Source organism: Triticum urartu, chromosome 6A (genome assembly GCF_056163025.1).
Source record: "Triticum urartu cultivar PI428250 chromosome 6A, HENAU_Tu73, whole genome shotgun sequence".
In the NCBI taxonomy this organism is placed as follows: domain Eukaryota; kingdom Viridiplantae; phylum Streptophyta; class Magnoliopsida; order Poales; family Poaceae; genus Triticum; species Triticum urartu.
Genome location: NC_141878.1, coordinates 400250076 through 400322164, shown reverse-complemented (window position 1 = coordinate 400322164; position 72089 = coordinate 400250076). Strand labels below are relative to the sequence as shown.

General features: G+C 45.4%; 3 protein-coding genes across 3 annotated transcripts; 2 read left to right on the top strand and 1 right to left on the bottom strand.

Moving 5' to 3' along the window:
• The first annotated feature begins 41812 nt into the window (after positions 1 to 41812).
• Positions 41813 to 45394, top strand: EMB1241 (Co-chaperone GrpE family protein). The gene is made up of 3 exons (XM_048678790.2): positions 41813 to 42167; positions 43987 to 44499; positions 44889 to 45394. The coding sequence occupies exons 1-3, from the start codon at positions 41940 to 41942 to the stop codon at positions 45129 to 45131; spliced, it is 984 nt and encodes a 327-aa protein (XP_048534747.1). The 5' UTR covers positions 41813 to 41939; the 3' UTR covers positions 45132 to 45394.
• Positions 45395 to 45608: 214 nt separating this feature from the next.
• On the top strand, positions 45609 to 48091 carry PLMT (phospholipid N-methyltransferase). Its single transcript, XM_048678791.2, has 2 exons — positions 45609 to 45978; positions 47704 to 48091. The coding sequence occupies exons 1-2, from the start codon at positions 45728 to 45730 to the stop codon at positions 47951 to 47953; spliced, it is 501 nt and encodes a 166-aa protein (XP_048534748.2). The 5' UTR covers positions 45609 to 45727; the 3' UTR covers positions 47954 to 48091.
• A 2758-nt stretch (positions 48092 to 50849) lies between these two features.
• CBP20 (CAP-binding protein 20) lies at positions 50850 to 54921 on the bottom strand. The gene is made up of 8 exons (XM_048678792.2): positions 54748 to 54921; positions 54442 to 54665; positions 52700 to 52838; positions 52580 to 52613; positions 52259 to 52357; positions 51388 to 51438; positions 51225 to 51307; positions 50850 to 51141 (listed from the first exon to the last, which is right to left on the bottom strand). Exons 1-8 carry the CDS (start codon positions 54763 to 54765, stop codon positions 51064 to 51066), a joined length of 726 nt encoding a protein of 241 aa, XP_048534749.1. The 5' UTR covers positions 54766 to 54921; the 3' UTR covers positions 50850 to 51063.
• Positions 54922 to 72089: the final 17168 nt, after the last annotated feature.

Sequence of the window (72089 nt, the reverse complement as noted above, 5' to 3'; positions counted from 1 at the left end):
GAGATTAGGATTTGTCACTCCGATTGTCGAAGAGATATCGCAGGGCCCTCTCGGTAATGCACATCACTCAAGCCTTGCAAGCATTGCAACTAATAAGTTAGTTGCGGGATGATGTATTACGGAACGAGTAAAGAGACTTGCCGGTAACGAGATTGAACTAGGTATTGAGATACCGACGATCGAATCTCGGGCAAGTAACATACCGATGACAAAGGGAACAACGTATATTGTTATGTGGTCTGGCCGATAAAGATCTTCATAGAATATGTAGGAGCCAATATGAGCATCCAGGTTCCGCTATTGGTTATTGTACCGGAGACGTGTCTCGGTCATGTCTACATAGTTCTCGAACCCGTAGGGTCCGCACGCTTAAAGTTCGGTGATGATCATAATTAGGGTTTTTGTGTTTTGATGTACCGAAGGTTATTCGGTGTCCCGGATGTGATCACGGACATGACGAGGAGTCTCAAAATGGTTGAGACATAAAGATTGATATATTGGAAGCCTATATTTGGATATCGAAAACGTTCCGGGTGAAATCGAGATTTTTCCGGAGTACCAGGGGGTTACCGGAACCCCCCGGGGGTTATTGGGCCTACATGGGCCCTAAGGGAGAAGAACAGGGCCGGCCAGGGCAGGCCGCGCGCCCCCTCCCCCCTAGTCCAAATAGGACAAGGAAGGGGGGGCAGTGCCCCCCTTTCCTCTTTCTCCTTTCCCCCTTCCTTTTCCAACAAGGCAAGAGGGGGGAGTCCTACTCCCGGTGGGAGTAGGACTCCTCCAGGCGCACCCCTTGGGCCGGCCGCACCTCCCCCTCTCCCTCCTTTATATACGGGGGCAAGGGGGCACCCCATGACACACAAGTTGATCTTCGTGATCGTTCCTTAGCCGTGTGCGGTGCCCCCTTCCACCATATTCCACCTCGGTCATATCGTAGCGGTGCTTAGGCGAAGCCCTGCGTCGGTAGAACATCATCACCGTCATCACGCCGCCATGCTGACGAAACTCTCCCTCAACACTTTGTTGGATTGGAGCTCAAGGGACGTCACCGAGTTGAACGTGTGCAGAACTCGGAGGTGCCATACGTTCGGTACTTGGATCGGTCAGATCGGGAAGACGTACGACTACTTCCTCTACATTGTGTCAACGCTTCCGTTGCCGATCTACGAGGGTACGTAGACAAACACTCTCCTCTCTCGTTGCTATGCATCACCATGATCTTGCGTGTGCATAGGAAAATTTTGAAATTTCTACGTTCCCCAACACGTCGGTGGCGGGGGTCAAGGCGCGGCGGAACGTGCGCCCGGGGCGGAGCTCAGCGCGGGGAGCGTGGCGCTCCTACATCGTACGGGAAGAGATGCGAGCTCGCCCGAGCCCAGATGGGCTCGGCGGGCCCCGATCTGGGCTTGGCGGGTTGGCGGCGGAGTGAAGGCCGGGGCGCGCGTGGCAGCCTCCCGTTGTTGGAGGGCGGCGGTTGCGGCGGCGCTAGCCGCTCAGGCGGCACCAAGTGGCGGAGGCGGGTTAGGCCGGCGCGGAAAACAAGGAGAAGGTGGGAGGAGGCTGGTGGCGCGTGGATTTTGAGGAAGGAGTTGTCTGCTACCAAAAATGGAAGGGGGGCTTCCTTTTATAGCTAGGGCTAGGGTTTGAGGGGGTTAGGAGGGGTACTCGGACCGTGCGATCACCATCGGATGGCTCTGGACGCGAGAAGGGGTAGGTGGGCTGCCGGTGGGGATAGTGGGTTGTGTAGAGAGGAGGTGGTCTGCGAGGAAAGAGGAGGAATGCAACCCGGGGGCTGTTTCCGGAGACTGAAAACGTCCGACGTTAGACTGACTATATTGCGGCCATATGTTTAACGGTTGGGCTATCAAACGAGCTCCGAATGCGACGAAAATTGATAGGTGTCCTACAGACAACATAACAACACCGCATGCCAACTTTCAACCCATTCCGGGAATATTTTCCGTCCACTTATAAAATAATATTTCGGAGGTGCCGCGGGCGCGTGCAAGTGTGTCTGGGCTCAGAACGGGCAACGAAAGGAACGGGGAGACCGAGACGGATGCAAGTTTTGAAAACATGATGATGCCATGCGGATGATGACATGGCAAGATGCAACACGCAAGCGAATGACAAGGCAACAACAGCGAATAACTGGAAGACACCTGGCGCATCGGTCTCAGGGCGTCACAACACTCCACCACTACAAGAGGATCTCGTCCCGAGATCTAGGGATGGCACTGGAGGGAAGCGGAAGAGGAAGAGAAGAGGTAAAACAAAGTTGCTTCTTGGACAAATGAATGAAACCATAGACCTTGAGAGGTGGAACAAATTGAAAGAAAGAATACAACGAAGATGAACAAAGTTGAAAACACTCCGTTAGAAAAGAGGAACAAGGAACATTACTAGAACCTTATAGGTTGAAAGACATAAGAAAAGGGTTGCAATGGGCAAGAACATGCAAGCACTCCGGTTGAAACGAGATGTACAAGGAACGATAAGGATCAATTACGACAACACTCCGGTTAAATGGATAAGCACGAAAAGAACACGGTCCTCATAATCCGAGATGACGAGTGAAGAGAGCAACATCACAATGCCTTCGGTTAAGATTTGGAGAACAATAGCTAAAAGCTGGAATGAATAATCCTGAAATGATGGCCTTCGGAGAATCAAACTGAAAAGAATCTTGAATTGCTCCGGATAGGAGAAAAGAATTCTCACAATCGAAAACAATTATGAGAGGATGGCATAAAGCTAGCACCAAGAATCTTCAAGAGAACGGATATCATTGCAGAGAAACTCTTCTTCGGTCTTCAAGTGTTGAGAATGATGACGAGAACCACCACTGAGAATTGTTTAGACACTCCGGGAGAATCAAAAGCAAAGAGGTTGAGCCAACGATGAAATAATTTGAAAGATCATGGAGGAAGACATATGACTGATGATAATTCATTCTTACGTCAAACTTGGAAAAGAATTTAAGAATAACTCCGCAAAAGAATTAGAAGAGTCAGGTAAGATCCTGGAAAAACACCTGTGGGTTAGGTCCCACTCAAAAGAAACACCGTTGAACGATTGCTTAGGAAGAGATAATGCACCGATTGAATTAAATGGTTTGAATGAGATAACAACCTCGAAATAGCTTGAACGGATTGAATGAGATAACATCTTCTGAGATATCTTCAGCACTCCAGAACAAAAGAATAACAAGAAGTGAAAGATCAAGAGGTGCACCGGCATAAGAAAGCATTTGAAACGAGGAAAAGATATGATCGACAAAGCTTGCATTGAATCCACCGGAGAAGGAAAAAAACGAAGAATGATTAACTTTAAGCCCCGTTAGAATCTTCCTAAGAATCACCGGATAAGAACATTGAAAGAAAAGAATGGAGAGACTTCACATCCATAAGATGGATACTTGATTAAGAAATCTGGGTCCTTGAAAAAAAAGGGGTGGGTGGGTGGGAAAACAAAGGCAACTTGGGGACAGATGAAACGAACAACATTGGGAAAAACCGAGAGGTGATCTTGCGGATGTTGAAATGATCGGATCCACTTGAAGAGAAGCACACCGGTTGGAAGATAGAATTGAGATGACAACCTTGATGATCACGAAGGATTAATACTCTCATAGAAATAAGAGAGCATCACTTAGGAAAGGTATGGAATCAACACTTGACATTGAAGCAACTCGAATACCACAAACCAAAACAAAACAAAGGATTGGCTTGCAGAATAAGCCGGAAACAAACATATGATAGGTCCCATATCATATCATGTGTCTGTTGGAAAGATATCCTATGAGATACTTGAATTCCCACTTGTAAACTCCCGAAACTTTCTGGTTATGCAATCAGGTGTTGGGGATACAGGGGAAGCATAATATCTCACCCAAACTAACAATACCTACATCCAGCTGTATCCATCCTTCAACACATAACCAAGAAAACTTCGGAAATCGTTTACCTCAACCTTTGAAAAGCATCCGTTATACGAGTTATGGCAATACTCCCGAACTCCCGCCCCAGTACTGGGTGGCGTCGAGGTTATCTCACCAACAACTGCATAAAATATATTTTCGATGTCGGCGAACTCAGGTATTCCAGAACTGCATAAAAGTTCCTCGTCGAGGTTATACGAGGAACTGCGGGGCGCTCCTGCATCGTACAGGCGGCGCCGCAGGCTCGCCCGAGCCCTGATGGGCTCGTCGGCCCCGGTCTGGGCTTGGCGGGCTGGTGGCGGAGTGAAGGCCGGGGTGCGCGTGGCAGCCTCCCGTTGGTGGAGGGCGGCGGTTGCGGCGGCGCTGGCCGCTCAGGCGGCACCAAGTGGCGGAGGCGGGTTAGGCCGGCGCGGAAAACAAGGAGAAGGTGGGAGGAGGCTGGCGGCGCGTGGATTTTGAGGAAGGAGTTGTCTGCTGCCAAAAATGGAAGGGGGGCTTCCTTTTATAGCTAGGGCTAGGGTTTGAGGGGGTTAGGAGGGGTACTCGGACCGTGCGATCACCATCGGACGGCTCTGGATGCGAGAAGGGGTAGGTGGGCTGCTGGTGGGGATAGTGGGTTGTGTAGAGAGGAGGTGGTCTGTGAGGAAAGAGGAGGAATGCAACCCGGCGGCTGTTTCCGGAGACTGAAAACGTCCGACGTTAGACCGACTATATTGCGGCCATATGTTTAATGGTTGGGCTATCAAACGAGCTCCGAATGCGACAAAAATTGACAGGCGGCCTACAGACAACATAACAACACCGCATGCCAACTTTCAACCCATTCCGAGAACATTTTCAGGCCACTTATAAAATAATATTTCAGAGGTGCCGCGGGCGCGTGCAAGTGTGTCTGGGCTCAGAACGGACAATGAAAGGAATGGGGAGACCGGGACGGATGCAAGTTTTGAAAATATGATGATGCAATGCGGATGATGACATGGCAAGATGCAAGTTAATGACAAGGCAACAACAACGAATAACTGGAAGACACCTGGCGCATCGGTCTCAGGGCATCACAACACTCCACCAATACAAGAGGATCTCGTCCCGAGATCTAGGGATGGCACCGGAGGGAAGCGGAAGAGGAAGAGAGAAGACGTAAAACAAAGTTGCTTCTTGGACAAACGAGTGAAACCACAGACCTTGAGAGGTGGAACAAATTGAAAGAAAGAATACAACGAAGATGAACAAAGTTGAAAACACTCCGTTAGAAAAGAGGAACAAGGAACATTACTAGAACCTTATAGGTTGAAAGACATAAGAAAAGGGTTGCAATGGGCAAGAACATTCAAGCACTCCGGTTGAAACGAGATGTACAAGGAACGATAAGGATCAATTAAGACAACACTCCGGTTAAATGGATAAGCACGAAAAGAACACGGTCCTCATAATCCGAGATGGCGAGTGAAGAGAGCAACATCACAATGCCTCCGGAATGAAGGAATAGAAGTTGGACCATTGGAAAGAAAAGAATTGAGAAGAAAATGATATCTTCTACCATAATTGAATTTGAAGGCATCCTTAGAAAGAAGGTTATAACGGAGTTGTTGGAAACAATCAACCACGAAAAGAACAAGCTTCTAGTGGGCTTATGGAGAACATCTCAAAATAATGAGGTGACAACCTGCCACTCATGGGAAAAATATTCAATTGAGAACTAGAAAAGATAGAAAGCTTCTTCCACCGAGGTGATAGAGATAACTTGGATCATTGATAAGCACCACAATAGCAACATTCCTTAGGGAAGGCTTTAGGTGAAATATAACCTAAGATAACTCCAATGAAGAGATTGATGGGTTGCAAAAATTCTCATGACCGAATTGAAATTGATGGATTTAAAATATATCATTTTGGACAACTTGTGAATCATGAAGCATGAAGGGAAATTGTCAAGAATGACATAACACCACCTCAACAGATAGATAGAAAGAGTTGCATTTCGGAATGCAAGATGAAGAATGCTTGAACTCCTCAAAACAAGACATGTGTTGAGCACCATGTTTATTTGAGAGTATAGCTTGGCGGATCATAACATCGAGAGAAATCTTGAAGAATGAAAATAATTCTTGCTAGACCACCATGTCGAGCCTTCGTGAGTACTCCGGTAACAAAAGAATGATCAAGAAAAGGAAAATTGAAAAGAACTCCGGAAGAAGCCTTGCAATGGTTAGATGGAGCTTCATGATGAGATAATGCGGAAAACTTGGCACTCCGGAAAAGAAAAGATGAAGCATCTCGGACCAAGAATGTGATATGATGAACAACTCCGGAAAGAAGAAATTAGATCACTTGGATGAAACAATAATAAGAATTACGTTATGCGCATCCTTCACCAATTTAAATTGATGACAAGCAACGGATTCTGCATACTACTTATTCTCGTTGAAAGAATTAAGGTAGATATAGCGCAAACTTGAGGAGGTCTTCAACAATCCGCCGGTAGGATTTGGAAAGAACGAATGATAACGAAGGAAGAGAAATCTTGAATGAACCACCATAAGAATTGAAAATGAATGAAGAAAAGATAGAAACACCGGGAAGAATTGGAAAACGAAAGAAGATATTTGAGAGAATTTAGATACATGAGAACGAATAGATCACGAGCTGATTAGAGAATATTTGAATAATGCGCCGGTAAGATTTGGAGAACAATAGCTAAAAGCTGGAATGAATAATCCCGAAATGATGGCCTTCGGAGAATCAAACTGAAAAGAATCTTGAATTGCTCCAGATAGGTGAAAAGAATTCTCACAGTCGAAAACAATTATGAGAGGATGGCATAAAGCTAGCACCAAGAATCTTCAAGAGAACGGATATGATTGCAGAGAAACTCTTCTTCGGTCTTCAAATGTTGAGAATGATGACGAGAACCACCACTGAGAATTGTTTAGACACTCCGGGAGAATCAAAAGCAAAGAGGTTGAGCCAACGATGAAATAATTTGAAAGATCATGGAGGAAGACATATGACTGATGATAATTCATTCTTACGTCAAACTTGGAAAAGAATTTAAGAATAACTCCGCAAAAGAATTAGAAGAGTCAGGTAAGATCCTGGAAAAACACCTGTGGGTTAGGTCCCACTCAAAAGAAACACCGTTGAACGATTGCTTAGGAAGAGATAATGCACCGATTGAATTAAATGGTTTGAATGAGATAACAACCTCGAAATAGCTTGAACGGATTGAATGAGATAACATCTTCTGAGATATCTTTAGCACTCCAGAACAAAAGAATAACAAGAAGTGAAAGATCAAGAGGTGCACCGGCATAAGAAAGCATTTGAAACGAGGAAAAGATAGGATCGAAAAAGCTTCCATTGAATCCACCGGAGAAGGAAAAAAACGAAGAATGATTAACTTGAAGCTCCGTTAGAATCTTCCTGAGAATCACCAGATAAGAACATTGAAAGAAAAGAATGGAGAGACTTCACATCCATAAGATGGATACTTGATTAAGAAATCTGGGTCCTTGAAAAAAAAGGGGTGGGTGGGTGGGAAAACAAAGGCAACTTGGGGACAGATGAAACGAACAACATTGGGCAAAACCGAGAGGTGATCTTGCGGATGTTGAAATGATCGGATCCACTTGAAGAGAAGCACATCGGTTGGAAGATAGAATTGAGATGACAACCTTCATGATCACGAAGGATTAATACTCTCATAGAAATAAGAGAGCATCACTTAGGAAAGGTATGGAATCAACACTTGACATTAAAGCAACTCGAATACCACAAACCAAAACAAAACAAAGGATTGGCTTGCAGAATAAGCCGGAAACAAACATATGATAGGTCCCATACCATATCATGTGTCTGTTGGAAAGATATCCTACGAGATACTTGAATTCCCACTTATAAACTCCCGAAACTTTCTGGTTATGCAATCAGGTGTTGGGGATACAGGGGAAGCATAATATCTCACCCAAACTAACAATACCTACATCCAGCTGTATCCATCCTTCAACACATAACCAAGAAAACTTCGGAAATCGTTTACCTCAACCTTTGAAAAGCATCCGTTATACGAGTTATGGCAATACTCCCGAACTCCCGCCCCAGTACTGGGTGGCGTCGAGGTTATCTCACCAACAACTGCATAAAAGATATTTTCGATGTCGGCGAACTCAGGTATTCCAGAACTGCATAAAAGTTCCTCGTCGAGGTTATACGAGGAACTGCGGGGCGCTCCTGCATCGTACAGGCGGCGCCGCAGGCTCACCCAAGCCCTGATGGGCTCATCGGCCCCGGTCTGGGCTTGGCGGGCTGGTGGCGGAGTGAAGGCCGGGGTGCGCGTGGCAGCCTCCCGTTGGTGGAGGGCGGCGGTTGCGGCGGCGCTGGCCGCTCAGGCGGCACCAAGTGGCGGAGGCGGGTTAGGCCGGCGCGGAAAACAAGGAGAAGGTGGGAGGAGGCTGGCGGCGCGTGGATTTTGAGGAAGGGGTTGTCTGCTGCCAAAAATGGAAGGGGGGCTTCCTTTTATAGCTAGGGCTAGGGTTTGAGGGGGTTAGGAGGGGTACTCGGACCGTGCGATCACCATCGGACGGCTCTGGACGCGAGAAGGGGTAGGTGGGCTGCCGGTGGGGATAGTGGGTTGTGTAGAGACGAGGTGGTTTGCGAGGAAAGAGGAGGAATGCAACCCGGCGGCTGTTTCCGGAGACTGAAAATGTCCGACGTTAGACCGACTATATTGCGGCCATATGTTTAATGGTTGGGCTATCAAATGAGCTCCGAATGCGACAAAAATTGACAGGCGGCCTACAGACAACATAACAACACCGCATGCCAACTTTCAACCCATTCCGAGAACATTTTCAGGCCACTTATAAAATAATATTTCAGAGGTGCCGCGGGCGCGTGCAAGTGTGTCTGGGCTCAGAACGGACAATGAAAGGAATGGGGAGACCGGGACGGATGCAAGTTTTGAAAATATGATGATGCAATGCGGATGATGACATGGCAAGATGCAAGCGAATGACAAGGCAACAACAGCGAATAACTGGAAGACACCTGGCGCATCGGTCTCAGGGCATCACAACACTGCACCACTACAAGAGGATCTCGTCCCGAGATCTAGGGATGGCACCAGAGGGAAGCGGAAGAGGAAGAGAGAAGACGTAAAACAAAGTTGCTTCTTGGACAAACGAATGAAACCACAGACCTTGAGAGGTGGAACAAATTGAAAGAAAGAATACAACGAAGATGAACAAAGTTGAAAACACTCCGTTAGAAAAGAGGAACAAGGAACATTACTAGAACCTTATAGGTTGAAAGACATAAGAAAAGGGTTGCAATGGGCAAGAACATTCAAGCACTCCGGTTGAAACGAGATGTACAAGGAACGATAAGGATCAATTAAGACAACAGTCCGGTTAAATGGATAAGCACGAAAAGAACACGGTCCTCATAATCCGAGATGGCGAGTGAAGAGAGCAACATCACAATGCCTCTGGAATGAAGGAATAGAAGTTGGACCGTTGGAAAGAAAAGAATTGAGAAGAAAATGATATCTTCTACCACAATTGAATTTGAAGGCATCCTTAGAAAGAAGGTTATAACGGAGTTGTTGGAAAAAATCAACCACGAAAAGAACAAGCTTCTAGTGGGCTTATGGAGAACATCTCAAAATAATGAGGTGACAACCTGCCACTCATGGGAAAAAGATTCGATTGAGAACTAGAAAAGATAGAAAGCTTCTTCCACTGAGGTGATAGAGATAACTTGGATCATTGATAAGCACCACAATAGCAACATTCCGTAGGGAAGGCTTTAGGTGAAATATAACCCAAGATAACTCCAATGAAGAGATTGATGGGTTGCAAAAATTCTCATGACCGAATTGAAAATGATGGATTTAAAATATATCATTTTGGACAACTTGTGAATCATGAAGCATGAAGGGAAATTGTCAAGAATGACATAACACCACCTCAACAGATAGATAGAAAGAGTTGCATTTCGGAATGCAAGATGAAGAATGCTTGAACTCCTCAAAACAAGACATGTGTTGAGCACCATGTTTATTTGAGAGTATAGCTTGGAGGATCATAACATCGAGAGAAATCTTGAAGAATGAAAATAATTCTTGATAGACCACCATGTCGAGCCTTCGTGAGAACTCCGGTAACAAAAGAATGATCAAGAAAAGGAAAATTGAAAAGAACTCCGGAAGAAGCCTTGCAATGGTTAGATGGAGCTTCATGACGAGATAATGCGGAAAACTTGGCACTCCGGAAAAGAAAAGATGAAGCATCTCGGACCGAGAATGTGATATGATGAACAACTCCGGAAAGAAGAAATTAGATCACTTGGATGAAACAATAATAAGAATTACGTTATGCGCATCCTTCACCAATTTAAATTGATGACAAGCAACGGATTTGGCATACTACTTATTCTCGTTGAAAGAATTAAGGTAGATATAGCGCAAACTTGAGGAGGTCTTCAACGATCCGCCGGTAGGATTTGGAAAGAACGAATGATAACGAAGGAAGAGAAATCTTGAATGAACAACCATAAGAATTGAAAATGAACGAAGAAAAGATAGAAACACCGGGAAGAATTGGAAAACGAAAGAAGATATTTGAGAGAATTTAGATACATGAGAACGAATAGATCACGAGCTGATTAGAGAATATTTGAATAATGTGCCGGTAAGATTTGGAGAACAATAGCTAAAAGCTGGAATGAATAATCCCGAAATGATGGCCTTCGAAGAATCAAACTGAAAAGAATCTTGAATTGCTCCAGATAGGTGAAAAGAATTCTCACAGTCAAAAACAATTATGAGAGGATGGCATAAAGCTAGCACCAAGAATCTTCAAGAGAACAGATATGATTGCAGAGAAACTCTTCTTCGGTCTTCAAATGTTGAGAATGATGACGAGAACCACCACTGAGAATTGTTTAGATTCTCCGGGAGAATCAAAAGCGAAGAGGTTGAGCCAACGATGAAATAATTTGAAAGATCTTGGAGGAAGACATATGACTGATGATAAATCATTCTTACGTCAAACTTGGAAAAGAATTTAAGAATAACTCTGGAAAAGAATTAGAAGAGTCAGGTAAGATCCTGGAAAAAAACATGTGGGTTAGGTCCCACTCAAAAGAAACACCGTTGAACGATTGCTTAGGAAGAGATAATGCACCAGTTGAATTAAATGGTTTGAATGAGATAACAACCTCGAAATAGCTTGAACGGATTGAATGAGATAACATCTTCTGAGATATCTTCAGCACTCCAGAACAAAAGAATAACAAGAAGTGAAAGATCAAGAGGTGCACCGGCATAAGAAAGCATTTGAAACGAGGAAAAGATATGATCGACAAAGCTTGAATTGAATCCACCGGAGAAGGAAAAAAACGAAGAATGATTAACTTGAAGCTCCGTTAGAATCTTCCTGAGAATCACCGGATAAGAACATTGAAAGAAAAGAATGGAGAGACTTCACATCCATAAGATGGATACTTGATTAAGAAATCTGGGTCCTTGAAAAAAAGGGGTGGGTGGGTGGGAAAACAAAGGCAACTTGGGGACAGATGAAACGAACAACATTGGGAAAAACCGAGAGGTGATCTTGCGGATGTTGAAATGATCGGATCCACTTGAAGAGAAGCACACCGGTTGGTAGATAGAATTGAGATGACAACCTTGATGATCATGAAGGATTAATACTCTCATAGAAATAATAGAGCGTCGCTTAGGAAAGGTATGGAATCAACACTTGACATTGAAGCATCTCGAATACCACAAACCAAAACAAAACAAAGGATTGGCTTGCAGAATAAGCCAGAAACAAACATATGATTGGTCCCATATCATATCATGTGTCTGTTGGAAAGATATCCTAGGAGATACTTGAATTCCCACTTATAAACTCCCGAAACTTTCTGGTTATGCAATCAGGTGTTGGGGATACAGGGGAAGCATAATATCTCACCCAAACTAACAATACCTACATCCAGCTGTATCCATCCTTCAACACATAACCAAGAAAACTTCGGAAATTGTTTACCTCAACCTTTGAAAAGCATCCGTTATACGAGTTATGGCAATACTCCCGAACTCCCGCCCCAGTACTGGGTGGCGTCGAGGTTATCTCACCAACAACTGCATAAAAGATATTTTCGATGTCGGTGAACTCAGGTATTCCAGAACTGCAACGATAAAATTATGACGACAACACCTCGGAGCTCAACTCCCTGGGACACTGCCACAACCCCTAAATGTCAGGAGGCACCAAGAACAATGTTCTCATCACAAGACTATCGGAACGATTCCAAGATACCCGTGTGATCCTAAAAAAATCGTGAAATTTGAGGAGAGGAGAGTCAAAACTTCTATGTCAGGAGGGCTCACCAGAGCGACGGAGGGACTGAGGAGTAAAAAGAATCCTACTCTCCGATATATATAATCCTAAGGCTCAAAACATTTTGTTCTAGGCTCAACAACGTCAGCGATTCGATCAAGCAGGGGGCTCCTAAGCCAGGGAAGGCTCTGATTACCAACTTGTAACACCCACGATGCGGCTATATCTCCCACATGTCGGGGCACGACTTAGAGGCATAGACACATGGTAGGTTTGTTGCAAGAGGGGTAATCTTCACACAATCCCATGTACTGAATAATAATGGGATAAAGAGTTGGCTTACAATCGCCACTTCACACAAATACAAATTATGCATACATCATACAGAATACAACCAAGGTCCGACTACGGAACCAAAGTAAAAGAAGACAACCCCAAATGCTAGATCCCTGATCGTCCCAAGTGGGCTCCACTACTAATCAACAGGAAACGAAACAACACAACGAACAAGATCTTCGTCAAGCTCCCACTTGAGCTCGGTTGCGTCACCTGCACTGGTATCATTGGCACCTGCAACTGTTTAGAAGTATCTGTGAGTCACGAGGACTCAGCAATCTCACACCCGCGAGATCAAGACTATTTAAGCTTATGGGTAGGAAAAGGGTAGTGAGGTGGAGCTGCAGCAAGCACTAAGCATATATGGTGGCTAACCTACGAAAATAAGAGCGAGAAGAGTAGCAACGCAATGGTCGTGAACTAGAAGTGATCAAGAAGTGATCTTGAATCTACTTACGTTCGAGCATAACACAAGAACCGTGTTCACTTCCCGGACTCCGCCGAGAAGAGACCATCACGGCTACACACGCGGTTGATGCATTTTAATTAAGTTAAGTGTCAAGTTCTCTACAACCGGATATTAACAAATTCCCATCTGCCCATAACCGCGGGCACGACTTCCAAAACTTCAAAACCCTGCAAGGGTGTCCCAACTTAGCCCATCACAAACTCTAATGGTCAACGAAGGATATTCCTTCTCCCAGGAAGACCCGATCAGACTCGGAATCCCGGTTAGAAGACATTTCGACAATGGTAAAACAAGACCAGCAAAGCCGCCCGATGAGCCTACATCCCGATAGGAGCTGCACATATCTCATTCTCGGGGCAACACCGGATGAGCAATCCGTACAACTAAAACCAGCCCTCAAGTTTCCCCGAGGTGGCGCTGCAAGGGACTTTGATTCGGACCAACACTTAGAGAGGCACTGGCCCGGGGGTTAAAATAAAGATGACCCTCGGGTTAGCCCGCCCAAGGGAAAGGTATAGGTTGTTAGGCAAATGTAAAACCAAGGTTGCGCCTTGCTGGAGGAGTTTTATTCAAAGCGAACTGTCAAGGGGTTCCCATAACACCCAACCGCGTAAGGGACGCAAAATCAAGGAACATAACATCGGTATGACGGAAACTAGGGCGGCAAGAGTGGAACAAAACACCAGGCATAAGGCCGAGCCTTCCACCCTTTACCAAGTATATAGATGCATTAATTAAAAATAAGAGATAGTAATGATATCCCAACAATATCCATGTTCCGACATGGAACAAACTTCAACTTCACCTGCAACTAGCAATGCTATAAGATGGGCTGAGCAAAGCGGTAACATAGCCAAACAACGGTCTGCTAGGACAGTGGGTTAGAGGCTTGACATGGCAATATGGGAGGCATGATATAACAGGTGGTAGGTAGCGCGGCATGGTAATAGAGCGAACAACTAGCAAGCAAAGATAGAAGTGATTTCGAGGGTATGGTCATTTTGCCTGAGATCCTACAAGGAAGAAGAACGAGTCCATGAAGATGACAAGCTGACGGAGTCGAACGAATCCTCACAAACGCGACGTTATCGGAACCAACCCAAAGAAGCAACACCGGAAAGAAGCAAACAACATAGTAAACAACCATCACATAAGCATGGCATGATGCACAACCAAGTATGATGCATGTCCGGTTTAATGAGGCATGGCATGGCAAAGTGCACAAACAATACTACAAATTAAGTGGAGCTCAATATGCAACGAGTTGCATATTGATGGAACACCACATTCAAGTTATTTAGTTCGATCTCATTTATGTACCCAACAATATTAAATGTTGATTAACATGGCAAGAGGTTAAGCAAATGAAAACTACCTATCTAGGCAAGTTTAAATGAGGCCGGAACAACAAACAACAATTCCAGAAAATCCCCATGTGCAAAAATTATGGATTTGGTACTGTTATGTCCTAAACCATATTTTAGAGTTTTTTAAACATGCAAGATGAATGCACCATGTTAAACTAGGCATTTTTCTACCCCATTTACATATAAAGTTTAAATAAAACCGAGCTACGGTTATTTAGTTATGAACTAAAGCATTTTAGCATGGCATATGGGCAAAATTACACAAACAGCATTTTAAACATTTTAAATATGGATGAAATATGCACATTATTAATATACATAAAAAGTTTGTTTTAATATGATGCACCGTTTGTGAGTTATTAAATGCATGATCTAGGGGGACTAAACTGCAAAACTGCCATCTCTGGGAAAAAAGAGAATCGCTGGAACAGGGAAAAACCCATAATGGGTCGAATCTTCTTAGACTGGGCCAACAAAGAGGAGGGGCTGCGTGGAGCTCACCCATGGGCATTGGCCCGTTCGGTGGAGGAGGGAGGCCGACAGGGGGCGCGCAGCTGGGCCTCGCGTGCGGGGAGGAGGCGCACGCGGCCGGCGACGCGATCATCGTTCTCCTCGTGCCTAAGTCGCATGAGCAGGAGCCAGTGGCGGCGGCGCCCAAAGTCAACGGTGGGGCAACGGCGGCTCCGGCAGGTCAGGGCGACAGGGAGGACCGGAGAGGACAGATCTGGCCCCGGGGGCCTCATTCCCGGCGATGGCGAGTTCGGGAAGCTCCGGGCGGCGACGCTCCCTGGTGAGAGGGAGAGAGAGATCCGCTGAGAAGGGGAGGGGGAAGAAGAAGGAGGAAGAAGGGGAGATGCGCGGATCTATGGCAGCGCATCCGGGTGCAGGAGGCGGTGACCTAACGAAGGTGGCGGCGAGGCTCGTCGGTGGCGGGGGTCGAGGTGCGGGGGAAGGAGCACTCGGGGCGGAGCTCAGCGCGGGGAGCGGGGCGCTCCTACATCATACAGGCGGCGCTGTGGGCTCGCCCGAGCCCAGATGGGCTTGGTGGGCCCCGATCTGGGCTTCGCGGGCAGGTGGCGGAGTGAAGGCCGGGGCGCGCGTGGCAGCCTCCCGTTGGTGGAGGGCGGCGGTTGTGGCGGCGCTGGCCGCTCAGGCGGCGCCAAGTGGCGGAGGCGGGTTAGGCCGGCGCAGAAAACAAGGAGAAGGTGGGAGGAGGCTGGCGGCGCATGGATTTCGAGGAAGGAGTTGTCTACTGCCAAAAATGGAAGGGGGGCTTCCTTTTATAGCTAGGGCTAGGGTTTGAGGGGGTTAGGGGGGTTTTCGGACCGTGCGATCACCATCGGACGGCTCCGGATGCGAGAAGGGGTAGGTGGGCTGCCGGTGGGGATAGTGGGTTGTGTAGAGAGGAGGTGGTCTACGAGGAAAGAGGAGGAATGCAACCCGATGGCTGTTTCCGGAGCCCGAAAACATCCGACGTTAGACCGACTATATTGCGGCCATATGTTTAACGGTTGGGCTATCAAACGAGCTCCGAATGAGATGAAAATTGACAGGCGGCCTACTGACAACATAATAACACCGCATGCCAACTTTCAACCCATTCCGAGAACATTTCCGGTCACTTATAAAATAATATTTCAGAGGTGCCGCAGGCGCGTGCAAGTGTGTCTAGGCTCAGAATGGACAACGAAAGGAACGGGGAGACCGTGACGGATGCAAGTTTTAAAAACATGATGATGCAATGCGGATGATGGCATGGCAAGATGCAACATGCAAGCGAATGACAAGGCAACAACAGCGAATAACTGGAAGACACCTGGAGCATCGGTCTCGAGGCGTCACATCACTTCTGAAGAATCCTCTGCCTGAGATGCGTTCATCATGTTGACCTTAGCATGCTTGGGATTATGCTTGACCACTGCATTGCTGGCAGATCTCACAGGAGGAGGAGGCAGAAGGCGCCTTTGGTTGAAGCACTTGTTTGCATAGTGCCCTTTCTGCTGACACTTGTTGCAAGTAACCTCTGGGAGCGGACGGTGATAAGGAGCACTTGACCTTGGAGTATGAGACTGAGCTTTGTTCTGATAGCTTGGGTTGGGTGGGTGGGAAGATCCAGTGCCACCTTTACTCTTCTACTGATAAGGCTAACGAAACGGAGGAGGAGGAGGCAACCAGAACTTCTGCTGCTTAGCTGTCACTTAAGTTGAAGAAGAAGGTTGAACTGCATCTCTGACTCTCTTCTTAGATGCCTCACACTTGAGCTGAGCAGCTTCTTGCTTTAGTGCCATGTTTTAGAATTCATCAAACTTAGTCGGTTCAAGAAGCATGAGAGCTAATTGCAGATCTTCTTTGAGGCCACCTCTGAATTGATAAATCATGATCTTTTCATCAGGGACGTCTTGTTTAGCGAAGCGAGAGAGTTTTTGAAACTGGATATTGTATTGATACACGGACATGCTGCCTTGCTTGATATTGCGGAACTCCTCACCCTTGCTCTCAGCAACGCTTTGTGGAATGTGATGAGCTTTGAAGTCTCGGCGGAAATCATCCCAGGTAATCACACGACCTTCTCTGGAATCTCTATATTGTTGATACCACTCAGCAGCTTGATCCTTGAGTTGAAACGAAGCAAACTTGAAAAAGTCCTCAGGCCTGACATTGCTACACTCAAAATGTTTGCAGATATCCACGAGCCAGTCTGTGGCCTCGACACAGTTGCTGAAGGACTTCGGCTGGTTTGCGAGGAACTGGTTGAGGGTAGCAAGCTGAGGCTGATTGTTACCTTGGCCTTGATTTCCTTGGTTGCCTTGCCCTTGGTTGCGCTCTTGCAAGAGTTGCAAAAGCATCTGAATGTTGGCATTGGTGGCTGCCATGACAGCTTGCCATGCCTCCGGAGGTGGAGGTGGTGGCGGAGGGTCCGGATTCTGACGCATTGGAGGAGCCATCCTGAAGAGGTTGACATCCATTAGCATCTCGAAAGACATATATTCAAGCTGAATCAATGGATCGAAATTGCAACATAAAGTCTTCACAATAAACATTCGAACAAGGATGAACGAATGAAATCCAAAATAAGTCATCACACTTCCATAAAGTTGAGAAGCCACTTAGATAAAGGTAGATGAATAAATCAACAAGGTACGGATATGAACAAATAAGTGGTAAGGATTACCCAATCACAAACAAAATATCCGCGGGAAGAAATACTAGAGCTACTTGAATTCCGACCTATGAAACTCCCGAAACTTTCCGGTTATGCAATCAGGTGTTGGGGATACACGGGAAGCATAATATCTCACCCAAAACTAACAAATCCTACATCCAGTTGTATCCATCCTTCAACACATAACCAAGAAACCTTCGGAAATCATGTACCTTAACCTTCGAAAAGCATCCGTTATACGAGTTATGGCAATACTCCCGAACTCCCGCCCCAGTACTGGGTGGTGTCGAGGTTATCTCACCAACAACTGCATAAAAGAGATTTTCGATGTCGGCGAACTCAGGTATTCCAGAACTACAACGATAAAATTGTGACGACAACACCTCGGAGCTCAACTCCCCGGGACACTGCCACAACCCCTAAATGTCAGGAGGCACCAAGAACAATGTTCTCGTCACAAAACCATCGGAACGATTCCAAGATAACCGCGTGATCCTAAAAAAATTAGTAAAATTTGAGGAGAGAAGAGTCAAAACTCTACATCAGGAGGCCTCACCAGAGCGACGAAGGGACTGAGGAGTAAAAAGAATCCTACTCTCCGATATATATAATCCTAAGACTCAAAACATTTTGTTCTAGACTCAACAACGTCAGTGATTCGATCAAGCAGGGGGATCCTAAGTCGGGGAAGGCTCTGATTACCAACTTGTAACACCCACAATGCGGCTATATCTCCCACGTGTCGAGGCACGACTTAGAGGCATGGCCGCATGGTAGGCATGTCGCAAGAGGGGTAATCTTTACACATCCCATGTACTGAATAAGAAAGGGATAAAGAGTCGGCTTACAGTCACCACTTCACACAATACATAAATAATCCATACATCATCCAAGGTACAATCAAAGGTCCAACTACGGAACCAAAATAAAGAAAGACAACCCCAAATGCTAGATCCCCGATCGTCCCAACTAGGCTCCTCTACTGATCATCCGGAAAAGAAACATAGTAACGGCCCGAATCCTCGTCGAACTCCCACTTGAGTTCGGTAGCGTCCCCTGCACTGGCATCATCGGCACCTGCATCTGTTTTGGAAGTATCTGTGGGTCACGGGGACTCAGCAATCTCACACCCGCGAGATCAAGACTATTTAAGCTTAAGAGTAGGAAAAGGGTAGTGAGGTGGAGCTGCAGCAAAGCACTAAGCATATATGGTGGCTAACTTACGCAAAAGAGAGCGAGAAGAGAAGCAACGCATGGTCGAGAAGCTAATAGTGATCAAGAAGTGATCCTGAAGCTACTTATGTTCAAACATAACACGAGACCGTGTTCTCTTCCCGGACTCCGCCAAAAGAGACCATCATGGCTACTCACACGGTTGATTCATTTTAATTAAGTTAAGTATCAAGTTCTCTACAACCGGATATTAACAAATTCCCATCTGCCCATAACCGCCAGCATGGCTTTCGAAAGTTCAAAACCCTGCAGGGGTGTTCCAACTTAGCCCATCACAAGCTCTCATGGTCAACGAAGGATATTCCTTCTCCCGAGAAGACCCGATCAGTCTCGGAATCCCGGTTACAAGACATTTCGACAATGGTAAAACAAGACCAGCAAAGCCGTCTGATGTGCCGACAAATCCCGATAGGAGTCGCACGTATCTCGTTCTCAGGGCACACCGGATGAGACATCCTACGAGTAAAACCAACCCTCAAGTTGCCCCGAGGTCGCCCTGCGGTCTACTCGGTTCGAACCAACACTCAGAGGAGCACTGGCCCGGGGGGGTTAAAATAAAAATGACCCTTGAGTCTGCAGAACCCAAGGGAAGGTATATGGTGGTAGGTAGGCAAATGGTAAAACCAAGGTTGGGCCTTGCTGGAGGAGTTTTATTCAAAGCGAACTGTCAAGGGGTTCCCATAACACCCAACCGCGTAAGGAACGGAAAATCAAGGAACATAACACCGGTATGACGGAAACTAGGGCGGCAAGAGTGGAACAAAGCACCAGGCATAAGGCCGAGCCTTCCATCCTTTACCAAGTATATAGATGCATTAAAGTAAATAAGATATAATAATGATATCCCAACAATATCCATGTTCCAACAAGGAACAAACTTCATCTTCACCTGCAACTAGCAACGCTATAAGAGGGGCTGAGCAAAAGCGGTAACATAGCCAAACAACGGTTTGCTAGGAAAGGTGGGTTAGAGCTTGACATGGCAATATGGGAGGCATGATATAGCAAGTGGTAGGTAACGTGGCATAGCAATAGAGCGAACAACTAGCAAGCAAAGATAGAAGTGATTTCGAGGGTATGGTCATCTTGCCTGCAAAGTTCTCAGAGTTGACGAAAGCTTGATCCTCGTTAGCGTACTCAACGGGTTCCTCGATCACTTACTCGTCTCCCGGCTCTACCCAAAGCAAGAACACAAGCAAAGGAACAACAATCAACCACGGTGCAATGCACAAGCAACATGATGCAAAACATGGCATGATATGCAATGCATATGCGTGCTCCGGAAGGGAAAGAATGATCAAGGCATCAACTTGGCAAACCAAGTGTTTCGCTGGAAAGATGAGATGATTTCGGTCGAAAATGATATAAAGATCACCAGAAACGGAGGCACGGTTTGCAAATGGCAAGCAAAACCAGAATGGCACAGTTCTGCGATTAACAGCACGATGCCATCTAGAATGCAATGAGAAACTAATATAGTGCACTCCAACATAGCAACAAAGCATATGAGAGTGATGTACTCAAGATGCTTGACAAAACATAAACACTAAGCTACGGCTAAATCACACAAGAGCAGGTTCAAACAAGCATGGCAAAAGTGCAAAAGATATCAGCTTCTCATACTTAGTGAAAATACTAACATGCCAGAAATAACATCAGGAAGCAATGTTTAGAGCAAGCAAACAACATGCTACAAGAACATATCTTGGCAAACAAAGACATGGCATGATTCTGCTAAATGTATAGAACAAAAGTCCCTTACTGATCATGAGCCAAAAAGGCACAGAAGATAAGATGGCACCCATGTAAACATAGCAAGTTTTATGAACAGTTTAGGACTTAGCAGAAAAACAGAGCATGGCAAAAATAGAATTATGAAGGCATCTTTGCGAGCTCAAATCACTCAGCACAAAGCCTTGCATGACAAAACAAGCACAGCATCAGCAAGATGGCATGCTCATGAAGCTAACCATGGCAAGAGAAAGTTCATAGCATGCATGGATCACTGGCAACAACCATGGCAAAATTGATTAACATGTAGACAATCTGCCAGGAACATTTTATAGCAAAAGTAGAGCAAGATTAAGACATGCTAGGGCACTCCATAATTTCAAACAAGGACATGGATGGATAGAGCATAACCATATGTTCCAAACACCCTTACTGAAGATACTCAAAACAAGTATGGATCTCACTGTAGAATCATGTTTACCTGGCATCAAATTAACAGCAGGAAAAAGACTTAGCAAAATCCGAAGTCCCTGAGAACAGCAATATCACGAAGTCTAGTTTGCATGCTTGCTGTAGTCACCACATTGATCACAAAAATACATGGCAAGTACCTCTGTAAATATGGCATGACATAGTTCAAAACACATGTAGAGATCATGCCCATATGAAGCACACATCAAATGTGACAAAAATGAAAAATCATCATAATCTGATAAGTAGCAGCGGTAAACATTTTATAGCACTCTTGCATCAATGATTAGGGCATCAATATGAACTCGAACAAGCATCCCACAATGGAATTAAATGAAGAGCATCTCACAATGAACATTTCGATATCTCATATGCATGAAACGGAGCTACGGTCATGGACTTATGATGCAATGAACAGAGCATGAAAAAGTTGCAGAAAAGGACTTGGAGAAAAATATACCCCTCCAGACCAGATCTAGGGTTCGTGGGCACGGATGTCGAGGTTCGCCGGAATTCGTCGGGGACGGCGGTCGGAGGTGAGAATGACGACGGGGAGGTCGCCGGTGCGTGAGGGGGAGCCGGCGAGGTCGGGCCGGACGGATCCGGCGCAGGCAACGGCGGACGCGGAGGAGCTCAGCGGTCGGCTGGCAGAGCGAGGCGGCACCAGCGGAGAAGCAGGGCGGAGGCGGCGGCTGGCGGGTGCGGAGGCGGCGGCGCTTGGCGCGGGGAGGCGCGGGCGGCGGACGGGCCCCGCTGGCCCGATTCGGGTCCGGTGGGCCGCGGCGGCGGGGACGGCGCGGTGGCGACAGGTGGCGGCGCTAGATTGGATGCGGGCGGCAGTGATGCTGAGGTGGCGGGCTGCAATTGGGCGGAGGGATGTGGCGGCGGTGGCTGGACATGTCCGGTCACCGGGCGGACATGTCCGGCGACGCGAGGAGGGTGGATCTAGGGTTCATCTGCGCGAAAAATCAGGGAAGGACACCTATTTATAGGTAGGAGGAGGTATGAGTGTCCAAATGGAGTGTAGTTTTCGCCCACACGATCGTGATCCGACGACGGAGGACATGAAAGTGGTTTGGAAGGGTTATTGGGCCGTTTTGGAGGGGTGTTGGGCTGCAACATACATGAGGCTTTCCCAGTTACCCGGTTAACCGTTGGAGTATCAAACAGACTCCAAATGGAACAAAATTTGACAGGCGGTCTACCAGTGGCATACCAAGGCCACTTGGAAAATCTCGGTCCATTCTGGGAACGTTTAACACCCGCTCACGGAAAGAGACAAAAGGGGTACACCGGTGCACGTCGGAGTGTCGGATTGCAAAATGGACAACGGGGAAAATGCTCGGGTGCATGAGACGAACACGTATGCAAATGCGATGCACATGATAACATGATATGAAATGCATGACATGAACAAAATGCAAAACGAAGACAAAACCCAACCACGAAGGGAATCTCATAACTTAAAGCCGGAAATGGTAAGATTTGGAGTACAAATATGGCAAGTTACATCCGGGGTGTTACATAGTCCATTACAAAAATCAGTCTCACCGAGTTTGTGTAATCGGTCTCACCGAGATTACGTTATGCCCTAACCCTAACCAAATCGGTCCCATCGAGTTGACATGTCGGTCCCACCGAAATGCCTAATGGTCACATTATGAACTAAATCGGTCTGACCGAGTTTTATGATTCGGTCCCACCAAGTTTGGTGATTTGTGTGTAACGGTTAGATTTTTTGTGGAGGCTATTTATACCCCTCCACCCACTCTTCACTCGTGGAGAGAGCCATCAGAACATGCCTACACTTCCAACATACATTTTCTGAGAGAGAACCACCTACACTTGTGTTGAGGTCAAGATATTCCATTCCAACCACATAAATCTTGATCTCTAGCCTTCCCCAAGTTGCTTTCCACTCAAATCTTCTTTCTACCAAATCCAAATCCTGTGAGAGAGAGTTGAGTGTTGGGGAGACTATCATTTGAAGCACAAGAGCAAGGAGTTCATCATCAACACACTATTTGTTACCTCTTGGAGAGTGGTGTCTCCAAAATTGGTTAGGTGTCACTTGGGATCCTCCGTCAAGATTGTGGAGTTGAACCAAGGAGTTTGTAAGGGCAAGGAGATCGCCTACTTCGTGAAGATCTACCCGAGTGAGGCAAGTCCTTCGTGGGCGACGGCCATGGTGGGATAGAAAAGGTTGCTTATTCGTGGACCCTTCGTGGGTGGAGCACTCCGTGGACTCGCGCAACCGTTACCCTTCGTGGGTTGAAGTCTCCATCAATGTGGATGTACGATAGCACCACCTATCAGAACCACGCCAAAAATCTCCGTGTCTCCAGTTGCGTTTGCACACCCCAAACTCCTCCCTTTACCTTCATATACAATTGTTTTACTTTCCACTGCTATACTCTTAGAATTACTTGCGTAGGTTGATTGCTTGACTTGTGCTAAGTTGCTAAAATCTGCCTAGAACTAAAATTGGGAAAATATTAGATTTTTATTTGGTCAAGTAGTCTAATCACCCCCCCCCTCTGGACATCCTTTCGATCTTACAAGTGGTATCAGAGCTTTGGTCTCCATTTGCTTTGATTACATAGCTTTTGGTGGTCATAGCCTTGGTTTCACAACCGAGGAGAGTATGGCGTCTAGTGAGGGAAATTACCACCGTAGAGGTCCTTACTTTGATGGTACAAATTTTGATAGTTGGAAGCATAAGATGAAAATGCATATTCTTGGATATTACCCCGCCGTTTGGGCTATTGTGTGTATTGGCTTGCAAGGTGAATTTTTCGATGGGAGAGAACCAAACCGTGAAGCTACCGTGGAAGAGTTGAATATGCTACAATACAATGCTCAAGCTTGTGATATTATCTTCAACGGATTATGCCCCGAAGAATTCAACAAAATCAGCCGTCTTGAGAATGCAAAGGAAATTTGGGATACTTTGATTGATATGCACGAAAGTACCGAATCTGTCAAGGAATCCAAATTGGATGTGCTTCAAAGTCAGCTTGACAAGTTCAAAATGAAGGATGGTGAAGGCGTCGCTGAAATGTACTCTAGGCTTGCTCTCATCACAAATGAGATTGCCGGCTTAGGAAGTGAAGAGATGACCGATAGATTCATCATCAAGAAGATCCTAAGAGACTTGGATGGAAAATATGATATTGTGTGCACATTGATCCAAATGATTCCCAATTACAAAGATCTCAAGCCAACGGAAGTTATTGGAAGAATTGTTGCTCATGAGATGTCACTCAAGGATAAGGAAGAGCTTCACAACAAGTCAAGTGGTGCTTACGAATCCTCGTGTGATGCTCCCACATCATCAAGTGAGAAGCAAATCTTCAATGAAGAATTGAGTCGAATGGTGAAGAACTTCAACAAGTTCTACAAGAGTAGAAGCAAGGAAAGAAGTTCCAAGTCAAGGTCCTACAATGACAAAAGATCTCCTAGTCGTGAGCGTAATTACTACAATTGTGAAAGACCCGGACACTACTCCAATGAATGTACGGCCCCCTACAAAAGAAGAGAAGATTCTCCCAAAAGAAGGAGTAGAAGAGAAGAATCACCATCAAGAGAGAGACGGAGTAGAGATGATCGTTATGAACGAAGACCCTCTCAGAGAAGCAAGGACTCGGAAAGGAAGGACAAATCATCAAGGAGCTACACAAAAAGAAGACATCAAGCTCATGTTGGTGAATGGGTATCCGGTTCCGACTCCGACAATCACTCCGAAAGAAGTTATCACTCTGACTCCGAATATACTCAAGATGAAGGTGTTGCCGGACTAGCACTTGTGACAAGCAACTCCTACGGCATATTTGACTCACCAAATGAAGGAATTGGGAGATGCTTCATGTCTAAAGGTCCAAAGGTAACACAACCCGAGTATGTTGATTTCAATAGTGATGAAGATGATTTGCTAGGAGATGATGATTTACTTGGTGACAACTCTAGTTATGAAAACTATGATGAGTTTGCTATTAATCATGATAATCAAGATAAAACGAATGACGATGATAAGAAGGAGATTGAGCGTCTAACTAAATAACTAAACACTCTTAAGTTAGCTCATGAAACTACCTTGGAAGATCATTGAGAACTTTTAAAGACTCATGATAAGCTACGCTTTGAAAAGCTCAACCTTGAGCAAGAACATGAGTTTTTAAAGGCAATCAATGATGATCTTCGCAAGAAAAGTTCTTCTTACATTGCCAAGCGTTTACTCTTGTCTACTTACATGCCACAAGTTAAATCTAGTAACAAGAACAAGGAAGATTCTTCATCTAGTAGTAACAACAATCATGCTAAATCCAATGTTGTTGCTTTTAGTAGCTCTCTTGATTCCACTAATAATTCTCTTAGCCAAGTTACACTTGAGTAAGAAAATAGTTTATTGAAGGGAATTATAGAGAAAGGTGTTTACAAGAGCCTTGCCGGAAGTAAGCAATTCTAGGAAATTGTACGCAAGCAAGGAAGACACCGGAAGAATCAAGGTGTTGATTTTGAACGAAAGTTCAATGCCAATGGAGTTGATGGGAAGAAGATCAATACCCCAAGACGAAGTTTGTTCCTCAACAAGAGAAGTATGATCCTACTTCTTTCAAAGGAACACAATCTCAAGATGATCTTCCACCACAAGACCACAAGCAAAAAGGCAAGGACAAGCTTCAAGAGGAGATTGATGCATTTGAGGAAGCACCCAAAGCCTTGGTCAAATGGATTCCCAAGACTACATCAATTTCTACTTCAAGTACGACTACAACCCCAAGGATTCCCATCAAGATGGTGTGGATCCCGAAGAACAAGAACTAGAGAGTTCTTGAGGGTGACTCCGCCAACCTACTTCACTCTTATCATTTTGGCAAGGACAAGTGCAAACAACTTTCATATCTTGCACTAGTTCAAGGAGTCATAAACCCTCTTGTTGGTAAGACAAGGGATAAGGTAGCCTAATGCTTCGATGGACATCATCTTGTGTACACATCACTCTATGTCTATGGATATCCTTGTTTGTTCCTTGTGGGACTAACCCATGTAGGTTGAAAGTGTAACTCACTCCAAAGGATTGCTCCAAATGATCTACATCAACATTGAGCATCCACATCTTCAACACCTACATGAAGTCATCATCGACAAAACCCAAGGTTAGTTGATCCCTCTTAGGGGGGATATCACATCTAGGGGGAGCTTTACTCTAATCAATTGAGTTAAAGCAACTCTAATGGTGTGAATACAACAATGCTCTATGTAAAAGTGGTAACCCCACTTGTGCTTAAACGATGAGTATGACCTATGATCAAATGTTCTCATTTGACTCCTAAGTCAATATACTCATATATAGATGACCTAGTCATGGCCAATTGCTTGATAGATGCTAGAGTGTATGTGCATGCTTCGTCACATACTTCATTTGCCATTTTAATTATGTGAGCATGTTGAATGCATGTTTTTCTCATTCGAGGACATCCATTTGTTGCTTTGATTGTTTGGTTTTTCCTCTTTTGACAAATGGATGGACAAGAATGCCTAAGAACTCCCTCTAGCTATCTATGCTTTTCTCATCTCAAACTCTATTCATGCTACATCACAAAGTTTGATCAAGTCAGATTCGAACCACTCTGTGTGAGGAGCACTCAGAGTTCCCGATTTGTCATAGACTTAAATTTCCAAAACCTCTTTGTGCATTTCGGTCTGACCGATTCATCCTTTTCGGTCCTACCATGATCACTTAGTTGATCTAGGTTTTCAATCTCGGTGCAACCGATTAGAACTGTTCGGTCACACCAATTTGCAGTAACTGCCTGCAGTTTTGCATCTCGGTGCCACCGAGTTGTTCCACTCGGTCACACCGACAGGGTCAGGTTATATATACCAACGGGCCAAATTTTGGAAAATTTTCCGAAACCCTTCGCCCGCGCATAACCTACTCTGCCTCTTTGGGTCTCCGGATCGTCTTCTCGCCGCCAGCGACCTCCCGCCGCTGGTCTCCGCCGCCGTCAACGGAAATCTGCTCCGCCGTTGCTGCCGTAGCGAACACTCGCCGCATTAGGGTAAGTGTTCGATCCCTTGTGCTGTCTTTTTCACTCCGATTCCTAGCACAAGGATAATGCCATGTTTCTTGCCACGATTGAGATTCATCCATCCAGCTAAAACTTCCTTAGGTCTAGATTGATTCGAAAATTTTAGGGTTAGCTCTCCGCAGAACTCATCTCGGACCGACCGAACCATAGAAATCGGTCTCACCGATTTGGCCTTGGCCATTGCACATGCGCTCTTCGGTCTGACCGAAACACGCAAATCGGTGTGACCGAGTTCAGGACTCTGTGAAACCCTAGCAATCTCGGTGCCACCGAACTGTGACTCGGCCCTGCCGAGTTCACTAGTTTAGGTTCCAAGTGTTGCTTCGGTATCACCGAGTTTGTCAATTCGGTAGCTCCGAGATCACTTCTGTAGAGAACTAAAACTAACCTTTTTGACTCAATTGTTTTGCAAAACTCATGTACTTTGTGATGCTCATCTTATCTACCTCATCTATAATCTATTCATAGGGTCTACTGACAGTTTTCCTGAAAGATGTCTGATCAAAGTGACAGCCAGAACAAATCTGAAGAACAGGTCTAGATGAGTGAGGGCACTAGTCCCTCCAGCTCTTGTGATGATGGCAACAGGAGCACACCAAGCAACTTGCCAAAGGCAGCTACCAGGACAAGGAAGAAGAAAACTTTTGATTCAGAGGATGAAGATTTATGTGGCTGTTGAGGATGAGGCCACTTCAAAGAAAGAGGTGCTGAAAAAGGAGTATGGCTCGGCTGCTACAGTTAAGCCAGGGATGCATAAGAAGGCACCAGCAAAGAGAGTTCCTATGTCTAAGGCCAGAGCATCCACTGCTGAAACCTCCAAGCCAACTGAAGAGGCGGTTGGAGAAGGGAACAAAAGGAAGGAAAGGGTCAATAAGACCACTGCCAGAGTGCTTGGCAGATCATCAATAATGAGAGGCTCAGATGAAGAGGAAGAGGATGCCGCACCAGCACCCAAAGAACAAAAGCTCATGGGAGATGCAATCAGATCAGGGGCTGCTCCATCTAAGCCCAAAGCTGCTCCCAAGGCTACTGATCCAGCTCAGAAGCCTAAACCCAAGAGAAGCACTAGAAACATTCCTGCTGAGGAGAAAAACAAGGCCCCAGTGCCTGAAGCTGCTGAAGAAGAGGATGATGAATCCCATGTTTTACAGAAGTTGAAGCCCAAAATACCTGACCATAATGATTATCATCCAGTCGTTGAGGACATGCACATCAGGAAGGATGCGGGACTGAGGTTATGGAGACAGTCTGATCCATATGCTATCAGGAGGAGGACTGTTGTGGACTACAAGTTTCACACCAAGGAACAGCAAGACTTTTATGAGACAATCCTGCTTGACAAGAAGCCCATTGTGTGTGACATGAGATGGGTTGACTGGGAGTACATCAAGGAGAATCAAGATCACTATCCAGGTGTATATGACAGCTTCAAGGCATGTGGAGTTGATACCTTTGTGGCCCAGAAGCTCACCAAGTGGAATGATGAGTTAATCATGCAGTTCTACTCCACTGCCCATTTCTATCCAGATGGGAAGATCGTTTAGATGTCTGAGGGTACCAGGTACCAGTCTACAGTTGATGAATGGGCTAAGCTGATCAATGCCCCTGCAGAGCATGAACATGACTTGGATGTATATGCTAAGAAGAAGAAAGACCACAACACAATGGCCAACATGTACAAAGAGATCCCAAATGCTGCTTTGGATACTCACAAGTTTGGATCTGTCCACTACTTGTTGTCTGGTCTGCCTACTATAAATTGGATCCTCAGACACACATTGCTACCCAAGTCAGGTGATCACAAGATGATCAGGGGACATGCCATCAACTTGCTACATTTGTTTGATGTGCCTCAAAAAATCAAAATCATGAGTCTGATTGTGTAGACAATCAAAAGGACAGCAGCTGATCAGAAGAGGAGTTGTGGGTATGCCCCACAAATTCAGGAGCTCATCAACTCAAAGATGGGCACAGGCAAGTATCTTTTGGATAAGGAGCACCTGGCCATCTACCCTGATTTTGAAGACAATATTGTTGTTGTTGGAAATATGCCCTAGAGGCAATAATAAAATGGTTATTATTATATTTCTTTGTTCATGGTAATTGTCTATTGTTCATGCTATAATTGTGTTATCCGGAAATCGTAATACATGTGTGAATACATAGACCACAACACGTCCCTAGTGAGCCTCTAGTTGACTAGCTCGTTGATCAAAAGATAGTCATGGTTTCCTGACTATGGACATTGGATGTCATTGATAACGGGATCACATCATTAGGAGAATGATGTGATGGACAAGACCCAATCCTAAGCATAGCTCAAAGATCATGTAGTTCGTTTGCTGTAGCTTTTCCGAATGTCAAGTATCATTTCCTTAGACCATGAGATTGTGCAACTCCCGGATTCCGTAGGAGTGCTTTGGGTGTGCCAAACGTCACAACGTAACTGGGTGACTATAAAGGTACACTACAGGTATCTCCGAAAGTGTCTGTTGGGTTGGCACGAATCGAGACTGGGATTTGTCACTCCGTATGACGGAGAGGTATCTCTGGGCCCACTCGGTAATGCATCATCATAGCTCAATGTGACCAAGTGGTTGATCACGGGATCATGCATTACGGTACGAGTAAAGTGACTTGCCGGTAACGAGATTGAACGAGGTATTGGGATACCAACGATCGAGTCTCGGGCAAGTAACGTACCGATTGACAAAGGGAATTGTATGCGGATTGATTGAATCCTCGACATCGTGGTTCATCTGATGCGATCATCATGGAGCATGTGGGAGCCAACATGGGTATCCAGATCCCGCTGTTGGTTATTGACTAGAGAGTCGTCTCGGTCATGTTTGCATGTCTCCCGAACCCGTAGGGTCTACGCACTTAAGGTTCGGTGACGCTAGGGTTGTTGAGATATTAGTATACGGTAACCCAAAAGTTCTTCGGAGTCCCGGATGAGATCCCGGACGTCACGAGGAGTTCCGGAATGGTCCGGAGGTGAAGATTTATATATAGGAAGTCAAGTTTCGGCCATCGGGAAAGTTTCGGGGGTAATCGGTATTGTACCGGGACCACCGGAAGGGTCCCGGGGGTCCACCGGGTGGGGCCACCTATCCCGGAGGGCCCCATGGGCTGAAGTGGGAGGGGAACCAGCCCCTAGTGGGCTGGTGCGCCCCCCTTGGGCCTCCCCCTGCGCTTAGGGTTGGAAACCCTAGGGGTGGGGGCGCCACCCTTGCCTTGGGGGGATAGGCACCCCCTTGGCCACCGCCCCCCTAGGAGATTGGATCTCCTAGGGCCGGCGCCCCCCCTAGGGACCCTATATATAGTGGGGGAGGGAGGGCAGCCGCACCCAAGCCCCTGGCCTCTCCCTCTCCCTCCCGTGACACTCCTCCGTCTCCCTACGCTTGGCGAAGCCCTGCCGAGATCACCGTTGCTTCCACCACCACGCCGTCGTGCTGCTGGATCTTCATCAACCTCTCCTTCCCCCTTGCTGGATCAAGAAGGAGGAGATGTCTTCCCAACCGTATGTGTGTTGAACGCGGAGGTGTCGTCCGTTCGGTACTAGGTCATTGGTGATTTGGATCACGTCGAGTACGACTCCATCAACCCCGTTCTCTTGAACGCTTCCGCACGCGATCTACAAGGGTATGTAGATGCACTCATCTCTCCCTCGTTGCTAGATGACTCCATAGATTGATCTTGGTGATGCGTAGAAAATTTTAAAATTCTGCTACGTTCCCCAACAGTGGCATCATGAGCTAGGTCTATGCGTAGTTTCTATGCACGAGTAGAACACAAAGCAGTTGTGGGCGTCGATATTGTCAATTATCTTGCCGTTACTAGTCTTATCTTGATTCGGCGGCATTGTGGGATGAAGCATCCCGGACCGACCTTACACGTACGCTTACGTGAGACTGGTTCCACCGACTGACATGCACTAGTTGCATAAGGTGGCTGGCGGGTGTCTGTCTCTCCCACTTTAGTCGGATCGGATTCGACGAACAGGGTCCTTATGAAGGGTAAATAGAAATTGGCAATTCACGTTGTGGTTTCGGCGTAGGTAAGAAATGTTCTTGCTAGAAACCTATAGCAGCCACGTAAAAACTTGCAACAACAATTAGAGGACGTCTAACTTGTTTTTGCAGCAAGTGTTTTGTGATGTGATATGGCCAAAAGGATGTGATGAATGATATATGTGATGTATGAGATTGATCATGTTCTTGTAATAGGAATCACGACTTGCATGTCGATGAGTATGACAACCGGCAGGAGCCATAGGAGTTGTCTTTATTTATTTATGACCTGCATGTCAACATAAACGTCATGTAATTACTTTACTTTATTACTAAAGCGTTAGCCATAGTAGTAGAAGTAATAGATGACGAGACAACTTCAAGAAGACACGATGATGGAGATCATGGTGTCATGCCGGTGACAACGATGATCATGAAGCCCCGAAGATGGAGATCAAAAGGAGCAAATGATATTGGCCATATCATGTCACTATTTGATTGCTGTGATGTTTATCATGTTTTACATCTTATTTGCTTAGAACGACGGTAGCTTAAATAAGATGATCCCTCGTAATAATTTCAAGAAAGTGTTCCCCCTAACTGTGCACCGTTGCGAAGGTTCGTTGTTTCGAAGCACAACGTGATGATCAGGTGTGATAGATTCTAGCGTTCGAATACAACGGGTGTAAGCCAGATTTACACACGCAATACACTTAGGTTGACTTGACGAGCCTAGCATGTACAGACATGGCCTCGGAACACAGAAGACTGAAAGGTCGAGCATGAGTCGTATAGAAGATACGATCAACATGAAGATGTTCACCGATGTTGACTAGTCCGTCTCACGTGATGATCGGACACGGCCTAGTTAACTCGGATCATGTTTCACTTAGATGACTGGAGGGATGTCTATCTGAGTGGGAGTTCATTGAGTAATTTGATTAGATGAACTTAATTATCATGAACTTAGTCTAAAATCTTTACAATATGTCTTGTAGATCAAATGGCCCACGTTGTCCTCAACTTCAACGCGTTCCTAGAGAAAACCAAGCTGAAAGATGATGGCAACAACTATACGGACTGGGTCCGGAACCTGAGGATCATCCTCATAGCTGCCAACAAAGATTATGTCCTAGAAGCACCGCTAGGTAACGCACCTGTCCCGGAGAACCAAGACGTTATGAACGCTTGGCAGTCACGTGCCGATGATTACTCCCTCGTTTAGTGCGGAATGCTTTACAGCTTAGAACCGGGGCTCCAAAAGCGTTTTGAGAGACACGGAGCATATGAGATGTTCGAAGAGCTGAAAATGGTTTTCCAAGGTCATGCCCGGGTTGAGAGATATGAAGTCTCCAACAAGTTCTTTAGCTGTAAGATGGAGGAAAATAGTTTTGTCAGTGAGCACATACTCAAAATGTCTGGGTTGCATAACCGCTTGACTCGGCTGGGAGTTAATCTCCCGGATGACGCGGTCATTGACAGAATCCTTCAGTCGCTTCGACCGAGCTACAAGAGCTTTGTGATGAACTTCAATATGCAGGGGATGGAAAAGACCATTCCTGAGGTATATTCAATGCTGAAATCAGCGGAGGTAGAAATCAAAAAGGAACATCAAGTGTTGATGGTGAATAAAACCACTAAGTTCAAGAAAGGCAAGGGTAAAAAGAACTTCAAGAAGGACGGCAAGGGAGTTGCTGCGTCCGGTAAGCAAGCTGCCGGGAAGAAGCCAAAGAATGGACCCAAGCCCGAGACTGAGTGTTTTTATTGCAAGGGAAGTGGTCACTGGAAGCGGGACTGCCCCAAATACTTAGCGGACAAGAAGGCCGGCAACACTAAAGGTATATGTGATATACATGTAATTAATGTGTACCTTACCAGTACTCGTAGTAGCTCCTGGGTATTTGATACCGGTGCGGTTGCTCACATTTGTAACTCAAAGCAGGAGCTGCGGAATAAGCGGAGACTGGCGAAGGACGAGGTGACGATGCGCGTCGAGAATGGTTCCAAGGTCGATGTGATCGCCGTCGGCACGCTACCTCTACATTTACCTATGGGATTAGTTTTAAACCTCAATAATTGTTATTTAGTGCCAGCTTTGAGCATCAACATTGTACCATGATCTCGTTTAATTCGAGATGGCTACTCATTTAAATCCGAGAATAATGGTTGTTCTATTTATATGAGAGATATGTTTTATGGTCATGCTCCGATGGTGAATGGTTTATTCTTAATGAATCTCGAGTGTAATGTTACACATATTCATAGTGTGAATACCAAAAGATGTAAGGTTGATAATGATAGTCTCACATACTTGTGGCACTGCCGCCTTGGTCACATAGGTGTCAAACGCATGAAGAAGCTCCATGCAGATGGACTTTTGGAGTCTCTTGATTACGAATCATTTGACACGTGCGAACCATGCCTCATGGGTAAAATGACCAAGACTCCGTTCTCAGGAACAATGGAGCGAGCAACCGACTTATTGAAAATCATACATACTGATGTGTGCGGTCGAATGAGTGTTGAGGCTCGCAGTGGCTATCGTTATGTTCTCACCCTCACTGATGACTTGGGTGGATATGTCTACTTAATGAAACACAAGTCTGAGACCTTTGAAAAGTTCAAGGAATTTCAGAGTGAGGTTGAGAATCAACGTGACAAGAAAATCAAGTTCTTGCGATCAGATCGTGGGGGAGAATACTTGAGTCGTGAATTTGGCACACACTTAAGAAAATGTGGAATAGTTTCACAACTCACGCCGCTTGGAACACCTCAGCGTAACGGTGTGTCCGAACGTCGTAATCGCACTCTATTGGATATGGTGCGATCTATGATGTCTCTTACCGATCTACCGCTATCATTTTGGGGCTATGCTTTAGAGACAGTCGCATTCACTTTAAATAGGGCTCCATCGAAATCCGTTGAGACGACACCGTATGAATTATGGTTTGGGAAGAAACCTAAGCTGTCGTTCCTAAAAGTTTGGGGATGCGACGCTTATGTCAAGAAACTTCAACCTGAAAAGCTCGAACCCAAATCGGAAAAATGCGTCTTCATAGGATACCCTAAAAAACTATTGGGTATACCTTCTACCTCAGATCCGAAGGCAAGATCTTTGTTGCCAAGAATGGGTCCTTTCTAGAGAAAGAGTTTCTCTCGAAAGAAATAAGTGGGAGGAAAGTAGAACTTGATGAGGTATTACCTCTTGAACCAGTAAGTGGCGCAGCTCAAGAAAATGTTCCTGAGGTGCCTGCACCGACTAGAGAGGAAGTTAATGATGATGATCATGAAACTTCAGATCAAGTTGCTACTGAACTTCGTAGGTCCACAAGGACACGTTCCGCACCAGAGTGGTACGGCAACCCTGTCCTGGAAATCATGTTGTTAGACAATGGTGAACCTTTGAACTATGAAGAAGCGATGGCGGGCCCGGATTCCGACAAATGGCCGGAAGCCATGAAATCCGAGATAGGATCCATGTATGAAAACGAAGTATGGACTTTGACTGACTTTCCCGATGATCGGCGAGCCATAGAAAATAAATGGATCTTTAAGAAGAAGAAGAAGAAGAAGAAGAAGAAGAAGAAGAAGAAGAAGAAGAAGAAGAAGAAGAAGAAGACAGACGCGGATGGTAAAGTGACCATCTATAAAGCTCGGCTTGTCGCTAAGGGTTATCGACAAGTTCAAGGGGTTGACTACGATGAGACTTTCTCACCCGTAGTGAAGCTAAAGTCCGTCCGAATCATGTTAGCAATTGCCGCATTCTATGATTATGAGATATGGCAAATGGACGTCAAAACGGCATTCCTTAATGGTTTCCTTAAGGAAGAATTGTATATGATGCAGCCGGAAGGTTTTGTCGATCCTAAGAATGCTGACAAGGTGTGCAAGCTCCAACGCTCAATTTATGGGCTGGTGCAAGCATCTCGGAGTTGGAACATTCGTTTTGATGAGATGATCAAAGCGTTTGGGTTTACGCAGACTTATGGAGAAGCCTGCATTTACAAGAAAGTGAGTGGGAGCTCTGTAGCATTTCTCATATTGTATGTGGATGACATACTGTTGATGGGAAATGATATAGAATTCTTGGAAAGCATAAAGGCCTACTTGAACAAGTGTTTTTCAATGAAGGATCTTGGAGAAGCTGCCTATATATTAGGCATCAAGATCTATAGAGATAGATCGAGACGCCTCATTGGTCTTTCACAGAGTATGTACCTTGACAAGATATTGAAGAAGTTCAAAATGGATCAGTCAAAGAAGGGTTCTTGCCTGTATTGCAAGGTACGAGATTGATCACGGCTCAATGCCCGACCACGGCAGAAGATAGAGAAAAGATGAGTGTCGTACCCTATGCCTCGGCCATAGGGTCTATCATGTATGCTATGTTGTGTACCAGACCTGATGTAAACCTTGCCGTAAGTTTGGTAGGAAGGTATCAAAGTAATCCCGGCATGGAACACTGGACAGCGGTCAAGAATATCCTGAAGTACCTGAAAAGGACTAAGGATATGTTTCTCATTTATGGAGGTGACGAAGAGCTCGTCGTAAAGGGTTACGTCGATGCTAGCTTCGACACAGATCTGGATGACTCTAAGTCACAAACCGGATACGTGTATGTTTTGAATGGTGGGGCAGTAAGCTGGTGCAGTTGCAAGCAAAGCGTTGTGGCGGGATCTACATGTGAAGCGGAGTACATGGCAGCCTCGGAGGCAGCACAAGAAGCAGTCTGGGTGAAGGAGTTCATTACCGACCTAGGAGTCATACCCAATGCGTCGGGCCCGATGACTCTCTTATGTGACGACACTGGAGCTATTGCCCTTGCCAAGGAGCCCAGGTTTCACAGGAAGACCAGGCATATCAAGCGTCGCTTCAACTCCATTCGTGAAAGTGTTCAAAATGGAGACATAGAGATTTGTAAAGTACATACGGACCTGAATGTGGCAGATCCGTTGACTAAACCTCTCCCTAGAGCAAAACATGATCAACACCAGAACTGCATGGGTGTTCGATTCATCACAATGTAACTAGATTATTGACTCTAGTGCAAGTGGGAGACTGTTGGAAATATGCCCTAGAGGCAATAATAAAATGGTTATTATTATATTTCTTTGTTCATGATAATTGTCTATTGTTCATGCTATAATTGTGTTATCCGGAAATCGTAATACATGTGTGAATACATAGATCACAACACGTCCCTAGTGAGCCTCTAGTTGACTAGCTCGTTGATCAAAAGATAGTCATGGTTTCCTGACTATGGACATTGGATGTCATTGATAACGGGATCACATCATTAGGAGAATGATGTGATGGACAAGACCCAATCCTAAGCATAGCTCAAAGATCGTGTAGTTCGTTTGTTGTAGCTTTTCCGAATGTCAAGTATCATTTCCTTAGACCATGAGATTGTGCAACTCCCGGATACCGTAGGAGTGCTTTGGGTGTGCCAAACGTCACAACGTAACTGGGTGACTATAAAGGTACACTACAGGTATCTCCGAAAGTGTCTGTTGGGTTGGCACGAATCGAGACTGGGATTTGTCACTCCGTATGATGGAGAGGTATCTCTGGGCCCACTCGGTAATGCATCATCATAATGAGCTCAATGTGACCAAGTGGTTGATCACGGGATCATGCATTACGGTACGAGTAAAGTGACTTGCCGGTAACGAGATTGAATGAGGTATTGGGATACCAACGATCGAGTCTCGGGCAAGTAACGTACCGATTGACAAAGGGAATTGTATGCGGATTGATTGAATCCTCGACATCGTGGTTCATCTGATGAGATCATCATGGAGCATGTGGGAGCCAACATGGGTATCCAGATCCCGCTGTTGGTTATTGACTAGAGAGTCGTCTCGGTCATGTCTGCATGTCTCCCGAACCCGTAGGGTCTACGCACTTAAGGTTCGGTGACGCTAGGGTTGTTGAGATATTAGTATACGGTAACCCAAAAGTTCTTCGGAGTCCCGGATGAGATCCCGGACGTCACGAGGAGTTCCGGAATGGTCCGGAGGTGAAGATTTATATATAGGAAGTCAAGTTTCGGCCATCGGGAAAGTTTCGGGGGTAATCGGTATTGTACCGGGACCACCGGAAGGGTCCCGGGGGTCCACCGGGTGGGGCCACCTATCCCGGAGGGCCCCATGGGCTGAAGTGGGAGGGGAACCAGCCCCTAGTGGGCTGGTGCACCCTCCTTGGGGCTCCCCCTGCGCTTAGGGTTGGAAACCCTAGGGGTGGGGGCGCCACCCTTGCCTTGGGGGGCAAGGCACCCCCTTGGCCGCCGCCCCCCTAGGAGATTGGATCTCCTAGGGCCGGCGCCCCCCTAGGGACCCTATATATAGTGGGGGGAGGGAGGGCAGCCGCACCCAAGCCCATGGCCTCTCCCTCTCCCTCCCGTGACACTCCTCCGTCTCCCTACGCTTGGCGAAGCCCTGCCGAGATCACCGTTGCTTCCACCACCACGCCGTCGTGCTGCTGGATCTTCATCAACCTCTCCTTCCCCCTTGCTGGATCAAGAAGGAGGAGACGTCTTCCCAACCATACGTGTGTTGAACGCGGAGGTGCCGTCTGTTCGGTACTAGGTCATTGGTGATTTGGATCACGTCGAGTACGACTCCATCAACCCCGTTCTCTTGAACGCTTCCGCACGCGATCTACAAGGGTATGTAGATGCACTCCTCTCTCCCTCGTTGCTAGATGACTCCATAGATTGATCTTGGTGATGCGTAGAAAATTTTAAAATTCTGCTACGTTCCCCAACAGTTGTAATGACTGAGGAAGATCCATCATCTGTGCAAGCACATGAGAAGAGAGAGAAGACAAGGGCAGAGAAAACTGCAAGGATGCCAACTGCTGAAGAGGCATCTCAAGTATTCCTGAACAGCAAGCAAGATCAGCTTGGATATCTGATTCAAGCTACACTGAGGATTGAGAAGGGCTTGGCCACCCTGACTCAGAATCGGGAGAGCCTGGAGAGGTTGTGGAAACAAAATTCTATGATCTTGATCTGAAGGTGACTGAGATTCAGACTGCAGTTGAGCAGCTTCGGGAGGAAAGCAGAGGAGAAGAAGGGCAAGTCAACTACTGATGCTTTCAAGCGTGTGCCACGAGGTCCAAGGTCTGCTGCAGTGCCAGTCTCAGATGCTCGAGCTTCAGTGTCAGCACCAGCAGCCACGGCTCCAGTGCCACCTCCAGCAGCCACTCCATCAGCTCCACCTACTTCATCCGAAGCCTTCGTCCTTGGAGTTCTCTCTACACCACCTCCCGAAGATCAAGGCTGAGAGTCGTTTAGCACTATGCATTTTTGAACTTTTTGGTAACTTGTTGCCAAAGGGGGAGAAAAATGTATAGATCATAGGCTTCCAGAGAGGGTGTTGTTCTTTTTATCTCTCTTGCTATTTTGGTTGAACTTCTTTATTGAGTGCTTGTGTGAGATACTTTATATCCTTGTGAGATACTTGTTTGATCATGTGTTCGATCATATGCTACCCTTAATGCTTGTTGGATGATACCATCTCTTATATCCTATATGATCATTCACTAGCTTGGTGATGAGTGCATGCTTTTAATCTCTATCATTTTGAGCGCTCCACCAAGATGTATGTGACATGGAAGAGTAACCCATGATCCTAATCGATTGTGTATTTGCATTCAAAAGCAAAATTTAAATAATGCACAAATTTAGGGGGAGCTCTTGCTTATCACATACTTCTCAAAGCAATGATGTTTTTTTAATCTTATTTATCATTTGTCGAAGCTTTGATATATATGTTGTCATCAATTACCAAAAAGGGGGAGATTGAAACTGCAACTATCCCTGGATGGTTTTGGTAATTCCTAACAACATATAACTCATTGAGCTAATGCTACTTAAAGATAAACATTTCAGGAAAGCTCAATGATTGGCATGGCATGGATGAGAAAAGTGGATCCCTCAAAATTCTAAGGATAAAGAATTGGCTCAAGCTCAAAGCTCAGGACTCTACATCTTTTCATTTTAAGTGATCCAAGATCACATTAGTCCATAGGAAAAGCCAATACTATTAAGAGGGGATGAGGTGTTGCTAATGGCTTGCTTGCTCAAAGTGCTTAGTGATATGCTCCAAAAGCCCTCAACTATTTTCTCACATCCACATATGTCCCAAACCAAAAGTCAAACTTGGCCACACCGAAACTTTCTATACGGCGCCACCGAGTTCAGTTGACATAGCCACTGCCAGAAACCCTAGTCTTTTTGGTCTCACCGATAGGGATCTCGGTCTCACCGAGATGGGATTGTAATCTCTCTGTTTCCCTTCGTAACGTTTCAGTCAACCGAGATGAGCGATCGGTCCCACCAAGATTGCAATGCAAACTCTCTATTTCCCTTTCGTAACATTTCGGTCCAACTGAGATGAGCGAATCGGTCCCACCGAGTTTGCATGACCAACTCTCTGTTAGTCCATTATCAAAATCGGTCTCACCGAGTTTGTGTAATCGGTCTCATCGAGATTACGTTATGCCCTAACCCTAACCAAATCGGTCCCACCGAGTTGACATGTCGGTCCCACCGAAATGCCTAACTGTCACATTATGAACTAAATCGGTCTGACCGAGTTTTATGATTCGGTCCCACCGAGTTTGGTGATTTGTGTGTAACGGTTAGATTTTGTATGGAGGCTATTTATACCCCTCCACCCACTCTTCACTCATGGAGAGAGCCATCAGAACATGCCTACACTTCCAACATACATTTTCTGAGAGAGAACCACCTACACTTGTGTTGAGGTCAAGATATTCCATTCCAACCACATAAATCTTGATCTCTAGCCTTCCCCAAGTTGCTTTCCACTCAAATCTTCTTTCTACCAAATCCAAATCTTGTGAGAGAGAGTTGAGTGTTGGGGAGCCTATCATTTGAAGCACAAGAGTAAGGAGTTTATCATCAACACACCATTTGTTACCTCTTGGAGAGTGGTGTCTCCAAGATTGGTTAGGTGTCACTTGGGAGACTCCGTCAAGATTGTGGAGTTGAACCAAGGAGTTTGTAAGGGCAAGAAGATCGCCTACTTCGTGAAGATCTACCCGAGTGAGGCAAGTCCTTCGTGAGCGACGGTCATGGTGGGATAGACAAGGTTGCTTCTTCGTGGACCCTTCGTGGGTGGAGCCCTCCGTGGACTCGCGCAACCGTTACCCTTCGTGGGTTGAAGTCTCCATCAATATGGATGTACGATAGCACCACCTATCGGAACCACGTCAAAAATCTCCGTGTCTCCAATTGCGTTTGCACACCCCAAACTCCTCCCTTTACCTTCATATGCAATTGTTTTACTTTCCGCTGCTATACTCTTACAATTGCATGTGTAGATTAATTGGTTGACTTGTGCTAAGTTGCTAAAATCTGCCTAGAACTAAAATTGGGAAAAGGCTAGATTTTTATTTGGTCAAGTAGTCTAATCACCCCCTCCCCCCTCTAGACATACTTTCGATCCTACAGAGGAACACGCGCGCCCTCGCCCGAGAGCAGAATCGCCACCGAAGGAGGAGAAGGCGGACAGTGACGACGAGGAGCGACGAGCAGATCCGGATCGATCTGTTCTGTGTCTTCGACCGGTACTTTCGCGAGAAGGACGACAAGGGCACCGGGAAGGGCAAGGGAAGCCATGGATGAACTCCACCATAGCCAAACATGCCAAATGTTGGTAGCCCGATGGCATGTTTAGTTAGTAATGATGGAGTAGTCGGATGATGTGTGTGCATCGACGTAGTTGCATGAGTTTGTATGGATTTGAGATATGATAATTGAGATGTCCGGATGTGGATTGCATTACTTGAGGGGTGCCCGGTCAGTGCCCGCAGACGCGCCCGGGCGTTTGAAGGGGCGGATTTTGCCAAGTCCGGCTGTAGATGCTCTTACCAAAAGTAAATTCATTGTCATTGAACGAATCAGACTAGGGCAACACCCCGGACACGCCATCAAACTCCAGATCTGGGACCCCACCACGACTAAGATGCCGAAGGGGAAACCATACTTGCCATCCATCAACCACGAACCCAACACATGTTTCGTCTTCCAGATGTCGTCGATGCAGATCACAATCTTTATCTGCTCCTGGACTATCTCCCATGCTCCGTGTCGGCGTGGGAGCAGACGACGTTGCAATGACGCAAGCCGAGGATACATGTCCATCACAAAGATGCCGCCACCGCCACGACATTCCTACTTGAACGAACTGGTTCCCAAATCCATCACCGATATAGAGACGATCGCCTCTTCGGAGAAGAATCTGGAGCTTCTTTATTCAGCATTGTCATTGCCATCGCCCAAACTAAGATGCCGAACGATTCAAAAACCTAAACTACTAGGGGTCTAGAACCTAAAGCTAAAATGATCCGCCGACTCCCCTCATCATCGATGATCAATCGTCACCGACGACAGGGGTGGGCTCTCTTGGCGGCGACCAGGGTTCTTTTTTTTAGGGCTTTTTTTTAGGGAGGGGGGGGGGGGGCGACCAAGGTTCCTGGTCGCTAGCCATCTGTTTTTTGGTTGATGATCTGTTTGATTTAAAAGAAAAGAATTGAATACCCGATACAGACGGCGCCTACACAGTAGGAGTACTAGGCAAAGAACCTGCTTCCAGAAAACACAAGAACCCGTATGGCCTTTTCGATCCATCATCCATCCACCCGCCCCCAAGTTATCTCGTGCCGTCTTCTCTTCTCTTCTCTTCTCTTCTCCCCTCCCGCATCCGGTAGCAGCAAGCACTCTGCGTCTCTCCCTTTATCCCCGCCCGCATGGCTGCTCTCCTCCGCACGGCGGCCGCCCTTGCGCCCCGCCCTTCGCCTGCCCGCGAGTCCCCGCGCCGGCCGTGCGCTGCGTCCCTCGCCTGCTCCCGCCGGCCGCCGGTGCGGTCGCTCCGCGCCCAGTTGCTTACGACCCGGCGCGCTCCGGGCCACGTCGCGAGCCGGCTGCGGCGATTGGGGGCTACCGAGGCCGACGAGTCTGCGCAGACGGCCACGCAGGTGAGGGGTCGCATCCTCGCCCCCATCCCTGGGGCGCTCTGTTTGTAGCTTCCGTAAATTTTGGGTTCTCTTGCATGATTTTCGATGGATAAGCGTCTAGTTCTGAAGATGTGCTATCAGAGTTACAATGTCGTACGTCTCTGATGAAAAATTAGATTGCGGGCCTTAAATTGTGTATATGCATTGCGCACACAAGTTTGCATACGAAGGGTCGGTATGACCATACTTGCATTAACATCTGTCGGACAGATTTTTGCGGTTATTATCTACTCCCTCCATCCCATGATGTAAGACGTCTACATTATGGGACGGGGCAGTAGTAGTGTGTCGAGAGCATATTCAGTTTAAGCTCTAATCTTATAATAAATGAATGGATTTGGATGTACTATGTATCTCTGTGAAACTGTGAGTCGTTGGATGTAACATCTGCTTTTCAGTTATTTTGTTCAGTTAAACAGCTGTTTCCATGTGTTGCTTTGGGATGTACTATGTATCTCTGTGAAACTGTGAGTCGTTGGATGTAACATCTGCTTTTCAGTTATTTTGTTCAGTTAAACAGCTGTTTCCATGTGTTGCTTTGACTTATATTGGATGATCATAGTTCATATTCAATATAAGCTTGTTCATTTTCGCAGTACAACCTTGTGAGCTACACAAGTGGTCTAGTAAATTTAAGTTTTACTTAGCGATCACTGTGTAGTAGTATGAAGGTTTGAAGGAACATTTTGTGTATGGCATATGCTGTAAAGGCAAAACTTCAGGCCTCCTTTGGTTCATAGGATTGGAAAATCATAGGAATAGTAAAATCATAGGAAATGAGATGACATGCATCTCAAATCCTATGCATAGGAATAGAAAATGAGATGCCCTTTGATTCACACCATAGGATTTTTTCCATTGAGTCTAGGCTAATGTTTATTTTCCTATAAAATGTGGAGGATAGGAAAAATTCCTCCATAGGAATAGGATTTCATTCCTACAAACCAAAGAGCTTTAAAGGATTTTTTCCTATAGAAATCACATCCTATGAAAATCCTACAAAATTCCTCCAAACCAAAGGAGGCCTCAACTAAGGTAAAAAGTGGAAGTATTCGAATTATTTATCGTTTATACGCATCATTGAGCTATAGCTATGATGGAATTTCCTGCAGTACAGGGTGTTAGTTCTCTAACTCCAGTTTTATATATTCATCTTAGCCCCTGCCAACTGCATCCATGTGAGCCTGTGCTTATGTGGGAAGATGCTATTGTTGTTTCTTCCTACATTTGGTCCCTAATTGTATGCAATTAGTTATTCTAGAGCATAGGCTCATAGTATTTATTTTAAAGTCCTCCGTTTCTTAGTCCAAGTTTAGATTCTATGTTTAGAGTCCTACTTTGATGTCCCTGATTCTAAAGTCCTACTTTGATGTTGTTGCATAGGCTGTTTTTTTTTTCGTTAGGGGGCAATGGCTTAATTCTAGATTTAAAACAGTAATAAGTGTGATTTCTGTAACTCGTAGTACATTAGTTTAATTGAGCATACAAATTTAGTATGAGCTTCAATTATACTTTATAGCATGAGGGTCTGCAGATTATATGATAGCACAAGGATATAAGGTACTGCATTGCCAATATGGAGGTTGGAAATTGCTGTCCATTGAAAAGCTATCTACAAATATGTAATGCTAACTACTATGAAATGCTATTGGGGTAGCAGTATCCTGTTTCATTTTCATTAAATTCTAAGGAAATGTATCGTTAGAATAATGGCCTTGCACAATTTCAATTTGTATACAGGAATGGTTAAATATTTGCGCTGTAATTTTTGATGTCACAGGAGGATACAGAAACTGAAGTTACTGGGGGCACTGTTGCCGATGATGGTTCTGCAGGCACAGAAGAGACTCCCTCTGTTCTCATCACAGCATTGCAATCATACAAAGAAGCTTTGATGAATGATGATGAAGCAAAAATTGCGGAGATAGAGTCCTTTCTACTTACTATTGAGGATGAGAAAAATTCTCTAATGGGCAAAATCACTGCTTTAGATGCAGAATTGACAACTGAGAGAGATCGTATCGTGCGGATTAGTTCTGACTTTGATAACTACAGGAAGAGGACAGAAAGAGAGAAGCTTTCTTTGATGACAAATGTGCAAGGAGAAGTTGTTGAGAGCTTGTTGCCTGTTCTTGACAACTTTGAAAGAGCAAAAACACAGATAAAGGTGGAAACAGAGCGTGAAGCTAAAATAAATGACAGCTACCAGAGCATTTATAAGCAACTTGTCGAAATTCTGAAATCACTGGGTGTTGAAGATGTGGAAACTGTTGGCAAACCTTTTGATCCTATGGTAATCAGCACTAGCAAGAAATGATATTTTGAACTGGATATTTTGTTAACTGCATTTTATGATTATCACAGTACATCTGAATTATTTTTTGCCTTGCATGGACTGGTGTCAAGTGCATTCATGATCAAACATCCAGTTCTGAGCAGAGGCAAATGGTTAATGTCATTTGTTGATAGAATAAATAGCTTTATGTGAAGTCTATGTTTTCCCTAGAGCAATCTTACATAGCATCCTCCCATGTTTTTGGATAATATCATAGTAACATGGAAATGTTACTGATTGTCATGGAAAGAATTGAATCTCTCATAAACTTTTGATCTTTAATTCTGGGATTTGATAAAGGTTTAACTGCATTTAACAATGGTTCCTTTTTGCACCTTGTGTTTCAGCTTCATGAGGCTATTATGCGAGAAGAATCGGTGGAATATGAAGATGGGGTTGTCCTCCAGGAATTCCGCAAGGGTTTCAAGCTTGGTGAGAGATTACTACGTCCGGCGATGGTCAAGGTGTCTGCAGGACCAGGCCCTGAAAAGTCGGGAGATGACGATACTACAATAGGTGAAGATAGTGTAGGGCCTCAAGCGTTCGACGACGGTGAAGACGATGGTTTTGATGATGCCGATGCCGAGTAATTGTGCTCAGTTTCTAATTTGGAAACAAGAAATTCCAGAAGTTTTGATGTTTTTTCTGGAGGGTGCCACATGATAGAGTTAGATATTCTGCTCCTCAAATGTGCTGGTTCTCTCTTCCTGCTCTTGACATGGAAGTGTTGATAATTGTGTCAAAAGTTTCTATATCCTCATGGTACGGTCATTATCATGGTTAGGAATTATTGTTGGGTCAAGCAACAACAATGTTATATATATACGAGGTAAATTGTGTTTGATTTGTTGGAGATCCAAAAACCCGACAAGTAAATCTGTGGCTTATCTCGCTTGCATATCTTTTCGTAAACGGAGAACAACTCTATTGCAGCATATGAATCTTTACTTTTACTGTATCTCGTAAACAGGAATGTACTCGGTGAAATGGTTAGCATCAGAATTCGGAAATTTGGGCAAGAAAGAGGAAGCGCACGTACAATTCTCAGCCGTGCACCTCATCGCCAAGCGCCTTATCAAAAGTTCAGTCCCTTGTGGGGCAAACCGTCCAACATTTCGCCTGCTCTCTCTCAGTCTCTCCGTGCTAAAATCGAAACCGAGCAAATCCTAGGCCACCGGCGCCCGAGATGGCGGCGGCCTTGGCGGCGGGCGTCGGCGTGCTGCTGCCGTTCCCGTTCTACTGGGCGCTGTGGACGCGCCCGCAGCGGTGGGTGGACCTGTGCGGCCCGGGCGCCGACCCGTGCCGCCGCATGGCGCAGGTCTCCCACGTCCTCAAGGCGCTCCAGCTCCTCGCCCTCGCCTCCGTCGCCTCCTTCTCCTGGCCCCCTCCTCTCTGCGCCCTCCCCCTCCTCGCCTTCGGCCAGTACCTCAACTTCAAGTAAGCACCAGCCTCCTTCGCCTTTGGATTAGCTTCTAGGTTTTCCATGTCTGTCTTTTGCTAGAAGCTACTCCCTCCGTTCCAAAATAGATGACCCAACTTTATACTAACTTTCTCCGTTCCAAAATAGATGACCCAACTTTATACTAACTTTGTACTCATACTAAATTGCAAACCTGTTGGAACTCAATATGCCGTCATAGAGTTCGTGCTTCAGAAAGAAAACAGATAGTCCTCTTTGGATGACAAACTGGACTGTGTGTTCTATATGATCTTAATGTGGATGGTGTATTAATTGGGAAATTTGTGCTATTTAGCTAGTGTGAAGAAATGGATTGGAATTCCATCTTGTGTTGACAAATGTGAACTCATGGTACTTTAATTATGAGTAAAAACAGTAGTGCTTTAAGGTTGGTCATAGTAGGATGCACGATAGCATAGTATTTCATAGGTTGGTATGTTAGATGACCTCATTTATTTTTTGGTATCCACCAATACATCTATTGGATTATCTTTCTTCCCGTTCTCAGTAATGGGCCAGGCACTCAAGCTTAATTATCATGCTCTTGTTCTTGTTGTAACCTTGGATGTTTTATGAGCTTGGAAAACCTTGCAAATGTGGTGGGGTCTTTGATCACTAAGCATGATAGTTCACCAAAAAAATATTAGCTACTCCCTCTAGTGTCAAAAATGTTCTTATATTATGGGACGGAGGGAGTATGGGGCTGTTTGGTTTCTGCCCATCTCAGCCCCGCCAAATCGTTGGCGCTGTTGGCTAGCCAAAAAATTTGGCGAACGATTCCCTCGCCCACGATTCTGCCAACTAATTGGCGCAAAAGGAGGGAAAGCTGAGGCGGGGCTGGCATGCCAATTATTTGGATCCGATCCAAACGCCACCACCAGGCTAGCCAACGACCAATTTTTTGGTCGGGCAAGTCATGGCTCTAAACCAAACAGCCCCTATAAGACAATGGGGTAGTTGTTGTAAGCGATGTCAGCAAGTTAGGTCTTTGCATGCTCTTGGAAATGTTAGAAGTATGTGTTTCCAGTTTAGAAGTTAATGGCCACTCCTGGTAACAATCATGGTAATCTATGATGGTGTGATTTTTATATGTGAAACCAGCCCCTGGAAATTATAGACATTGCTGCCTTAGTAAAGAATACATTAATATGCTACAGGTACATGACTACTGTTTTATGACTGCTAAAGTGGTGATGCCCATTCATTTCTATGCTTTGTAAATTCTGGCAACACTTAGCCTCACTCTGAGAGTGAGGCCTTGAGGCACTCAGGCTCCAAAATCTGTTGGTGTTCCGTTTTTTATGTGGACTATCATCGCATCCTCTCTACTGTCGTACTTTGTACATGTGACTTCCGTATTGCATACGTATCATTGAAGCAATTGGCAGCAAATAAGTGAATAACCAATTTGTACATGACGGTTTTGATACACTTTCATTCTACTCCCTCCATTCCTAAATATAAGTCAATTCAGAGATTCCAATATGGACTACATACAGAGCAAAATGCGTGAATCTACACTCTAAAATATGTCTATATACATCCGTATGTAGTCCCTAGGGAAATCTCTAAAAAGACTTATATTTAGGAACGGATGGAGTACATTTGTCAGCCAAATTTGTTAGTTCCATCACATGCAAAAAGCAAGAGAAGTGCACCGTCGTTGTCTGAACCCACTTCTGAGACATGTGGTTTTCCTTCAGGGTGTACCAGCTGCTGGGCGAGTCGGGTACCTACTACGGCGTCCGGTTCGGGAAGAAGATCCCGTGGGTGACGGAGTTCCCCTTCGGCTACATCAAGGACCCGCAGTATGTGGGGAGCATCCTGAGCCTCGTGGCGCTGCTGTGCTGGGTTCCCTTCCAGTATGTTGTGTTGTGGTGCCTCGGCTATGTTTTCATGATTTTGGTGGAAGACAAGGAAGATCCAGCCACCCGTGCCAAGTTGCTCTCCTGACTGTTGTATATGCTATGCGGTTGATAGATGACTCAAGATCTCTCACTTTCCATTAGTTGTGTTGTTCCTGGACGTGTCCCAGTCATGCTGGCTAGACATTATGTTTAATAAGGAGATGTGAGTGTTGTTGTTTTTTTATCACGGCTCTCAGACCGTGAGAAGGTCTTTTGTGTCTATGGCGTCCAGACCCTGAGAAGGGCTTCTACACCTATGACGTTAAGCTTGATTATCAACTGTTGGTTGTTTGGATAGCTGGGAGGGGAGTCCCGGTCGGACAGACGGGACACTGGGGAACATTTTCTGGGAGGTAGGTTTTTTTGTTTGGCAAAGATAAATGGGGAACATTTTCTGGGAGGGAGGTTCTATGGAAAGCAATTTTCTTGTAAAACGTGGCAGTTTTTATGCATTCGAGTTTAAACCGCAGAAACCTGCCTGCCGTGGTGACAAAAATTTTTATGCATTGCATTCGATGGTTTGACGACCACGGAGTATAGTCTTTCGGTCTTTCTCTTCCGGAAATGATAAAAGCCCAAATGTTCGGGATTTGCTCATGGCAAATCAAACGTTATTTATGGCAACTCTAATTAACGCGAGAATGGTAATTTTAGTTGAGAAGCCCGGCAATTTCCTAGCAAAAACAAACTGAGCAGGATTGGTTTTTTTTAAATGAGGCAAAAAATTTGCCTCATATATTAATTAAGAGAGAAGAAAAAGTTTGAGGGATTACAACACCGCCTTACAAAGGGACTACTTTCCCGGCATGATTGAACTCAACTTCTTAGCACCGGCGGCGACCCAAAGTGCCGCCTCCTCTTTGATGAGGGCTAGAATTACAAATGGCGGGGCACTTTTGTGGCGAAACACCCTCGCATTACGTTTGTTCCAGATGGCCCAAGAGGTGAGCAATGTGAGGGAGGCCACCGCCTTCCTGTTGGGGACGGAGTAGTCGGAGAGCGCGATCCACCACTCCTTGGTGGATTCAAAGTGCTGCCAGCTTGCGGTATCAATGCTTTCAATCTGCAGCCACCCCTTGATCATGTTCCATACCCGGATGGTGAACCGACATCGGAGGAGAAGGTGATCCACTGTTTCCTGCTCACGCCTACAAAGGGGGCAAAGGCCACAGTTTGGCCATCCATGTTTGGCCAATCGGTCAGCGGTCCACACTCTATTTTGGGCGGCTAACCAAGCAAAGAACTTCACTTTGGGAGGGGCCCAAACTTTCCAAATAACATGCTCCAGAGGCGAGCTGATCATGCCATGAAATTGTGCCTTGTAGGCAGAAGCCGCAGTGTAGAGTCCACTGTCAGTATGCTTCCACACAATCTCATCATCCGTGTCGTGTTGCAGTTGGAAGCCCTGAATGCTAGACCAGAGCAGAAGGAATTGGCTGAAATGGTGAATCGAGAAATTGTGTGACAACTTTCCACGTATTGTCCAACAGAGCCTCTCTGATTTTCCAATTCTTCCTTGTGGCGGCACTATAAATGAGCGGAGCAATGTCTTTGGACTTTCTCCCATGCACCCAAGGAGCATCCCAAAAAGGTGTGCAGGATCCATTGCCAACAGTGATGGTGGAGAAGGCGTAAAAAAGATCATAGTCCTTGTCGTCGCACGGGTTCCCCAAACCGACCCACATCTTGGACGGCTCCTTCCACTCAAACCAAAGCCAACGCAGCCTTAGTGCCTTCGCAAATTTTTCCGTGTTGAGTACGCCAAGGCCCCCAAACTCGGAAGGCCTACACACGATATCCCAGTTCACCTTGCATTTTGCACCGATTGTCTTATCCGATCCTGCCCAAAGGAAGGCCCTCTGAAACTTTGTGAGCTGCCGTAGAGTGCCCGTCGGCACAATGAGTGGGGTGATGAAGTAGACCGCCAAGGAGGAGAGCACGGACTTGACCAAGGCCGCCCTCCCAATGGCGGTAATATTTTGGCCGTCCCAGCCGCCTAGCTTTGCCGCCGCCTTGTCCAAGAAAAACTGGAAGTCCACTGTTTTGAGTTGCCAAATAGATAAGGACAAGCCCAAGTATTTGATGGGGAAGGAAGCAGCCACAGCAGGTAAGCTTTGGGTGACGTGCGGCAAGTTGATGTTCTCGCATCGGATTGGGACGACCGAACTCTTCAGGAAGTTGGTGCACAGACCAGTGACGTTCCCAAACTGAGCAGGATTGTCATGCTTACCAACTAAACTTGTTATCCCTCGCATATATAAATTGCCATAAATAACGTTCGATTTGCCAAGACTTACAGGCATACTTCTCTTTCTATATCAGAATTTGGAGAAAAACATTCAATCCCCAGGTCTCGCATCACATAACTTCTTGCAAAATATCAGGTGCCTGAAAAAGAATCTAGCGCCAGTCACTTTTCTGCGTCGCGTGAGGAAAAAGGAGGGGACGACGTGAGGAGCGTAGCATCGGCCATGGCAAGGCCAAGCCATGACCTCAACGGAGACAAGGACGACGCTGTGAGGCGGAGGCTAGGAAGCAAGTTAACAGCCACTGCCGACCGAACAGGAGGTTGGGAGAGTTTAGAGAGATGGTCGCGGCAATGGCAGTGGGGGAGGGCAGGGGCGAGGGGCAACACTCCAGCCACGGGACGTGGTCGGGGCAGGTGTGCTGTTAGAGGATCAAGCGCTGATCTGTTTGTGGGGGAGAAGAAAACAGGCTGAGGTTAAAACGACCATCCAATTGTTGATTTGGCATCCAACGTCTCAGAATTTCGACTTACGCCCCCAAAAAAATCAGGTACCTGAGATATAGGTGTTTTCCTAAAATATCAGCTCAGGTTGGTCTATAGTTCTTCTCGGCCACCGTATGATCTCACTGTGACTGGTCATAACTTTCTAGAGATTCATGGTTCAACTAATCAGTGGCCAGCACCCAATGGTCACTATTCTTAAAACTAATAGTCTTAATCAGCAGCATACACATGCAAGAGTTTCAGGGGGTGCAAGTCATGCAAAGGCTGCACTATGTTGATGAACTGATTCTAAAATGCAGGCAAAATGTGAATGGCTCAAGGGAAAATCAAGTCATATGGCATACAAACAGATAGATAATACTACTATTGTGCATTTGAATATGGCAGCAATTTGCTTCTCAGGTTCAGCGCCGGCGTTTCTTATCGTAGTCATCATCTTCATCATCAGAATCACCTTTCTCGCGAAACCTGGGATTCTTTTCCTGTACAAGAAACCATGGAATACTCAATAAAATGTCTTATGTCTGTGAAGTGGAGGGAAAGAAAAGGTAGATGATGTAAGTACAGGCTCTTGATTAGCATCTCTCTTAGAATCCGAGTCAGTTGCTCTCCTGGCCATATCTGGTGCCGACCGTCTCCGTTGGTAATCTGACAGAGCAGCAGGTTGTGTTATTTTCTACCTCCAAAAAGTACAACATGGATATAAGGATATATGAAAGCTGTGGCACCTCCTCTGTCATTCCGGTCGCCATATCCTCTCTTCCTGTCAGCTCTATCAACTGCATATTAAAATGGAAAGTACAGATGTTTTTGGTGAGTAGTTAATATAGTAGGCTCAACCTGTCTGGAGTCAAATACTGAAAAAAAACATGAATACATGCCGCAAAATCACATATCTGACGACATATGAATGGTTTGTACAACCCTACACATTTTTGTGTTGAGTAATAACTGAAATCTAAAGCAGGCGTAACACAAGATATGCCTAAAGAATGGAAAGAAACTGGACTCCCTCCCATTAGCAGGTCATAGATAGAAATAATATCCGACTGTGTAGTGCAGCTATATGCAAGGTGGGGTGCTACTGTAGACAAACACTAACATGGGCTCTGTCAGAAGCTAGCTACTTTAACTGTGAAGTCAAACTTCACGATAGGAGGTGGCATGGCATTTTTATTTCATCAAACTATATTTAAAAGATTTAAACAATGGATGTATTGTTTCTGTTTGTCTTGCAAACACTCTCTCTGTTTCTAAATATAAGCCTTTTTAGATATTTCAATACGGTCTACATACGGATGTACATAGACATATTTAGAGTGCAGATTCACTCATTTTGCTCCATATGTAGCCTGTATTGGAATCTCTAAAAAGGCTAATATTTAGGAATGGAGGGAGTAGTTCCCAGTTGCAAATCTATCGACGAGCCTACTGTACACAAGCAACCACTTAACATGCTATTACGGATTACGGTTCTAATACACATAAGTGCTTTTAGTAAGGTATATGGAGACACAAAATTACAAGGTATGTAAAAGCAATATAAATGCATACAACACTTTGTTAAAAGCACATAATACAACCAAGTTCAAAACTTACACTGCGGTGGAGCATTCGTTTGAAAACCTACACCATAGTCAACTAATTCTCTTTGTGCTTCTAGCTCTTTCTGAACCATCTTGCCATAGCCACCTCTTCGTTAGATTCATTAAGGAATATTCAAGAAAAAGAGAAACATGTAAAGGCATACCAAATCAAGAGTGAAGCTATAAGAAAAATATAAATAAGCATCTAAAAAGCAACCAACAGTGTCCAGATGCACAGGCAAATTGTTGATTTTTAGATAGCATGGTAGGTTTCTGAGTATGCTAGCGCTCTCACATCACTGCAGTAAGTGGCAATTTTAGTATCAAAGGATATCAGGATCATAATCCGTGCGGTACTCATCTCGGACCTATGAAAGGAGTAAACAATATCAGTATGAGTAGGGTACAAGGCCTATATATCTGTTGAATATAAAGAGTAAGATCGCAATAATACTTGTCCACCACTCCTTCCACGGCCCCATTGCCTGCCTTCTTCAAAGCCCCAATCAAAATCAACACGGATTGGGCGATCATCAAGCATTGTGCCACTAATATATTTTACTGCATCTTCAGCATCTTCCCTGGAGTAGTACCTGAACAGGGAGGAACAAAAAGAGTAGGGCATAAACATTGCAGGCTGACAGGGCAGCCAGTTAACCAATATTGGCTCAAACTAGGACATTAGCCATCTTCCAAACTTTAAAGACCACCAAAACGCACTCAAATATATCGATGCAGACAAGAACGTGATATATGACTATCAGATAAACACCTCTTACATGCATATATAAGGTCAAAACATCAGGAAATGCCCTACCCAAGTCCTGTGCACCGATTTATCCCAGAACAAGGCATATTGTGGTTCATGACATCGCTAGCACACAGTTCCTACCATTACTTTCAATATTCATGAAACGCATAAAACCAAATATGGCAACAGTTAGATCAGCCTTTAAGAACAAACCATGTACTCACCCCAGTTTGCGATCTTACCATAGGGGCAACCTTGACTGACCCACTAACCAATCTAACCAGATTCAGATACATGATGCCACACTTAACCACCACTTAGCCAAGACAATCCCAGCCCGCTCGACGACAAAAACGTATTCTAAATAATTGTGCACAGGTGAACAGAACATGCATCGTGTAGCGATATCCAAGCAGCAGATTCCTTTTTAAGAGATACATATGAGTCCAATGTTCAGGATATCGGCAACTGGTACCATATTACTGGTGAGGCTGGGTAGGGATTAATGTAACACATTTATCGGGAGATTAACTAGGGCCATATCTATATATCCTAGGCTATGTAGCAACATGTAATGTACGAAGTGTCTAAATATGCAATCCTAGGCTACATAGCAACAAGGAAAAGTGTTTGATGTTCTGATGATGTTGCAGCCGATCTGGAAGGCCATAAACCTTCACGAGCGGGAGCAGAAACAGATCAAACGGGAATGGAAGGGAGCGACCTACCTAATGTGTAGCTGTGAAAAGTAGGGAGGGAAGGGGCCGGTTTTGGGCTAAAAAATGGCAAGTAGTTAATTGGCCTGACCGATAATTCGGCCTTGCAGCTGATAAATCGGCTTGTCAGACAAATTAACTGGACCTACCAGTTAATTGCTCGAATAACACGTTCTCGCATCGGGAGGGGTCCGAATAGCAGTTAACTGACCATATCAGCAGTTAACTGGGCGATATTTGGAACAATGCATATGACAGGGAAGCCATTGTGAAGCCAATAAGGCCTAGTTCTAGAAGAACCAAAGACACACTATATGGTGCTACTCCCTTACAAAACCTGCAACTGTGTTCCACAAGACTTACACAACATTTAATTGTTCAAGCTACGCCATATTTACAGTGCGACAGCATATATTCCTGTTCTAGCACGTTTCACGCATTCCCAGCAGCACCGAAATTGCATCAGGCATTCTAGTATCACAATTCAATGATTAACTCTCACAGTCACAACAGCACACTACCACCGAATTAAGTCAATGCATAATCAGAACTAGATGACCACCTTCCAAGCATCTAATTGCATAAAAAACCACATTTGAACCTCAGTTTCTAACAAAATTAGGTCAATGCCTTTGGTCTAAAATTTTGACATACTACATCACCGGATCGAGCACAAGAAGAATTGAACAAATTAAACGCAAGGGGCTCATCAAGGAAAAGAGCACGCACAGTACGAAGCAGAAGCCGCAGGGGGTCTTGGTGTTCTTGTCGAGGCCCATGATGATCTTTTTTATCTCGCCGGCGCGGGAGAACAGCTCGTAGGCCTGCTCCTCCGTGGTGTAGAAGGACATGTTCCCCACGTACACCGTCAGCGACGCCAGCAGCGCCGCCTCAAACTCCTCCTGCGTCCCAGGGAACCGCCGGTCCCTGTACACCGACAGCTTGCTCGGGTCCTGGAAGAGCAGAGGCGCGGGCCGTATGAGCGGAGAGTAAGAGGGGGTCGGATGCCTGGTTAGGGTTCGGAGGGATCCATACCTTGAAAAGGGACGCCATTGTTGCGGCGGCCGCGCGAGGTCGACAGCGCTTGTCGAGGGTTTTGAGTCGAGCAAAGGGTTGCGGGTGGGGAATTTGATGGTCTTGTGGGGAATTCTCGTGTTGCGCCTATCGCCGATCCCCTTTCCCTCAGAAACAACTACCGAGTGTAAGGCCCTGTTTGCTTCGGCTGTGAATTTTTAAAAGCAGCTGTGAAAAATTTGTTGTGAAAAAACAGTTGTGAAAAATCTGATTTGAAAAAGATGTAGGTCATTTGGCAAACCAGTTGATACAACCTTTTCAGATTTTGGCCCGAAGCGGAATCAGATTTTGGAAAGCACGTCCTAAGCTGCTTCCGTTTTTGGTTCAGATTTTGGCAGCGGATTTCTGAAATCGGATTCTGCTGGGTTCGCCCTTTGATTCAGATTCTGCTGCGCGGCAGCGGAATCCGGCGATAAAAACTGAACCAAACAGGGCCTTAAATGACGAACGATGAAAGACTAAATTTTCAGATCCCATTATTCTCCCTTTTCCCCCAAAAAAGGCCTTGATCTATTCATCAACCAATCACTGTTCTGGCCTTGTCAGAGTTTATTCTCACAGACTGAACCCGACGTGAAAGTATTTCATGATTTGACCCTTTTAGAAACGTCAAGTACCGCGGCGTTTTCACCCAATATAGAAACGCCGAGCAAGCTAGCGTTCCTTACCTGGCCCACTGTTAGGCCGAGGACGCGTTGCTTACTGACGTGGCGCGGTGGAAACACCGAGCAAGCTAGCATTGCTAGAAACGCCACCGTCCTTGGCGTTTCTGTTGCAGATATTTTAGGTGGTCGTGGGGCTTTCACCCATCACTCACCTTTCACTCTCTTCTCCCCCATTGGCCTATCACGAGCTCTTGCGTTTTTCCCTCTTTATGTCCCTCACTTAGCCCCTCTCAAATCCTTGCAAATCGATTGGGTTGGTCCGTGGATCCGGTGTCATTTTCGTTCATTGAAGTAACCTCCTTCATCTCACAAATTTTTATTGATTGGATTTGTCCATTTGGATTGATTTGTTCTTGTTATTCCTAACCCTAGTTTTGAACATGAATCTATAATGTGATGTTTTGAGTATTGTTGTTCCAATAGTGTTGCATTGTGATGTGGTTGAGCATACCTTACTTGTGGGTTATGGCTAATGTTAAGATTTAGGGTTAGGGTTATGGCTAATGTTAAGATTTAGGGTTAGGGTTAAGGGTTTTGTTAGCAATGTGGTATATTTAGCATTGTACATTTCTTATATTTATGTTACCATTTTTTTAGATGGACAAGATTGTAAAAATTCATTATGTTGACAAAGAGGCATTCATGAATGTGGATATTGTTGACAAGTATGAGGAAGTGTTGATGTTTCTTGAGACTCCTAGTTATGAAGAGGTTGTGAAAGAAACACGGGTAAGATTAAAGTGGGTGGATGCAAGTGACCAAGTTGAATTAGTAGGAAGATATGTTGTTGGGTCGGCACACAAGTGTCGAATGAAGACAATGCCTATCAAGTCCAATTTGCATTGGGTTGCATATAAGGAGGTTGTTGCATCCTCGGCAGTCAAGTCACTCGAAGTCTTTGCAAGTAAGGTGGTCAAGGCTCCTCTCTTTCATGTTGACTTGAACCAAACCTTAGTAGATGATGTGAGCCCGGTTAGTAGTGTGCCACCTATTGTTGAGCATAAAGTTAAAGCGGAAGCCAATGAGTATCCCCAATATGAGTTCGGAGGTAGTGCACCGATGAAATATGATGGCAATGACTCCGACGAAGAGTATGAGAGGCACCACAACATTGTTGGTGACGTAGAGGCTGAAGTAAGGCATCAGGACATGGATCCTAACATTATCTATCAGCGTGCTTGTGTGGATGACTCGGATGATGAAGGCCCGGTGAATGAGTTGGACGAGAATGGCTTGACTGAGAAAGAAGCAGAGTGGTACACAAAAATCACCAGTAGGGATAACAAAGTTCCCTTGTTTTTGTGATGTTAGCCTTGCAGATTAAAGTGAAGTTGTTGATGAGTTGGATTGAAGATAAGTTCGGATATAAGGTCAAGTACGGGAAGACATGGAAGGCCAAGCAAGTCGCTCTCAGAATGTTGTACGGTGGATGGGAAGAGGCTTACAACATGCTACCCAGGTTGCTGGGAGCGATGTCGTATAGAAACCCAGGAATGTAACACTATGTCCAAGATATTGAAGGAGTGTTCCGTCGTGCCTTTCGGACGTTTGGCCCATGCATTGCAACTTTTGAGCATTGTCGACCGGTTCTATCTATAGATGGGACATTCTTGACAGGGAAATGCAAGGGCACACTCATGATAGCAATGGCACATGATGCTAACGATCAGGTGTTGCGTGTGGCATTTGCTTTGGTCTCCGTGAAGAACCAAGACAACTGGGAATGGTTCATGAGACTTGTTAGGAGCATGGTCATTCCTCCAAATAGGGAGGTATGCATCATATCCGATCGGCACCAAGGCATATTAAAGGCCGTGGATATTCATATTCTAGGGCATGCGAGGCTTCACCATCGATGGTGTATGAGGCACTTCGTTGCAAACTTCTACAGGGCTTGTAAGAACAAGGATCTTTGCAAGGATCTTAACTCCGCATGTGTAGCCTTCTCCGTTAAGTCATTCACAATACGCTTGAATAAAATCTATGAGAAGGCAAACGAAGGTGGGAAAGATTTCTTAGAAAGGAATATTGATGAGAGACACAAGTGGTCACGGGCATGTGACGAAGGAGGCATGCGATATGATGACATGACAAGCAATCTTGTTGAGTGCTTCAACTTTGTCTTGAAGGGTGCCCGTTAGTTGCCAGTGACGGCAATAGCGGAATATACCTTTTACAAGCTAAATGAGTATTTTTTGAAGCACTCCGATGAAATCGACAAGTTGATTGCTGATAATGAGAAGCCTCCCAATGAAATTTATCCGAAGAAGATTGCCGAGTGGCTGGAGTTTCAGGGAGACAAGTCAGCCATCCAGCGAGTCACTTGTTTCGATAATGTAGAAATGAAATACCAAGTGGATGAGCCAGGTGGGACAACTAGAGATGGACAATCATATGGTGGTCGCTCATTTAAGGTGGCTCTTAGGACAAGACATTGCACTTGTGAGTGGCCTAGTAAGTACCACTGGCCATGGTCACACATGATGTCGGCGGCCCGCATCAGGAATGTGGATATCTCCGATGGAGTAGTTGTGAGGTTGCATGAATTCAACTTGCAAACTCATAAGTTAACATGGGCGTCTAGATTCCACCCTTTTCTGGACGCATCGCAGTGGCCAGAGTATCACGGTCCTAACATTAGGCTCAATCCGGAGATGATGGTACAACCCAAGGGTAGAAGGAGAATGTAGAATCAAAAGTATGTGTAGAGGGGGGGTGATTAGACTACTTGACCAAATAAAAATCTAGCCTTTTCCAATTTTAGTTCTTGGCAGATTTTAGCAACTTTGAACAAGTCAAGCAATCTTAACACAATTCAAGCAAGCATGCAAAGAGTATATGAGCAGCGGAAAGTAAAGCATGTAACTTGCAAGAATGTAAAGGGAAGGGTTTGGAGGATTCAAACGCAATTGGAGACACGGATGTTTTTGTCGTGGTTCCGATAGGTGGTGCTATCGTACATCCGCGTTGATGGAGACTTCAACCCACGAAGGGTAACGTTTGCGCGAGTCCACGGAGGCTCCACCCACGAAGGGTCCACGAAGAAGCAACCTTGTCTATCCCACCATGGCCATCGCCCACGAAGGACTTGCCTCACTAGCGGTAGATCTTCACGAAGTAGGCGATCTCCTTGCCCTTACAAACTCCTTGGTTCAACTCCACAATCTTGTCGGAGGCTCCCAAGTGACACCTAGCCAATCTAGGAGACACCACTCTCCAAGAAGTAACAAATGGTGTGTTGATGATGAACCCCTTGCTCTTGTGCTTCAAATGATAGTCTCCCCAACACTCAACTCTCTCTCACAGGATATGGATTTGGTGGAAAGAAGGCTTGAGTGGAAAGCAACTTGGGGAAGGCTATAGATCAAGATTCATATGGTAGGAATGGAATATCTTGGTCTCAACACAAGTGTAGGTGGTTCTCTCTCAGAAAATATAGGTTGGAAGTGTAGGTTTGTTCTGATGGCTCTCTCCACGAATGAAGAGGTGGTGGAGGGGTATATATAGCCTCCACACAAAATCTAACCATTACACATAACTTCCCAAACTCGGTGGGACCGAATGGTTAAACTAGGTCTGACCGATTTAGCAAAGATAGTGACCGTTAGGGTTTTCGGTGGGACCGACATGCAACTCAGTAGGACCGATATGATTAAGGTTAGGGCATAACGTAATCTCGGTGCGACCGATTACACAAACTCGGTGAGACCGATTTTGGTAATAAGCTAACCAGAGAGTTGGTCAGGTAAACTCGGTGAGACCGATCGCTCATTTCGGTGAGACGGAAACGTTACGAAGGGAAAACTGAGAGTTTACATTGCAATCTTAGTGGGACCGGTCGCTCATCTCGGTGAGACCGAAATGTTACGAAGGAAAACAAAGAGATTACAACCCCATCTCGGTGAGATCGAGATCCCTATCGGTGAGACCGATTTGCCTAGGGTTTGTGGCAGTGGCTAAGACATTTGAAACTCAGTGGAGCCGGATAGAAAGAATCGGTGGGGCCGAGTTTGACTTTTGGTTTAGGTCATATGTGGATGTGAGAAAGTAGTTGAGGGTTTTGGAGCATATCACTAAGCATTTTGAGCAAGAACCTCATTAAGCAACACCTCATCCCTTCTTGATAGTATTGGCTTTTCCTATAGACTCAATGTGATCTTGGATCACTAAAATAGAAAATGTAGAGTCTTGAGCTTTGAGCTTGAGCCAATCCTTTGTCCTTAGCATTTTGAGGGGTCCACTTTTCTCATCCATGCCATGCCAATCATTGAGCTTTCTTGAGATATTAATCTTGAAATAGCATTAGCTCAATGAGCTATATGTTGTTAGGAATTACCAAAACCACCTAGGGATAGTTGCACTTTCAGAGAACAAAGCGATACAGGAATGATATGGATGACCTCATGAGCACCAGAGAGTTTGGTAGTGGCCATTTCATGGAGCCACGTGATAGGAACCAATGCGGTGGTTGCAATGAAACGACACACAACAAAAGGACTTGTAAAACAAACAAAACTTCAAAAGGGCACAATGCTTCTTCAAGTGCTGGCCGAGGTTCCGGTGATGGCCTTGGTGGTGGCCGAGGTTCCGGTGGTGGCCTTGATGGTGGCCGAGGTTCCGGTGATGGACTTGGTGGTGGCCGAGGTTCCGGTGGTGGCCTTGGTGGTGGCCGAGGTTCCGATGGTGGCCGAGGATCCAGGGGTGGCCGTGGTCGAGGACGAGTTACCGGTGATGGTGCTTGTGGTAGGGGTAGAGGTTCGGGTGCTGGTAGAGGAGGTTTCATGGGTAGAGGCCGTGGTAATGCTAGAGGAATGTTCGGATACCTAGATGGACCATTTTTCATACATGGTTACATTTCATAATTATTTTCATGTCTCAATTTTATTTTCATGTTGTTTTTGTCCTTACTAACTAATGTCTTGCAATTTTTCATAGATATGGCGGCTTCTCAACCCAACAAGGCAACAATGAAGGGGCTTGAGGATGGCGAAGGTGAGATGGCGGGGTGGTGGGAGAAGGTTGCGAAGAAGCTGAGAGAGGAGGATGCAGCCACACTAAAGAAGAAGAAGGAAGAGGAGCTTGAAGAGAAGAGGAAGCAAAAAGTGAGAGCGTCAAATGAGTGTCGCGCTAGGGAGCAAGCGTTGGTGAGGAAATGTGAGGAGGCACAGAAGAAGCGGCAAAAGGATTTTGAAAAAAGAACCTTGAAGCTTTGGGCAATTGCTGATGAAAAAAAGAGAGAGGGAGAATCAAATATTCATGGAGAGGGTGGTTAAGGAGGCTCACCTCATAAGGAAAAGGGAGGAGGAAGAAGAAGAAGGGAAAGGGGCCTTGCTCTACACAACAGAGCAATGATGTGAACTGTGCCATGCTTTGGACCTTCGTGTGCATTTCATATTGAACCTTCTTGTTGCCTAGACTCCTTTATGTGGTGAACTATGTGTACTTTAAATTGCTTTGGACTCCTCTATGTGTACTCCTTTATGTGGTGAACTATGTGATGTCACAATTGCTTTGGACTCCTCTATGTGTACTCCTTTATGTGATGTCACAATTGCTTTGGACTCCTCTATGTGTACTATGTTATGTGGTGAACTATGTGTACCACAAAAAGCTTTGGAGTTTGTTTTGACATAGTGTTCTGACAGCAACACCAAACCAAGGGGTGTTGTGCTCCTTGGCTTGGCGTTTCTTCCCTACATCGAAATGTTCAACTTGGCTTGGCGTTCCTTTAAGACAGAGGCTGCTTGGAACTTCTCCAAGAAACATTGTGCTGTACGCTAGCAACGCCAACGTCCCTGGCGTTTCCACCCTACAACGAAACGCTCTATGTGGCTTGGCGTTTCTTTAAGACAGAGGCTGGCTGGGACACATACATGAAACATTGCTGCTCACACCAGAAACGCCAGCAACATCGGCGTTTCTAGGCCACATACAAACGCCAAAGTCCTTGGCGTTTCTGCACTGTTATGTAGATCACAGCAAACCCTGCCGCCCATTCCATCACAGGTAGCAAAGAGACATATAGATGCCAAGTACAACAACGGTTTTCACAATATAGCAATGAGACATATAAATGCCAAGTACAGCAACAGTATAGCAATGAGACATATTTTCGGCAACAAACTTAACATGATCCAGCTTACATAATAATTACCAAGTCTTGCTGACATAGAACTAACAAGTCCATCAGACATAAAACATAACAAGTTCATCAGATATAGAACTAACATGTTTGCTCCATCTGAAACGCTAACTACATTTCTAGTTCACCACATATAGAACTAACAAGTTCGCATCAGTCATCACTTCACTTCTTGCCTCTTTTTGCAGCCATCTTCCCCCTGTTGACGTAGCCCTCTGGAGTGTTCTTCCATCCAGGACGTCGGATGGTTCTTGAGCTAACTCGACGTGCTTCTTCAGAAGGCTTAGAAGGTTGAGTTAGTGGTGGAGCATGTTCCATCTGCGAAGCCCCAAGCTCCACATAGTCCGGATCTGCATCATAGTATATCTCCTCCTCTTCATCTTCTTGTTCATCAATCCATGCTCGGTTGGAAGAAGCACCTGATCGGCTGGAAGATGGACGAGCGGAAGAAGCACGTGCTTGGCTCGAAGATGGACGAGAGGAAGACATCACATCCATTATATACTGAGCACGTGCATGCACATCCGTGGATGAACCGCCATGGTAAGAAAGTAAAGCGGCTAGTGTTCGGCAACGATTCACAACCTTCTGCAGAGGTAAAAACATTGACATGTAAATATGCAAAAATAGTTCACACATGTTCATATTAAGAAGGCCTCTAACCTGTAGAGTACTCCTAACGAGAACGTCCATTTCTCTACCAGGTGCGCGGCCAAGCACCACATTACTATCATTGATACATCTCCATAGCTCTGTGCCCTGAATAAAACTTAAGTGACACACCACTCATGAAGAAAAGAATCAGATGTTCAAAAAAGAGACAAAAAGACATACCACTCGGTCATGCAGAGGGCCATAATCTAGGTGCACTCCAATGGTCTCCCTAATAGAGTTGTTGAATGCACCATCAGCAGCCTCACTTGGCATTACTTCCAAGCAATCGGCATGAGTCCAAGCACCCTTAAGGATAACTCTGTACTCTTTGCAAAGCCACTCCAAATGCCTTAAACATGCCCCCTCATCGTTGTCAGGTGTGTGATCATCTTCAACTCGGGCATTCCTCTGAGCATTCCACATGTCCACCCACATAAGATGGTGATCCTCCCAATTAATGACATTCTTGTTGTGTTGCCGGCTCGTCCTACAAAGCATGAGAAGTATCAGTATCATTTTCATTTTTTCATGGTTACACATTGATCAACATATGGTACAAGAAACTCTCACCTATGTATCACCACACTTGTCTCAACATACTCCGAACGGGGTGCGTTGTTGTACTCCAAATTGCTTCGAAACACGATGTGGAAGATGCCACTCCACCACAAAAAAGCATATCATGGGGCAACACACACGCCAAAGATGTTGGTCACGAAGGCACATATTGCTCAAAGGGAACTGCCTAAGTACCATGTACGGCCTCCAATTAACCTACATCACAACATGTCACACTAGCTCATGCACAACAAAATAAATCTGTAATGATGGCAAGGCATTTGATAATTACCTGGTTGTAAGTAAGCATGTCAAGCTCGCTTATGTATGCCTTGTACCGCTCCATGGCGGCGATACTCTACACTTGGACATCAGCCCACGTGTATGCGATAGTGGGATATCGCTCCTCATCCCCGTCAAAAGGCTACTCCCAAGGTTCTTCCGGAGCAATGGTGAAGTTACGACCCACAGGGATACGCTCCCACATCCAAATTTGTAGGGCCCAAACAAAACCACCAAGACAAGATTTCGGCTTACTCCTCATACATGCTCCGTCCAACTGCACATTTGTACACACATTAAACAATCACATGCAAAAATCTCTTTCATACAATGAGAATGCATCAAATTATCATTACCTGATGGTACAATGTAACATGGAAAACCAACCTGTAGTTGGATGGTTATAAAGGGGCAATGGTGTGAACAAACCTGTGGTTGAATGGTTAGAGGGACTGTGGTATCCCCAGCCCATCAAGATTCAAATCCTTGTGCTCGCATGGTGCCTACGGTGACTTCATAAATTTCAAGATGATATGCCGGCTCAGTCTCTCGAAGGTGCTCATATGGATAGGGTGTGCGTGTGTGCCTTCATAAAAGTGAGTGTATGCGCATATGTATGAGCGCTTGTGTCTATATCTATACCAATATAAAAAAACCCAAAGGGGCAGATCCAAACCATCTCGACCGTCAAATCATGTTATCTAGCGGTTCAAATCGCTCCAATGTTGAGCACCAAACATGTTTAACGCTCTAATACCCACCACTGCCATTGGTTATAAACACATTTTGACTCAATGTTATCCCATGAAATCTGCCATGTAATTAATATCCTACCATTTTCGCGAAAAAAACAATTAATATCTTACCAAATACCAACATGCAACATATATATCTTACCTAATATAATGTGCAACTAATATCCTACCTAATATAAACATGCATTGCACGTACATTATTACTAGTACTGTGTTAAAAAACAAATGTGACATGGGCTCGAAGGGGTCGCTTGAGCGAACGCATCGTGACACATTCGGTTTTCATGTACGAATCTTAAAACAAGACATGTGGAAATCAATGTTTATTTTTCACGCATCTTCTGAGCGAACTACGAGCTGATGGCATTAAATGGTTCGCTTAGAATGGCAATTTGAGCGAACACATCTGGAATGGTAAATTCTCTTTTTAGAGCATAGCAATTTTTCGCCAGTTCCCTTTAATGTTTCATGATAGTTTTCCTTTGTCAGCATGACAAATCTTGAATAAGTTGGAATTTTTCTTTCTTTTAGGCCGGCATTCTCCATATTGCAGCATGGCAAATATGCGAAAACTCAAGTCAATTACTCTACCTACAACATGACAAATTCCTGATTCTTAAAAAAAGCATGACAAATTCTTATCAATCTTTCTACTAGCATAACACAAAATTCAACATGGCAAGTCTTTATACAATAGCATGGCAATTGTTGAGCATTCGTTGGGTTTTGGGGGACATTCCCAAATCATCGTGCTCACTCAGATGACCTTCAGTGGGAAAAGACAGTTCATTCGGGGGACCTTCCTGAGAGAACGTTAGCGCAATATAGAGATCCTTAATCAAACCAGCTGCCTGCATTCTCCGTGAAGTTTCAGGACTTTTGGAGTCGTGCAGAATAGGTCTCTAATATTTGCTCCTTTTCCAGTCCAGAAATTTCAGCTGTCGGTATTCTCCCTCTTCATGTAAACCTTATAAAATAAGAGAGAAAATGCATAAGTATTGTGATATAATGTGAAATAACAGCCCATAATGCAATAAATATCAATATAAAAGCATGATGCAAAATGGACGTATCATCGCCCTAGGTTATGACTGTTACATGATGAATATTATCCAATATAATCACCGATCCAATGCCTACGAGCCTACGAGATTTTCACATATTGTTCTTTGCTAAGTTACTACTGTTGCTACTACTGTCACAATTGCTACAAAACTATTGGTACTATTGTTACTATTATTTCTATCGCTATCAAACTACCATATTACTGTGCTACTTAATACTGTGCTGCTGATATTTAGTCTCCGGGTGTGGTTGAATTGACAACTCATGTTAATACTTTCAAATATTATTTGGCTCCCCTTGTGTTGAATCAATAAATTTGGGTTGGATACTCTACCCTCGAAAACTGTTGTGATCCCGTATACTTGTGGGTTATCATTTACCAATATGGATGAGTGTTCTCTTAATTTGCACTTGGCGGATTCCACTCTTAAGAAACCTTTGGGTAGAATAAATGATGTTCTTATTCTTGCAAATATAAATTATGTGCCCGTTGATTTCATTGTGCTTGATATTGATTGCAATCCGTCTTGTCTAATAATACTTGGTAGGACTTTCCTACGAACCATAGGTGCTATTATTGATATGAACGAAGGCAATATAAGATTTCAATTTCCATTGAAGAAAGGAATGGAACACTTTGCTAGAAAGAGAACTAAGCTAGCATATGAATCGATTATGAGGGCCACCCATGGAATTATTATGAAAGATGGCAACACTTGAAACTATGCATTACGCCTAGATAGGGGCGTAAAACGATATCGTTTGTTGGGAGGCAACCCAATAGTTATCTTTATTTTTCTTGTTTCTTTCTATTTTGTGGGGTGCACACAATTATGCTATTGTTATGGTTCTGTATTTGTGTTTAAATTAGTGTTTGTGCCAAGTAAAGCCTTTGGGATTATTTGGTTCATAGTTGATTTGATTCTGTGAAAAAACAGAAACTTGTGCGCCCAGTAGAAGAATTGTTTAGATTCACTAGAACGTGATACATTTTTGAATTTGTTACACATGATTGATATACAAATTGCCCACGTTGCCCTAATTTTTCAGAATTTTTGGAATTACATAAGTATTGCGCTTAGCCAGATCATTACAGACTGTTCTATTTTTAACAGATTTTGTTTTCAATGCATTGTTTGCTTATTTTAATGAATCTATGGATTGTATCAGGGGGTATAAGTCATGGTGAAGTTAGAATACAGTAGGTATTATGCAGTAATAAAATATGAATGGGTTTACAACACTACCTAAAGTTTATGATTTGCTTGTTATACTAACGGATCTCACAAGTTTTCTGTTGAGTTTTATGTGATAAAGTCTTCAAGTTTTGAGTGAGATCACGATGGATGAAGGAATAATGAGTGGTAAGACCCTAAGATTCCGGATGCCCAAGGCACGTCAAGTTATTATCCAAGGACACACAAGACTCTAAGCTTGGGGATGCCTCGGATGGCATCCCCTCATTCTTCTACCAACCATCGGTAAATTACTTGGAGCTATATTTTTATTCATCACATGATATGAGTTTTGCTTGAAGCGTCGTGTATTATATGAGTCTTTGCTTTGTTTTACTTTTAGTTTGCCACAATCATATTTGCTAGACACACCTTTTTGAGATGGACACACATTATTTGCGATTTGTTAGAATACCCTATGTGCTTCACTTATATCTTTTGAGCTAGGCAGTTGCTCTAGTCCTTCACTTATATCTTTTAGAGCACGACGGTGGTTATATTTTAAAGAAATAGTTGCACTCTCATGATTCACCTATATGATTTTGAGAGTTTGATAAATAGTAATGGCAATTTCACTGGTTATGAAATTGGTCCTAATATGATAGGTATTCAAGAGGGATATAATAAAAACTTTCATGTAGATCACTGAATACGGTAAGTTTGATTTCTTGCAATAGTTTTGCAATATGAAGATGGTAATATGTGGGAGGTACTAGTGAATGATTGCGGTTTAGTAAGAATCTTGGTGTTAAGCTTTGTGATTCCCGAAGCATGCATGTATGGTCTCTAGTTATGCTAAGAAGTTGGAGCATGATTTATTATAGTGTCTTCCTTTGCGTAAAGGTCGGGGGCGCACGTTGGTTAACTCCTACCAATATCCCCCTATGAGCATGCGTAGTAGTACTTTGCTTCGAGGGCTAATAAAATTTCAAAAAGTATGTGAGTTCTTTATGACTAATGTGAGTCTGCGGATCATATGCACTCTCTCCTTTCCGCCATTTGCAAGCCTCTCTGGTACCGTGCATTGCCCTTTTTCACCTTGAGATGTGGTGCAAACTTCGTCAGTGCATCCAAACCCCATGATATGATACACTCTATCACACATAAGCCTCCTTATATCTTCCTCAAAATAGTCACCAAACCTATCTATTATGGCATTTCCATAGCCATTCCAAGATATATTGCCATGCAACTCCCACCATTCTGTTATTATGACACACATCATCATTGTCATATTGCTTTGCATGATCATATAGATAACATAGTATTTGTGGCTCAGCCACCATTCATCATTTTTTATACATGTTATGCTAGATCATTGCACATCCTGGTACACCGCCAGAGGTATTCATATAGAGTCAAATTATGTTCTAGTATCAAGTTGTAATTTTAAGTTGTAAGTAAACAGAAGTGTGATGATCATCATTACTCCTTATTAGAGCATTGTCCCAAGTGAGTAAATAATAAAATAAGAAGAGGCCAAAAAGTGCCCAATAAAAAAATAAAAATGAGAGAAAAAGAAAGAAGGGGTAATGTTACTATCCTTTTCCACACTTGTGCTTCAAAGTAGCACCATGTTTTTCATATAGAAAGTCTCCTATGCTTTTATTTTCATTATAAAACTTGGCTTGTATATTCCAATGATGGGCTTCCTCAAATGGCCGAGGTCTTCATGAGCAAGCAAGTTGGATGCACACCCACTTAGTTTTTATTTTGGAGCTTTCATGCACTTATTATAGCTCTTAGTGCATCCGTTGCATGGCAATCCATACTCCGTGCATTAACATCAATTGATGGGCATCTCCATAGCCCGTTTATTAGCCTCGTGGACGTGAGACTTTCTTCTCATGTATTGCGTGGGGGTTGAAAACGCTGAAGCGCGTTAAAAAGTATAAACCAATTGCTTGGCTGTCACCGGGGTAGTGCATGATTTATATTTTATGTTAAGAAATGGAGCATGACAAGGCTATATGACTTTGTAGGGATAGTGTTCTTTAGCATTGATATTTTGAAAGGCCTGGTTGTTTGTTGGTATGCCTTAGTATTGATGTCTTTATGCCAAATTATAGACTATTGCTTTGAATCATTCGGATCTAAATATTCATACCACAAAAGAGATTACATGTTGAATATGATAGGTAGCATTCCACATCAAAAATTCTATTTTTATCATCTACCTACTTGAGGACGAGCATGAATTAAGCTTGGCGATGCTGATATGTCTCCAACGTATCTATTTTTTTATTCCATGCTATTATAGTATCAATCTTGGATGTTTATTATGAAATTATGTATCATTTTTTGGGACTAACCTATTAACCTAGTGCCCAATGCCAGTTGTTTTTTTTTCTTGTTTTTGGCTTTTTAGAAAATCAGTACCAAACGGAGTCCAAATGCTACAAAACTTTTTGATAATTTTTGATGGACCAGAAGGGACCCTAGAAGCTTCGGGAGAAGACCTGAAGAGTCACGAGGGAGCGACAAGCCTGCCAGGCGTCCCTAGGCTTGTGGGCCCCTCATGACACCTATTGACCTAATTCTAGCTCTATAAACTTTTTCGCCGCTGCATGTTAATGTTCTTCGGAGATCCCATCTGGAGACCTTTTCTAGTACTCTGCCGGAGGGGTAATCGATCATGGAGGGCCTCTACATCAACCTTGCTACCCTTGAATGTGTGAGTAGTTTACCACAGACCTACGGGATCATAACTAGTAGCTAGATGGCTTCTTCTCTCTCTTTGATCTTCAATACAATGTTCTCCTTGATGTTCTTGGAGATCTATTCGATGTAATCCTTTTTTGTGGTGTGTTTGTTGGGATCTGATGAATTATGGGTTTATGATCAAATTATTCATGAACATTATTTGAGTCTTCTCTGAACTCTTTTATGCATGATTGTTATAGCATTGTATTTCTCTCCAATCTATCTGTTTGGTTTGGCCAACTAGACTGATTTTATCTTGCAATGGGAGAGGTACTTTGTGATGGGTTCGGTCTTGCCTTGCTCAATCCTAGTGATGGAAAGGTACATGATGTGTATTTGTATCATTGCCATTAAGGATAAAAGGATGGGGTTTATTCATATTAATTGGGTCTACTTTGTCTACATCGTGTCATCTTGCTTAAGGCGTTACTCCATTCTTTATGAACTTAATACTCTAGATGCATGCTGGATAGCGCTCGATGTGTGGAGTAATAGTAGTAGATGTAGGCAGGAGTCATTCCACTTGTCGCGGACGTGATACATATATACATGATAATTGCCTTGAATATTGTCATAACTATGCGATTTTCTATCAATTGCCCAATAGTAATTTGTTTACCCACCGTATGCCATGTTCAAGAGAGAAGCCTCTATTGAAAACTATGGCCCCTGGGTCTATCTTTACAATATATTAAAATCGAAAAATACCTTACTGCAATTTATTTACCGTTATTTTATTTTGTATTTGTTTATCTATCTTTAAGTACGAGATTTGATCCTTGCAATTAACCGCCAAGGGGTTGGCAACCCCTTGTGTGAGGGAAATACTTATCTCTACTGTACTGCGTCATCTTCTCCTCTTCGAGGAAATCCCAACACAGCTCACAAGTAGCAATCACGTCTGGATCTCTTCTACCATGAATTACAATGTTTAGTTGCTGCTTGAACTTTGGAGGTGCTCTGCATTTATCTTTTGTGGTCTGAGAAAGGGCTAGCCAGATACCATGTTACCATATTATATCATGATTGTTTTGACAAATTGTTGGCATTTGAGATTGTCGGCGTTCTGGGAACGGGGGTCCCCAGACTTGCCTGCCTGCGGCCTGCGGCGTGGCTCAAAGGGGGGCCCAGCACGGCCCATCTTCACCAACACAAACCCAAGACCCTCGCGAGGGGCCAAGCCTCGCGGGGCGGACGACGCGGAGCTTCCTCAGGCATGGCCTCATCAGGCTGGCTCACGAGGAGGCGGAGAGATCAAGGCAGGGTACCTCACGAGGTGCCCGTGACGCAAGCCATGACGACCGGGGGTGCCAGGCGGGTGCCAGCCCGCGCAGTGTCCTCCCTTCCTCTTTGGTGCAAAGGGGGCAAGCGCAGCCACGGAGTACCGAGGCATCAGGCAAAGGTTGCCATTTCGGTGCAACGAGACCAAGACCAGGAGGACTACGAGGCGGAGGTCACCGTGGGGCCCAAGACGGCGTCATCACCAGAGCTTTGCGCAGGCGAAGACTACTATTGTCAGGATAGTTGATACTAGCTGTCCCCCTTCAAATTAGCCCACCATTGTTGGCTCCCTTCCCGCTCGATATTTGGGAAGAGGACCAGGGCCTCTATAAATAGGACCAGCCACCCACAGAGCCAAGAGAGCTGGGCCGGAGGGTTGGAAGGATAGAGAAGATCGGAAAGAGAGAGAGAGAAAGGTGACTGAGCTCCTCCTAGTAGTTCATCGCCCCAGCCAAGAACAGACCCTTGTGAGGCTGTTCTTCCTTGTATTGTTCATCATCATCAGCCCAAGAGGCAATCCACCACACCACACACTGGAGTAGGGTATTACACCACAACGGTGGCCTGAACCAGTATAAACCTTGTGTCTCTTGCGTTGTTCTTTCCTTAGTTTAGATCCTAGCAAGGCGGAGGAGTGCAGGAAGGTAGGAGGCAAAATCTCCGCGCGCACCCCAGTGTTCGAACCTCAAGGGTCTGCCGGAACCCGGAATCCGACATTTGGCGCGCCAGGTAGGGCTGTGCCGGGATTCGTCTTCCACCACCCCGTTCTCCTCCGACCATCACGCCCATGTTTGACACTCGTCGGGCCCGCGCCGAGCGCCGGGCCGCGCTCGCTTCCCGCGTCGCCCAGACGGCCCCTGCCGGCGGGCGTCCTCGCCGTTCCCCGTCGCCTGCCGTCAACGCCGCCACCGGCCCGGCGGGGGACGAGCAGCGAGCATTGTCCCAGCATCCGTCCGTGCGGCAAGACGGCCGCACCGCAACTCCCTCGCTCACCCCAGCTGGTTCTTTGTCCCGCGCGCTCCGCGCGCCCATGGAGCCCCGCAACCTCTCCCCCACCCATCGCGCTGCACCAACACCCCCGGTCGTCGCGGCCCTCTTGGGCGGCTCGCAGGCGCCGCCTACAAGTCACCACGTCAAGCCGTTCATCCGCCGGGTCAGCGCCGCTTCCACGCGGCAGGGGGCTCCCCTGGACCGGGCGGCGCCCGAGACCGGCCTGACCTTCAGCTCGGAGGACCACCCCTCCAACTCGGCCTGCTCAGGTGCGCTCCCCATGCTGTGCACCCCCACCATCTGCCAGGTGGCCGTCACCAGAACCCTCATTGATGGCGGCGCGGGCCTCAGCATGCTCTCGGTCGAGGCCTTCAACCTCCTCTGCATACCCCTGGAACGGCTGCAACCCAGCCGGCCCTTCTCAGGCGTTGGGGGCAAGTCGTCCAGCTCCTTGGGACAGATCCGGCTCCCAGTAACCTTCGGCACCTACGACAACTTCCGCACGGAGCTGGTCGACTTCGACATCGCCCCCATCGGCCTCCCCTACAACGCCATCCTTGGCTACCCAGCGCTGGCCCAGTTCATGGCCACGACGCACCCGGCGTACAACCTCATGAAGATGCCCGGGAGTAGCGGTGTCCTCACTATGCACGGGGACACCGGGGACGCGCTGCGGGTGCTCAAGCTCGCCTTCAAGACGGCGGCGTCGGCACAGCCCGCCAACTTGGAGACCCCCGGGCCCAAGGGGGCTGCACCCGCCAAGAAGAAACAGTTGTTCACCCAAGACAAGGCAGAAACCAAGCAGATACCCGTCGATGAGGACGGATCCACCAACGCCACTTTCACCATAGGCGCCCACCTCAAACCCGAGCAGGAGAAGGCCCTGGTCGGGTTCCTGTGCGCAAACAAGAAGGTATTCGCTTGGGAGCCTGACCAGTTGGCAGGGATCCCTAGGAGTGTAATCGAGCATCAC

Excerpts from the sequence above, each read along its gene's own strand:
- CBP20 (XM_048678792.2), bottom strand. Across the intron at positions 52,614-52,699 it reads GTGGAAGGAGTGGTGGACAA|GTCCGAGATGAGTACCGCAC; the intron begins GTATTATTGCGA and ends CTCCTTTCATAG. Across the intron at positions 51,142-51,224 it reads GAGATGCTAATCAAGAGCCT|GAAAAGAATCCCAGGTTTCG; the intron begins GTACTTACATCA and ends TTTCTTGTACAG.
- PLMT (XM_048678791.2), top strand. The coding sequence starts at position 45,728 with ATGGCGGCGGCCTTGGCGGCGGGCGTCGGCGTGCTGCTGCCGTTCCCG. Across the intron at positions 45,979-47,703 it reads GGCCAGTACCTCAACTTCAA|GGTGTACCAGCTGCTGGGCG; the intron begins GTAAGCACCAGC and ends GTTTTCCTTCAG.
- EMB1241 (XM_048678790.2), top strand. The coding sequence starts at position 41,940 with ATGGCTGCTCTCCTCCGCACGGCGGCCGCCCTTGCGCCCCGCCCTTCG. Across the intron at positions 42,168-43,986 it reads CTGCGCAGACGGCCACGCAG|GAGGATACAGAAACTGAAGT; the intron begins GTGAGGGGTCGC and ends TTGATGTCACAG. Across the intron at positions 44,500-44,888 it reads GCAAACCTTTTGATCCTATG|CTTCATGAGGCTATTATGCG; the intron begins GTAATCAGCACT and ends CTTGTGTTTCAG.